Source organism: Chrysemys picta, chromosome 8 (assembly GCF_011386835.1).
Source record: "Chrysemys picta bellii isolate R12L10 chromosome 8, ASM1138683v2, whole genome shotgun sequence".
In the NCBI taxonomy this organism is placed as follows: Eukaryota; Metazoa; Chordata; order Testudines; family Emydidae; genus Chrysemys; species Chrysemys picta.
In genome coordinates, this window is record NC_088798.1 from 19,796,867 (window position 1) to 19,868,955 (window position 72,089).

General features: G+C 41.8%; 1 protein-coding gene across 2 annotated transcripts; it reads right to left on the reverse strand.

Moving 5' to 3' along the window:
* Nucleotides 1-1,695: 1,695 nt before the first annotated feature.
* SERBP1 (SERPINE1 mRNA binding protein 1) lies at nt 1,696-31,578 on the reverse strand. 2 transcript variants are annotated; one of them, XM_024103852.3, is made up of 10 exons: nt 31,056-31,578; nt 26,267-26,432; nt 25,198-25,344; nt 24,987-25,082; nt 23,700-23,774; nt 13,717-13,894; nt 9,954-10,001; nt 7,345-7,518; nt 5,913-5,951; nt 1,696-4,664 (listed from the first exon to the last, which is right to left on the reverse strand). In XM_024103852.3, exons 1-10 carry the CDS (start codon nt 31,453-31,455, stop codon nt 4,608-4,610), a joined length of 1,380 nt encoding a protein of 459 aa, XP_023959620.2. In that variant the 5' UTR covers nt 31,456-31,578; the 3' UTR covers nt 1,696-4,607. The 2 variants fall into 2 exon arrangements, with proteins under 2 accessions (XP_023959620.2, XP_008164876.2); XM_008166654.4 differs by having other exon boundaries at nt 24,987-25,058; nt 31,056-31,577.
* Between the last annotated feature and the right edge of the window lie 40,511 nt (nt 31,579-72,089).

Below are 72,089 nucleotides of genomic sequence, written 5' to 3' on the forward strand. Positions count from 1 at the left end.
CTGAATTTCCAGCCAGCAGCAAGTGGGAGTGTTGATAGAGAGCACTGACTTCTCATGTGGAAGTGTGGCCTATGAGGCTACAGCAAGTCAAAGTGCGATCGCCGCTTTTTTGTGTCTTTAGGCTAAACCAAGTAGTGCAGGTGTGTGGTATTCTGCAAGCCTCTTCTGAGGGCCAATGCATCTTACCCTGGAAGGGCTCTAATAGTCTGAGCAGATGCCCGTTGTTTATAAGAGCAGGGCGCACTGCAACTACTTCACTAGTGACAAGAACAGAAATCACTGCTCTTTTATTCTTATTCTATATAAAATGTAAACCTTGCTGAAGGCAAAATGAAAATAGCTTTAAGCCATGACAAAGATTTGTTCTGAAGGAACAGCAATCTTTACAATGGAACTGAAAGTTCACCTGTGAACAAAGTAGACTTAAATCATCATGCCATATGGGCTTCAGGCAGCCTTGCAGACAGCCAATACAACATTTGAATTTTGTCCTAGCTTTATACAGGGCCACTTTCTTATTAGTCATTCTAATGAAAGTGGTCTGCAAAACAGGAACAATATTTTTTCTCCCTAAGGAAATACTACCGGCTTTTTACCCTATCTGCTTCATTTTCAGGTCCCAGAAGCTTGTTGCTAGACAACTACTATCAGCAACACAACCTGGAGTACATGCAAAGGTCTTCAGTCCTGTGGGTCCAATGGTTTATCATTAGACTTAACAGTCAGGGAAAACAACGTATTTGGCTATGACATCCAAGAAGATCTCTCCCTTTTCAAAAGCTGCGATTTCATCTGTTAATAACTTTGGTAGAAGATTCTGGTAGGGCATGTCAGAGAAAAAGTAGTACCCACCGGTAAGTACCTTATGGCATCTTTCCACAACCAAATTAGATGCCTGTATTATAAATCATTTGAGAATGGGAGTCTAAAAACAGCTATTTTATTTGACGTTCTCCCAGCACTCATCCACATAATGCTGCACACCACTTCATGTACAGCTAGCTGATTCTAGAAGTGCAGCATCAATAACTGTAATTAAGCAGTTAATATAGTCTTTGCTATTATAGAATTTAAGCTCTATGAAGTCTGTTGACCCAGTAATCAGTTTCAATGTGAAACTTGCTTAAAAGCCTCGTTTCAAGCTTGAAAAATTGATTGGCATCAATCATAAAATCCACATTCAGACCCAGAGGTAAAGTACTTAAACTCCATAGTCTGTATAAATGCTCGTGAGAATAAAACATTTCTTTCCCCAACTTTTCTTTATTTCACTATCAAGACTGTTACTTTGCTGTTTTTATTGCAGAAGCCAACATAGCTGCCTTGGCGTACGGATCAGTGTACCAGGATCATAAGACATCAGCAGGAATCTGTGCATCCATTAGTGCTCTTGTAGAGCATTATGCAGACTACATTGTGTGTGATCACATCACACAAAAGTGATAGCTTTTAACTTTACAACTAGCCATTTTTCAAGCGTAAATAAATGTAGATGTGGGAGGGATACTGAGGCTGAAGCTATCCCTATAATCAATCATAAAATAGGTTAGAAAATGCTTGGAAGGGTCAGTCCTAAGCATATGTACTGCATTTATTAAGGGACATGGATATACAAATCAATGTCACTGGGCAAAAGGTATTGGGTCAAATGACAGTAATCTCTTCTCTTTGAAAGTAACAGGTGCAGACACCATATCCACAAAAAAAGGCTTATCATCCTTGTTTAATTTTCCTTAAAATAGTTTATGCCCTTTTCCATGAGGCCAACACTTGTATTTATCTATCAATCTTAATAGTTTCTACCAGGATCAATGGTATTCAGGTTATAAGATGAACTTTCATGCTCAATCCTTTGAATTAGTACAATCATAAGCCAATCTGTATTGTGATTCTGTCCATTTCCCTCCATAAACATTGAGTGAACTTTTCTGTTCTGACCCAGCTTTTTTAAATATGAACAAGCTCTGGTCATAGCATGGCAGCATGATGAGCAAGCAAGAGGACAAGACAAGTTACTGAAGAGAAGCTCATCAATAGCAAATATTGGAACTACTCAATGGAGGGAGACATTTACCCAAAGCGAAGTCCATTGCTGGCAACGGATATGCCAGGGCACTACCACCATAAGATTTAGAACACTTGGGACAGAAACTAGAAGAGACACCTGAACCTAAATGGATTCTTATGTCTGTTTTCAGGACATTTTTAAAAAGAGCATGAAAATAAACCTTTATGTCAGTTAACACCCACTAATATTAGAGAGAGATAACTTCACAGTTTTAGTTCTTGACATAAATGGACTAAAAGAGGCAAATTTACATCTATCAGAACAGCAGATGGACCAACTTTATGTACAGGCTGTCTTTAAAAGGTGTATTATATCTGACATGTTATTCAAGGTATTGCTCTATACTCTGATATGCAAAGAGGCAGACAACTTCTGTGACAATGTCAGGGTAGCAAGGCTCAAAATGCTTGACTGGCACAGGAGTAGTCTGGATAAAGAGTTAAGATTCATGGTGGAGAGCACAAATATATAGTTTGGGTGGAAGGGATTCTATTACAGCAAAAGCTTTTCAATTAAGGTGATTCTGGAAATCAAGCTATTTGCACAGTTGTATTATCAGTTGTATTCCTAATTGACAGATGCCATTATAACCTTCAACACATTCCATGGTGTGGAATGTGCAATTGCAAAGGGAACACAAGTAATTAATGAAGATTTACCTCTTGGTGCCAGGAACTGGAATATCCCAATGCTAAGCACCTGTGTAAAACATGTTGAGTGTCTGATCCAGGAACAAAAAATGTTACTATCCACTGTTTGGAAAAATGTACTCCTTCACAGAGCCAACTATTTTAAACTGATAAGTGAGTGCACTGCAAGAGTCTAATCCAATGGTATTAACATTTGTTTAAATCAGCACAAGTGTGTATTGGGGTTTTTTGGGTAGAAAATAGTTTAGATAAAGCAAGCCAGCTAAACAACAAAAGTTTCATATCCAAAGGTTTCCAATATTTTTTGCCTGTCCTATACAGATTTTAAAAAAATAGGGCATTACCATTTGTTTTCTATCTATCTGGTTAAGAAACTACAAATATTTTAAAGCTGCTCTAAGAATAAAACATTAAATAAAATGAGCAACCTGTTTCTAGTCTCCTAACAAATGCTGCAGACAAAAGAAAAAACCTAAGAAATCTTTTTTTATTAGTCATTCTCTCAAGTCCTTTCATATTTGGAAAGTGGTAATGTTCCTGTTCACAGGGATTAAATTAACCTAGAAGGAATTTCTACAGGGCGTAGCAGGTCTTCTTACAATCACCCTCTGAAAAACATTTATTTGTCAGCGAGTAATCAGAGACCAAAGGGTGAAGAAATGGAGCAAAACTTCAGAACAAAATTTAGAGCAAAAGGTAAGGTTTTTTTGGTTTGTATCCCATGCAGACCACAGATGTCTCCTATTTAAGGGATTTGTTCGGACTTAAATGAGTCAAATATTCTCCTCCCAGGCCTAGATGGTGTCCTTTGTTTTCCTCTTCAGAACAAGAATTGCAGCTAATGGAACAGTGTGTAAATACATCAGATGGTGATGTATTTATATAAACATACTGCACTGCCAAAATTCCATAGTCCAAATGAAATTTAAATAGACTGTATTAGAAATAGATGATGCTCCCTTTCTCACCTCCCAGTCCTGTAGAGCAGAAAGAATTAGAATTGCCCCAGTCTAGAGGATACTTTCCCAAAGAATAATATTAAGTAGGATAAACAACGTTTACCAATAAAAGTATCTAGTTTTGTTGAAAGGAGAAAGGAATAAAGGTAAAAAGGGTGAGTGAAAGGTGTAATATAATTTTAAAAAACTTTTTAGACCAATCATCTGCACATCACTGCTGGATCAATATGCAGGTACTTGACCAAAAACCAATGTGCTTTGACTATTTTTCAAGTATTTGATATCAACTTTGTATAAAGATTCTGCATACACAACAAACTACCAAAGATAGATGAAAAATGACTGTTTTTCCAAGTCTGAAATTAAGTATTAAAAACTAAATTAAAGTATTCCAGAATAGTATTCCACATGGTACTAACAATTTGCCAAATTAAATTCTATGTATCCCAACTGACCATGGGTTGATAAAAATCGGCTAAGTAGGTATTAAAGGAAACAGAAATAGTGTGCAATATTTAAAAACCAGTTTGTAGTTTGGAGAAAACGTCTAAAATCCCGAATTAAAAAACACAAATGAAGTGAAAGCTTTAACTGGTACACACTGTTCACACCTATATTTCAAGTTTGGAAACGCATATTTTCAAGCAGCAATACAAAAAAGTATCCATGAAGAATGCATAATCTCTGAAAAAATTATGAAAACATCCCTGCTACCATTACATTTCTAAATACAAAACTGACTACCATATTGTTGCTTCTGTGTAGCGAGAGAAGTTCATTTTCAAAACAGATAAAATTCAGTCTTTAGGTGTGAATGGTATGAATGACAGTCTCATTTTTTAAATTTCTTAGTTGTTTAGGATCCTTAAGCATGCAAGCCTCGTAGAGGAGGGCCCAGCGAGGGGGCAGAGGTGGCTTATGACATCCAGTTTAGGACAGAGCTGGGAAAGCCTCTGGGTCATCTACATCAGGAGCAGAAGCACTTGACTGAAAGAAAAACATATTATAGAAATTAACTGGAGAACCACAAAGTTTTTAATCTTTACACTTTTCGTCTTTTTTAATGTTATGCATAATGATACACTTGTGTCTAGCAATTTGGAAGCTTAAAGTTAAGAAAATGGCTAAAATGCCAAACAATGGGTTTTCAAAGTAGTATATAAAACAGTCAGAATAAAATTACTGAAATTTCCTATGATTTTTTCCACAATAAATCACACTGAGAATTATTCTAAGTACTGTCAGATCTCTCACACTAACATTTTACTGCTGCTACTCCACTATTCAGTTATCCATTTTGGACATCACTATAGGTATAGTACATCTCTCTTATACCTTTTGAAAAACACATGGCACTATGAAACGTGTGTGTGTGTGTTTACATATGGCTGATCCCATTCTATTAGAAGTACAGCCTTAGACATGAACGAAGTGACAACCTGTGATGTGGCCATATATTGACACAAATTCTAAGTCTTGTCATGGCATAAAGGGATGGGTCACAACAGTGTTGTTGACTGTATAGTTTTTATTCATAGATGAAAATGTAAATATTTTGTCACTTTGAAATCTGTAACTATTTATGCCAACACAGAGATATACAATAGAACTGGGGAAAAATAAGTTTCTTGGGAATTCACAGAATTTAAATAAGACTAGTTTTTCAGGAATAGAATTCTGTTAAACCCAAGTCTGAGTTCCAGTGGAAACCTGTGCTAACATATACTAGAGTTGAAATACACCAAGCAACAATTGGCAAGCTAAAGCTGAACTAAAAAGTCCCTTAAGCACATCTTCAACCATCTTTTATGAAGGTTGCTATGCTGCATCTGAATAAAGATGTAATGATTAAATTAGGAATGAAGAGGCTTCAACCTCAACCCAATGTTCCAAAAATCCAAACTGCAATTGCAAGCAAGAAGGAATTTCAAACGAACAGAAAGGGCAGAAATGCCAAAATCCAAATATAAGACTGAGGCAAGAAAGCAGTCCCCTATTTTTTTATATATATACATACACATACACACACACACACCCCTCCATCGCTGGGAGTATGGACATCAGAGGGACAAGGATCTGCTATGCCAGGTCTCTAGCCCTCCTGTTTTTCCATTCCATCAAAACTAAAAAGATAAGCCATAGAAGCCAATCCATGCAGAAACCAATTGTCTCCGCAATAGACTAGCCTAATTCAAAGGTAAAATAAACAAAACACTATCATTGTAAATCACCAACCTGATTGGGTGTGTGGATCACGTCAAACTCCTTCACCAACTGGAAGGAAACACACAAAGTCAACACAAAATAGCTGCAAGATCTGAAAGCCTTCAAGAATGCCATCACAAAAACAGTCAAAGAAATTAGATGTCATACTGGAGTACCAAGTTAGAACAAGAAATACCTGGATTTTGGGCGTGATTCTAAGGAAAGAAAACCCAATTCAACAGCATTTGTAGAAGCATTTCCCAACTACTAAATCTAAACATCCAAGATGAGCGAATGCAGAAGAGAAAAGAAAACCAGATTTCTGTGAGTGGTGCAAGTGAGCAAGGTATTTTGAATAAGGAGTGACTACAAGCTGGCCTACATTTGAAAAACTGCACCAGTGCTGCAACTAAATAAATTTAAAGGTGCAAACCTCTAGCATAGATGCACTTAAATTGGTTAAATGACCAACTAAACTTGCTCATATTGTATCTATAGCAGGGATGATTTGCTTTAGGGTTATACTGGTACAGTTCTTCTAATGCAGACAAGCCCTAGGTGCTTTCGCTTTCTAGTGAGAGAGAATTGTTGCAGAAACCAGGAAAATAGAAACTACTAAAGCAGTAATGACGGAAGTCTACCGAGGACAAGAAAAGGTAGAGGGAATTAATAAGTATTTTAAGTGAAAACATGAAGACCTGGTTTCTACAGTCTGCTAACTTTGCATACTTTTCTAGAGGAAAATTTACATCTTCTGGAATATGTCTCAGTCAATGGAAAAAATGCAACCATAAACTGTGAGTTGCGTGTCAGGGATAATATAGACAATTAGAGATGACAAAGCATTCCTAGGCACCGTGTAACCTATAATGAAACCTGAAAGAATCCCTGTAGAGAGATACTAACCTTTGAGAGTCAATTTTGCCAATAATGAAAACATTGCCAAGTTGCATCCTTAAGTTCTAGCAGAAAACTAGTTTACCTGAAACTTACAGGGATATATGCTAATTATGCAGTTTAAGTACCTCAAAAGTGCTGATTATGTGTTTCCTAGCTGTGACAGGCTCTTTCTCCACTCCAACAGGAGGAGGAAGGATTTACTACTAAAACAATGATCTCTATAAAAAGAATACACATATATCACAGATTCCTAGGCCAGAATGGACCACTGATCATCTAGTCTGGCCTCCCGTACAACACAGGCCACAGAACTTCCCAAAAATAATTCCTAGAAAATATCTTTTAGAAAAACACCCAATCTTGATTTAAAAATTGTCAGTGATGGAAAATTCACCACACCCCTTGGTAAACTGCTGCAGTGGTTAACTACTCATGTTAAAAATAATGGCTTATCTAAAAATGGCAGAGATTTCTGGAAAAGCTTTATCATCTATTAACCCAATTTGCTGGGAAAGAGACTGTTAAAAAGAAAATAATTTGTGGATCTAAGCAGATTACTTACCTTGTCAGTTCTGCTTCCACGCCCGGGCCTTCCACCACGCCCCCGGCCACCTCTACCACCTCTGCCACCACGTCCGGGGCGACCAAGGTCTCCAAAATTGATCTCCAGCTGGGACGTAATATCATTTGCTGGTTTACGGAAGTGATGATCCATTACAGAGTCTTCAGCATGAGCCTAAAATTAAAATGAAAGCATCCACCACACCACTTAAAAAACACTCCGATTTAAGGCCCTGCTCTTACAATCACTTAGCTTTAAGCAAGTACATAAGTATGCTATGTTCAGAGTCTAAGATCAAGAAACCAGCAGGTTCTTCTCCTTATGAGAAATATATCAACTTTGTTTGAATAATACAGAAATTCCACTAACATACAAGCTGGCATACAGCAAAGGAAACATTTACCAAAAGAACTTTAAATGGAACACACTGGGCTATTCCTAGATCTTTCCTGTATTCCATTAAAGGAACAAGAGCTGATTTAGCTTTTCTGAAAACAGAAAAGAAAGAATTTACTTAGCATCCATATCTTTCTCACTAAGAACAATAAAAAGGCAATACTGAATCTCATTTTCTATTGTTCTCTCCTCTTCCAGGACCCCTGCTAGTTCTATATTTCAATTGTTATTCACTGAATGTCGATAACCTTTGCATATTTAACATGACTGCTTTTTAACTTTCTCTATTTGCATATCCCTCTGTACTATCTAAAGCCAAGAAAAAAAGTTTTATAGTATTTCACCCACCATACCATTGCCCCAAATGGCCGATGGATTAGATGTACGCACGATATACTACAACCATGATGGCAGCGAACATACCATGCTTAAAAAAAGAACAAACTGGTATCATGAGCTATAGTGAAAATTACACAAGAGCCCTAACTTTGTGCCATATTAGTGCATACTTAAAAAAAAATCTTCTGGAGCTAGTTGGCCCCCAAGGTATTCAGCATTTATTGTGTTGAGGAATCCTAAGTACCAATACCAAAATGTATATTGGCAAGTCAGTAAGGCTGGGTGTGTTATTAACAAACACATACATAATACAATTAATCATTAAAAAAACAAAAAACAAAATCAGTGGGAAGTCTAGAAAACTATATCAACATTACAAAGCAATTTACATGCATCTTTTTTGAGCTGGCTTCCTGAAATGTACTTACTGAAACTGAAAACTTAATAGCCTACCAGGAGAATTAGTTTTATCAAAAGAGTTAGCTTATTCAAAAACAGATTTTATCAGAATAAAGAGCCATAAATAGCAATTGTCAGTTAACATTAAATAATTTAATTTCAAAGAGAACATAATCCCCCCTTTTTTGCTGAAGTTAAAATAAATGTTTGTTGACTTCAGACCGATTATTTTCTACTATGATTTTGGGAGGGGGGAGAGGAGGAGAAGAGAAGGAGATGATTCAACTATTGCAATAAATACACATTATGGCTTGAACAACCAGAGGCTGCATAACACATCAGAAAATGAATATTTTTAGTAAACTGGGGTAGCACATAAAAGCCCCACTGTGAGAATCATGGAAGGCTCTATACAAACATATATAAAGATACTGTCCCTGCTCAAAAGAACTTACGATCTAATTTAAGACAAACTAACAAGAGAGTAAAAAAACAGGAGGGAAATGAGGGCAATAGTAATAAGAACATATGATTACACCGGCACATTTTATGCATGGCTTGATGTTTCCACCTCATTTTGAAAGCTATTCTAAGTATGAACGAACAAACAGCAATTCTCTCTGGCACTATCTCGCCATTATCAGCTGATGATTTCCTGTAGGCATCACGGCAGAAGTGGGTCTTGAGGTGGGTTGTGAAAAATAACTTTATGGACTATCTCAGGGAGGTGGCTTCTGTGTATAAGGCGTAGTATGAAAAAAGTAAGAGGGACTTATGAAAGAAGTAGACAAGCAGACACTTAGGAAGCAAAGGGTTGTAATTTTGTGGGGAGCAAACATTCTAGTTATGAAATGGTCATACGTGATACACAGCAAGGCACCAGGCATGGACAGAAGAGTTATATATATACACACCATATATTATATGCTCTATTGTTATTAATTTCCTTGCATATAAATGTTTTCATATAATGATTAGCTGATTAAGGAGGTCACATCAAAACATACCGTATATACTTGTTCATAAGCTGAATATTTTTGGTAAAATATGATGCATCAAAGAGCGGGGATCGGCTTATAAATGGGTTGACACCAAAATTTGATTATTTTAAACTCTATGGAATCACTGAATTGAATATCTAATTTTTTTTTTTTTTTTTAACCGGAAGCGTCTGCAGGCATGGAGCCCCTCAGCTCCCATTGGCTTGGAATGGCAAACCATGGACACTGGGAGCTGAAGGGCTCCGTGCCTGTGAATGCTCCAAGTAAACAAAATGTCCAGGCCCGCTAGCGGCTTACCCTAACGGGCCAGGAGCCAAAGTTTGCCAACCCCTGAAATATAGGGTCGGCTTATGAAAGGGACATACTATTGCTATTTTTACGTAACCATCTTGGGGGGTCAGCTTATAAACGAACGGGCTAATGAATGAGCATATACGATAAATATCACTAATTACAGCTATAAAGGATTGGTACCTCATTTGACTCCAGCGGACTCCCCGGCATTTCTGTCATCCCCTTTGTCTGATGCAAGTTGTGTGTCCACACCAAAGGTATAAAAACAAAAGGAAGAAAGGAGACTCCATTACATACAGAAATACCAGGCACTAAGATTAAGTCAACCGGCTGAATACATACGCCACTGAGTACATGAAACAATAAAAGGCTACACAAGTACCCACAAAGAGAAAAAGACTGCGTACAATTGCAGATTCATGGAGTGACGTATCTTGATTCAACAGTGGTCAAATTTAAAATACCACAACTGCAAACCCAGTGAGGAAACAAAGATGCAAATTCACATCTCAGGTTCTCAGTGAGTGGTACAGTATAAGAACCTAAGATGGTCTATTAAAATATTGCTCATCCGGTAAAAAAATATCTACACATAGTTTGGATTTGTGTGTCACTGTTCCAACTGTAAGGCTGATATAAGAAATCTTGTGTTTTTCACAAAGGGTCATTTAAAAAAAAAAAAAAAAAAAAGAACCAGAAAAAGTTTACAAAGAGGACTTACAGTTTTCTGAATTTTCAAAAATCTCAGGTATTTTCCAACAAACAATTTAAAGCTTTTTCAGGTACCTCCCATCACACTCTCTCTCTATGAAAATTAGGACAGGCAAGAAAGCTTGGAAGCACAGCAAACAATCTGTACAGCAAACATGTATGATATGGACTGATTTGCCAGCAAGTCTTTCACCACTAAAATTATTTAAACCTGAAACGTTAAATCCTTTTTACAATGCCATTTACATTTTGATTTTTCAGCTATGTCAACAGAATTTGTGTATTTGACTCAGTAAAACAAATCTGAAGGGAAACATTTGAGGTTTGTTTTATGTCACACAATCCAATTTAATGTGTACGTGGAAAGGGTTTTATTGGATTTGGATCAGGATTCCCAATATTCAACAGATCTCATCTTAAATCTAACAATGAGAGACACTTTTGAGTGAATGTTACTAGACAACCACCAGTTTTTTACTGTTTCATGGAAAATCTGAAAAGGATAAAACAGCTAGATAAATGCTTGGCTGCAACTCCTTGAAACAGCAAACAAGAAAATTGAGGTTGGTATGGGGGGCAATTCTTTCATGACTTTAAGGCAGATGGCACTTAAGTCCTCTATCCTTAGAGACTCAGGGTGGCACTTGCCCACCAATTATCTCAAAATGTATTTGAAGGGTTGAAAATTGTTCCATCACCAAGCCCATTCAATGCCTGATTACTCTGTTGAGACTATCAATTGAGGCACACGGTGATCATCTGTATTGTCCACAACATCCAGAAGGACCTGGACTGAAACTTCAAACTTATATACAAGCCAAACCACTATTGCATGGCAACTTTTGATTGCTATCGATGAGAGCAAAGTTTGCACCAGTGGCCTAAATATGAATTATTCCATATCACATCATCAGATTTCATGCTTTCATGGTTGATCAGGTGGTATGAAAGAAGGAGGAATGGAAATAGCCAGAAATATCGATTTCCAGATTCTGTTTGACAACTTTTGGATTATTGTACTCCTCAATCTGTTGGGAGAGAGCTCATGCAACTGCTATTCTGGGACTTATGTTATGAAAAGCTCCCTTTCCATATTTAGCTAATAAAAACGTATCTCCTTCCTTGAATCAATGACAAATCAATACGGATGGGGAGAGGCGTTTGTTGAGCTGAAATACTGAGAGTCTTTATATAAATTTTTAAAAATTAAAAATTGCAACGCCAGAAAAAAGAGAGTTACTAATTAAGATAAAAGATATGGTATGTATATACCTTTGCATGTGCTCAACAGTATTGCCGCAGTATTTTATCCTTATTTTATTTTTAGAGGAGACAATAAAATTCAAGTCTCCTTGGCCAGATACCAAACTGATCTGGTTTAGAGAAAAAGGTTCCAGACTGTCTGCATGACTTCAAGAGCTGCTAAACTTCCAAAGCAATATTAGATTGCCTTAACACACAAACATATAGGTAAATAAAAAAATCAATTATTTAACAGCAATTAGAAAATTCTCTCTCTCTCTGAAAGAATTATATGGTCTATATACCTTGGAAGTCAGTTTTTCCTAGTATAATCTCATCATTCTCCACTTTGCCTTTCTAGCAAGAGCTGGATCTTATAGAAACAAATTAACCCAGGAAATTATTTTTTTTATTTGTGTTACTGTAGCATCTAGGAGCCCTAGTGATGGATCAGAACCTCGCTGTGCTGGGCAGTATATAAACACAGAACAAAAAGACAAACACTGCCCCAGCTTACAACTTACTTTCCCCATAAAATACGGACTCCCAATGATGTCATTCCAAAAGGCTTTTCAGAAGAGTGAATTCGTTTATTTCTATACTGCAAGGCAAAATTTAAACTAAAAAATAAAAACCTGTCTTTTCTACTGATGCCATGCACATTCAAGTGTTTTTATTGACAAATTTTAAATATTCTTTAGTTTAAGTAAAATGGCAACTACTGAGTCTGTAACAGCACACAGATCTAAGCACTTATATAGCCACAATCACAGTATTATCCAAGTACTGCCTAGTCTCAGAATGTACTCTTCAACAAGAGGCTAGTATTAGTACCCTCATTTTATAGACGACGAACTGCGGCTAGAGTGCTCATCTATCCATGCATGTAGTTTAAATTCTATGAAAAATAAATTGTGTATGTATACTTAACAAGAGTGACAGATGTAAAAAGCTGAGAGCATCAATTTATCCAATTGGAAAAACTAAGGAGAGTAATTACAATTTACTGGCTTAGTGGGAGTCAGTGCAAACTATGGAACAAAGTTCTAGATCCTTGGCTTGTCACAGACCACGTCACTCATCCTTTTTTGAAGCTAATATTTAAAACAAAGACCAACTAAAAAGCCCCTTAACGACTGTTTGCAAAGCTGTTTTAAACCACTGGCCAGCCTGCATTTGAAAACGATGCAGTTTAAGTTTCAGGAGAGGAAGCAAATTCAAAGGAATTTGCATCTGTGAAGCTTCTAACGCCAGTGTGCGAGGTCTGATAATCTGCTAGATATTGTGGGGATTGGATACTGTGATTCTTCACAAACACAGGATTGCCCTTCTTCTGGTTCATAAAACAGTTACTAGAATGAACATTACAGAAAAATAGCAAGTACTCCATGGTTTCTTTAATTTAATATTCTTTACAGGTGCTCTAGGTAGCACTGCAAAACATCAGGATACTGACATTATGAAATAAGATGTTACAGACAGGGCCTGTATGTTCAGACACATTTGTACAGGGCCTACTAGAATGAGCTCGTATCCTGACTGAGACCTTTGGGCATGACAGTAACAATAAAAAATTACTGAATGTATTATCCGATACTTGATCAAATGCCTTTCAAAGTTTAAGCTATAATTTGTTTAAATGCACTTACATGTTGATAAGGTAAGGTTTTATTTTAAATGCTCAAAAAGAACTTCCTTATGAACCTATCAAAACTGCAGTACCTCTCCAGAGTTTTACTTTTGTAGATAAAAATATAATACCCACTAAGCTAAAAAGAGACAGCCCAGTAGCCGAAACTGACTGCACTAAACAGTTTTATTTATGCTGCTTAAAAATTTTAATAGCAAAGCACCCTAATTCCTGCTTTTAAACAGCAATTTTATTGCCATAATCTTCATGTCAAGAAATAAAATCTGCAAGTCAAACAGTAAATATATTTTAACAGCATGAGATCTAGGCACTTTGGAACACCATTAAGTTTTACTTTACCTCCTCACTCTTTGACTTATGGAGAACAAATCCTTTTTTCCATTGCCCATCAGCACCCTCATTTGGTTTACGGATGTTGAATTCAACTTTTGCACGATCCTTATTCTGAATAGCTTTCCATTCATCCAGGGTCATTTCTTTTGGGCCTTCTTCCTTAACCTCTTCCACCTCATTCTCTCTGAATGAAATTCATTTTTATTATGATTACTTAATTTCTATTCATTAATATTTTAAATAACTATGCATAGCAAATCCAAAAACAGTGCATCAGTATCAGAATATAGGGGAATTCATTGTGTCAAAGATTTAGTAGTAGTTATTAGGATACAGAGTAGAAAATCTTCAGAACTCTGCCCTACAGAAAAGGTGTGTTGCTTTTCAAAAGTAAGATGGGATGTCCACCCTAACCAACCAATAAAAACTCAGCAACAGCCCCTGAACAAAATGGGAGTAGAGCACAGTAAACAGTTTCAAGTTAGTAAGGCCCAATGTATTTCTATACCCATTAATGCTATTTTTCACAGCAAATGAGATTTTTACCTTTTGCCATGGAATCAGTTTTTCAGATGTCCCTTAGCAGATGATGAAAATAAGACTGGGATGGCAAGCAAATTAAGTGAGGGACACTATCATATGCTGTTCTCAGTCTTGGCAATTTTTCAAATACGTATTTTAATAATTTTGTTTCTTCATTCAATTTCTAATCTTAAAATGCACAAAATGGTTTACACCTCCACCAGATCACAGTTATAGTCTCACCTGCCTTGAAACAATAATGGTAAACAACTTAAGATCTGATTCCTAAGTATTGCAGTTTCACCCACTAAGTGTCTCTGATCTCTGCCGAAAAACCTCCTATTTGTAACTTTTAAATACTCGGTCACTGTGTTCAGTAACAGGTTGTGCTCTAATTACTCATACTGAGACCACAATGCTGTACCTATTTCACCTAGTATGTTTATATAGGGCAAATGATTCCACTAACATTCACTATTTACATTTCATTGGACTTCTTGGGAGAACAGTGTACACAGGCATATGTAAAATACTATAAAAGCATCAACTAAATGAGAAAGTTTCTTGTTATTTAGTAACCTTAATTTTTGGTGTGATAATGGAAAGGTATTTTTTTTAATGTTAAACAAAGACTCAGACTTAAGTACTCAGCTGAAACAGTTCAGCTGTTTCAAAGAACAAGGTTATGGAAAATAAGTTTGGCCATGTTAAAAAAATTGTTTTCAGCTACTCTGCTAAGAAGCTCTACTATTCCATGCTTTGGAGGAAGGATCTGAAATTTGGCAAGGAGGATCACCCAGGTTTCAGGATGCCTTTTGCCATCTCTCAAAATTTGCACAGATGTGGAAAGATATAAGCCTCCAAAAATATCTCAGTTTGCACATGTTCAGCAAAGACAACTCCTGAGATCAGACTGCATGTGCCATCCCCAAAGAGCAACTAAGCATGCTGCCTCTAGGGGCACTGGAACTAAAAAACAGGAATGTCTGCCTTGCACCCTCAATACTACCCCCTCCTGGTGCCCACGCAGCATGGATGGAAAAGGAAGAAGCTCAAATGCAGAAGAGGATGATGAGGGAAGTGATGCTGGGCAGATAGGAAAAAAGCATAGGGAAGATGACTAGAGGCAACAAGGAGTAGCAGAGAAGGGGACAGGAGCAGAAGTGGCAGGTAGACGGGTGGGGGGTGGGGGGGGGGGAAATCAAGGGAAAAAGGGTCTGTAACCACTAAAGCACACTCTCTTAGGGCATGCTTACATCAACTTAACTATGTAAGTGTACACACCACAGTGTTCCTCCTGCCACCGTAACTTGCCTGCTACACCAACCTAGTAAATCCACCTTGACAAGAGGCGTACAGCTTAGGTTGATGTAGTTTGGGTGATGCAGCATCTGTAACTGTCTGCCACAGGGAGTGGGGAGCTGAGAGCCCTGGCAGTAGCTGACCTCCAACTGGGAGCTCCATGGGGAGTTGAGAACCTGGGTAGCAGCCACGCTTCCGGCTTGGAGCTTGGCACCGAGCTGAGAGCCCAGGCTCTCAGCCCTCCACACTGCCCCTCTTCAGTCAGTGCAAGCACTCCTAATGAGGACACACACACCACACAGAAGGACGGCAGCATGGACATGAAAAACTGCAGTAATTACTGCGGTGCTGTAAGTCGACCTAACGTAGGATTGACTTAACTTTGTAGTGTAGATGTGCCTTTAGAGAACCTAGAATTGATTTAATTATTCCTGAGTGAACTTTCTGAAACCCACTAGCAAAGTGTCTCCCCATCTCCTGCTAATGGTAGGTACACAACCTTCTTCCATTACCACAGTTACTCTATTAGCTCAAGCAGTAGAGGACTACTGTGAATTTAAAGATCCCAACCTGCTGATGACCCACGGGCAGGATCATCAATATAGTTTCACATGATTTTTTTCTTTCAAGTTTTAAACTTAAAAAAAGAAAACACTTAGGAAACTGCATCCAGAAATCATGTTAAAAGAACATTAACGTCGCAAAGTCAAGCACTCAAAAGTTAGGAAATTCCAAAATTAAGTACAGCATTAGCCCCTCTCGTGCATATGCATTATGATACGGTCTTTAATTACACTGGTCTACGATTTTTGAGAAGTCGTCTGCTTCAGAGATAAAATGTGCTATTTATTATGTATTTTGATGTGCTGAATTCAAATATGACCATTAAAACAACTGATTGGCTACTGTTTCTAAGATATTTAAGTTTTTACATTTTATGTCTATGTATATTGTGTAGATAGTAGAGTTTTAATCATAAATTGTAAACCTAGGTCTTTTCATGTGTTTATGGTTGCTTTATATGATAATATTTCACCTGTCCTGTTTATGTAACACTTTAAAAATCAGCAAAAGGGTTATATAAATAAAATTTATTATGAAACAAAAGGCAAAAAACTATTCTGTACATAGTTTAGTCCTATTCAGTGTCTACTCGGCGCTTCTTGGCTTGTCTCTTGTATTCATTAAATGGAGCATCTCTTGTCACTGTCCAGCAATAGTCTGCAAGCATTGATGGGCTCCATTTGCCCTGATAGCGTTTCTCCATTGTTGCAATGTCCTGGTGAAATTGCTCGCCATGCTCGTCGCTCACTGCTCCACAGTTCGATGGAAAGAAATCTAGAGGAGAGTGCAAAAAATGTATTTTTAGTGACATGTTGCAACCAAGGCTTTTGTATGCCTTGAGGAGGTTTTCCACCAACAACCTGTAGTTGTCTGCCTTGTTGTTTCCGAGAAAATTTATTGCCACTAACTGGAAGGCTTTCCATGCCGTCTTTTCCTTGCCACGCAGTGCATGGTCAAATGCACCATCTCGAAGAAGTTCACGAATCTGAGGACCAACAAAGACACCTTCCTTTATCTTAGCTTAACCTTGGAAATTTTCCATGGAGGTACTTGAAAGCTGCTTGTGTTTTGTCAATGGCCTTGACCAAGTCCTTCATCAGATCCAGCTTGATGTGCAAGGGTGGCAACAAAATCTTCCTTGATTCAACGAGTGGTGGATGCTGAAGACTTTTCCTCCCAGGCTCCAATGACTGTCGGAGTGGCCAATCTTTCTTGATGTAGTGGGAATCTCTTGCACGACTATCCCATTCGCAGAGAAAACAGCAGTACTTTGTGTATGCTGTCTGCAGACCAAGCAAGAGAGCAACAACCTTCAAATCGCCACAAAGCTGCCACTGATGTTGCTCAGTTTATGCACCTCAAAAGTTGTTTCATGTTGTCATAGGTTTCCTTCATATGGACCAACTGGAATTGATGGCAAAACATTGCCATTATGCAGTAAAACAGCTTTAAGACTTGTCTTCAATGAATCAATGAACAGTCTCCACTCATCTGGATCGTGAACGATGTTGAGGGCTGCCATCACACCATTGATGTTGTTGCAGGCTTCAAGATCATCTTCCATGAAGAAGAATGGGACAAGATCCTTTTGACGGTCAGGGAACATGGAAACCCTAACATCACCTGCCAGGAGATTCCACTGCTGTAGTCTGGAGCCCAACAGCTCCGCCTTACTCTTGGGTAGTTCCAAATCCCTGACAAGGTCATTCAGTTCACCTTGTGTTATGAGGTGTGGTTCAGAGGAGGAGGATGGGAGAAAATGTGGGTCCTGTGACACTGATGGTTCAGGACCAGAAGTTTCAGCCTCTTCCTCGTCTGACTCAAGTGAGAAGGATACTGGTGCATCAGGAACCGGCAGTCCTTCTCCGTGGGGTACTGGGCGTATAACTGATGGAATGTTTGGATAATGCACAGTCCACTTTTTCTTCTTTGACAAACCTTTCCCAACTGGAGGCACCAGGCAGAAGTAACAATTGCTGGTATGATCTGTTGGCTCTCTCCAAATCATTGGCACTGCAAAAGGCATAGATTTCCTTTTCCTGTTAAACCACTGGCGAAGATTTGTTGCACAAGCGTTGCAGCATATGTGTGGGGCCCACCTCTTGTCCTGATCTCCAATTTTGCAGCCAAAATAAAGGTGATAGGCTTTCTTAACCATAGTGGTTATACTGCGCTTTTGTGATGCAGAAGTCACTTCACCACAAACATAGCAGAAGTTATCTGCACTGTTCACAAAAGTACGAGGCATCTCTGCTCACTTTGGCTAAACAGAAATGTGTCCCTTTGCAAAATCAAACACTGACAAACAAGAGAGCACGACACTGTATGATTTCTAGAGCTGATATAGGGCAATTTGTTCAGCAGAGTGAGGTAAGCTTCGTTATGATTGCATCATCCATGACTTCTAGGAATAACATGATGCAATTCATATCATGTATGACGCAATACCAGCTTCAGATTGCATCATTCATTGTTTTGCCTAAAAAGCAAGTACTGTCCAAACCCAGCCATAGATTTATTCATAGATCCAGTCAAAGATGTATTTTAGTCATTTCTGGTTTAAATTGAGATCCCTTCCCTTTATAACTCACTTATCCTCCGCCATTCCCAAGTCAAGGGTCGTATATACTGACCCAATAGCATATCTTGAAAACTAGAGCCAATCAACAATTTTAAGCATCATTTTTGTTCTCAGTGACCCAGAATTAGTAAAGTTTGACTACATTTATTTCAGAAGCATTTTGGCTGTAGAGCAGTGTTACATGATCACATATTTTCCCCTATATGACACAGCCTCATTCAACACAGGACAAACAGCACTCACTGATAAGGAAGCTATTCAATATTTCTTTTTGATCTTCATCCAAACCCTGTGCTGAAAACAGTATCATTAATTTCTTCTGGGCCCTTTCTATAGTGCTTATGATAATATATTGCTTTACAAACATGAATAATTTTATCTTCACAACACTCATGTGAAGTGAGGTAGCATTATATCCATTGAGAAAGAGATTAAAGCCAACATTGTCAGAAATGTAAACTAATTTTGGGCATCACATTTTAATTTTTTATTTTAATGTATTACCTCATTTACATTTAAGGCCTGTTTTTTCATATTACTTAGTTTTTTTATAGCACTTTATACATTCAAAGGAGAGCCCCCATTTACAACAGTTGCAGTTGTGAGTGCTCACAATTGCTGCAACTCAGACCCTGGGTGTCTCATGGGGTAACCAGAAAATGAGAAACCTAGGACTGCCTATGAAAATTTTTGTTTACACGATTTACCCAGAATCATATAATTCCTCTTTGGCAGAGGCAGCGATAGAACCTATCTTTACAGGGTGGCTTTCAACTGTATTAACCACATCCTCTCTCTACCTCATTCCATGCCTCATTCACTGTACATTTTCCAACTTCCACTACAAACAAGGTAGGGGTCCTTACAGACAACTACAAACCCCTGATTCATCCCCCAGAGCACAGTCTGTCCTGTGCATGAAGCAAGGGTCGTGTGCTCTTGTAATTAAGGACTGTTTCATAATGCATACTCAACAAGAGCACCAAATTAAGGTTCCACAGGCAGCCTTAATTCTGGCATTTTCTAATTTTGAGGGCTTGATTTTGCAACCTTAATGCTCTTTTAGTGTAGGTTTTTTGGATGTAATACATACTGCCATTGAATCAGACAGCTTTGCACATCATAAATAAAATACACAACAAGAGACTAGTCTCTTCCTCCAGCACTGGAAAATTCTCTAGCAATACAAAAAGCTACAGTAAGTCACTGCACTGGCCTTTTCTAACAAATACCAGTAGGTCATGATGTGCCTACTGGTATTAAACAGGTTTAAAACAAATACAAGGAAGTTCTTCTTCACGCAGCGCACAGTCAACTTGTGGAACGCCTTACCTGAGGACATTGTGAAGGCTAGGACTATAACAGCGTTTAAAAGAGAACTGGATAAATTCATGGTGGTTAAGTCTTTAATGGCTATTAGCCAGGATGGGTAAGGAATGGTGTCCCTAGCCTCTGTTCGTCAGAGGATGGAAATGGATGGCAGGAGAGAGATCACCTGATCATTGCCTGTTAGGTTCACTCCCTCTGGGGCACCTGGCATTGGCCACTGTCGGTAGACAATAAACTGGGCTACATGGACCTTTGGTCTGACCCGGTACGGTCGTTCTTATGCCTAAAGAGGGACTTTAGAAGTTATTAGCGCTCAAGCCAGAACTTTCTCAATTCAATTATATTCCTCTCCCGTTAGTTCATGCTACACTGAAGTAATCAGTTGTGGCAATCAATTCCTTAATATCACACAGCCATAGTGGCTTCAATATGAGATCAATCAGAAGGAGAAAATTGAATTCAAAGGTCTTTACTTACAACCAAAGGAATAAACAAAATAATAAATTAGCGGCAAAGTAGTTTGGATTTGTTTAGTTTTGCCTCCCTGGTCTCCATTTCCAACAAAAAGTTTACCAAATACCTCATTCTAAAGTTTTAAAAACCTCAGAGAGCTTTCTATAAACCTATTTCATTAACAATGGGGTAAATAATTTTAATTTGATAGTTTAAAGAACATTAAGGAAAATAACGGTGAAGTGTATGATCATGCTTCCAGAGTGCTGAACAAACATTTAAAATAAATCGAACGTAAATAAATGAGTTCAGTGTAAACTCCAAGATATATATAGCTCTGTACAAACAGAAGCCCTATTTACATGAGAACACAACATCAGTCCCCACTTACCCACATCATATCCATTTTCATCCAGTTATCTTATGCTCCCACTCAAGCCTGTTTGACCAACCACCTCTTATCTTCTTTGCATAATTCCCAGTTTCCATGCTACTTTCTATGCTGTCTCAGGTGGTGGGGGCAGCCTCCCAATGGATAATTTCCCTTCCAATCTCTTCCATGAAGCTTATGTAAACTAACATCCACAGTTAACTCAGGCATTGGACAGTAAAGTTACCTTCTACTTATTTGTCCCCATTTGGCTAAGGACGTCCCTTCTGTTGGCATTCTGCATATTTTACTAATGGAAAGTGTCTACATGCTATTTAAACAGATTACAAATTGCTATTCCAAATTTAGGGTGAAATTCTATGTAAACCACCCCATGGTTCAATAGGAACACTAATAAATGTGTGTACTGCTCTTTGAAGATGTATAGCAGTGTGTGAGCTTGCAAACTTACTTTATTTTCTATCCCACCCATCTTTTACCTAAACTTGACCAAATTAAAATTACTAGACTTCTTTCTCCTACTTTAGCATTCTATACTCCAGATCTGCTTCAAAGGTACCTAAGCTACTCCATGCTGCAGGGGAAACCTGATTTCCATTAAATGCAGCTCACCTGAGATTCTCACTAGTATGCTACTCAGATGCATGCTAGAATAGGATATTACTCCAGTAACTTCCAGGAGAAGCAAAAATTGTTTGATCGACTGTTAAGCATATTTAATATTAGTAATATTAGTCTGTTTTGGTTTGAAACACTTCATTTTTAACACAAGCTTTAATAACGACAAACTAAACTTCTAACACGTCCAGCAAAATATGCTTAGCATTACAGCTATTGAAATTAGTGGTTTTAGTTTAACATAATTGTTTTCCTATAAAGTATATATTGAATGCAATTCTGGGAGGCAAATGCAAGACTTCCATGTGATACACACTGTAAAAATGATTTTCAACATGAACCAGACACAAACTGTTTAAACAGCTGTAACAAGTAGTAATGGACTCAGTACCAAAACGCCAATTACGTCAATGTAATTATTTTAAATAAATAATCTATCAATAATATGTTTATCATACTATTGCTCTCAACGCTGATTTTTCCAAAACTGTGTTCTGACTTACTAGTTGAGCATTTTGGGTGATGTCAAGAGCTACTTTTGGGTAAAGAACAAAATGTTAACATTTAAAAGGTATTACTATTAAAGCCACAAACAGAAGCATGCAGTTTCATTCATCCACCCAAACTTCACATCAAGTGTTTCAGAGATAATCTGTTTTAAAGAACATTTTTATATTAACAACTGATTTATCATTTTGGGTAGTGGGAATCTAGTGCATCATATACTCAATTCTGCAGCACTGTGGAAAATGTAGTTATCTATAAACCCTCCCTGTTGGATGGATCCCTACTCTAATCTTGAATAAGTCTCCCTTCCACAGCAGATTTTTGTGTTACTGTTTTGTTGTTTTAGGGGCCAAATTTCAAAACACCAGCATGCAGCAAGTGGTTAGACTGAACCAGAAATCCCTGGAAATGCATCACATACACTCGCCTCAGGCTCTGGAGGACCAATCAAGATGTTCAAAATCCTGAGCACTTCCCTGCCATCCCTAGTGCATGGGAAATCTGCTGGTGGATCCACTGACCCCACTTCTGCTCACCTACATACTAGAAGGTGGGGATCTTCACCACAACAGAGATGCATGGGACATGGGGCAAACTGCACTTCTGCTGTATCAGAGTCTTCCCCAGCCTTACAGGGGCAAAATTTGGCCTTTAATACTCAATCTAGGAACGGACAAGGACACTTGATGATTTCCTGTTCTGTTCATTACCTCTGGGGCACCTGGCATTGACCACTATTGGAAGACAGGATACTGGGCTAGATGGACCTTTGGTCTGACTGTTCTTATCTAGATTTCCCTCACTGAATAATAAAACTTTGCCCTCCTCTTAATGACTATCCCCAAAGTCATTAATGAGAAAACTGACTGGTACTACATCCCTTATTAGAATTTTCTTAGACAAATGTATACTCCGAGTTACCCTCTAATCCAGTTGTCATTTCTTAAGAGATTGTCACATGGAACCGTATCACATGCCATACCAAAATTGACAAACTACATTTCATTCATCTACTACATTTATTATCTTATCAAAGTTTCACATTAGGTTTTCATGAACCCCATGTCCCACTACTGATTATCTTGTTTCCTATATAGCCACTTGCTTTTGTTCAACCAATCCAACGGGTGTTAAAAATCACTGATTTCCAATTCTCTGGTTCCCTCTTTCTTTGAGGGTTAAGTTGAGTTAAATTAAAAGTAGTCAAGTTATCTGCAAATCACACATACACACAGCAACAGAACTGGGGAGACATGGAATATTTTCATAAGTTTGGCCATCAGCAATACAACTATTTTGGAAACCCAAAAGTAAAAAGAAGTGCTGCCTACCAATCTCCTCCTGCGTAGTTACTCTGCTCAGATGTGACTGGGTAGCTTTCAAGTTTTTTTGTTTTGATTTGAAGATCTTATTTTGGAAGCATATTAAAACTATAATTTAACAGATTACTAGCAAAATAAATCTGAAGGCGGCCTAGTAGTTGACAAACCATTAACATGTAAACATCTAGAAATAAAGGTAGTTTAGAACATGCTCCTCTTCTCCCCAGTCTTTCAACAGTACTGTGACCATTTACGTATCTGTGGAAGAAATACCAATTGTCCCATGGGTAACAGCTCATGCCAATGGCACCATGGCCAAAGAACCCAAGAAACTAAAAAGTAAAATAGTTAAATGATACGTGAAGCAATTGAAGAAAGTTGTAAAAAGGATAGTACTCACTTATTCTCAGAATCAGCAGGTGGGTGTTCCTCTCCTTCTGGTGTTTCCTCGGTCACGTTTGACTGATCCAAATCACTGCAATTAAGAGATTTTTCTTCAAACCACCATCTAACTGTTTAAAACTACTAAGATGTTACCAAATCTCTAACGCAGACTCACTTAATAGTCATGAGTAAGGCTACGTTTTAGTCATGGGTATTTTTAGTAAGGCATGGACAGGTCACGGGCAGTAAACAAATTCACGGCCTGTGACCTGTCCATGACTTTTACTATATACCCCTGACTAAAACTTGGGGAGAGGTGGGAAGGTGCAATTTGGGAGGGCGGCCCTGGGGAGCTGGTTCCCCTACCCTGCTCCTGGGAAGCAGGGACCCCAGCTTCTAGCTCCACCTGCTGCCTTCACTCCACCTCAAGCCTTGATTCTGCAGCTCCCAGTGGCTGGGAACTGTGGCCAAAGGAAGCTGCAAGGGCTGAGGGAAAGGAGTTGCTGTCGCCCTTCCGGGGAGCGCCCCCTCACCCCCCAAAGGCAAGCAACCCCCAACCTCTATCCCCAGCCCTGGAACCCCCACACACCCAAACTCCTGCTGCTGGGGAACGGGGGGGCCCCCCCAAGACTGCCCCAGCAGCAGCTGGCGCGCCTGGCCCAGGGGCTGCCCAAGCTGCCCTGGGGCAAGACACACCAGCCGCTGCAGAAGTCACGGAGGTCATGGAATCCATGTCAAACACAGAGCCTTAGTCATGAAGTTGAGCTTTTCTCACTATTTCATGAAAAACGTTAGTCTCTTTATAGATTTAAGAAGGCCAATTGCTGCAATTTTCTGGGCAGTTTTCCCAAGACTTGTATTGCTCTTAGTATCAATCCCCAATACTTCAAGTGCCCTGCCTCTTCCTCAAATGTAAAACTGACCAAGGCATTAAAGTGAGGACTAGAAAGACAATGAAGCCCTTGAAAAAGTGTAGATGTAAAATGATACAAAGTGACAATCACTGCTTTTCAAAAAGTGAAAAAGAAAAACATCTTAGAGTCAAAAGTCCAAGTAACCTCAAATGTTACTAGCAAGTTATTAGGTAACCTTTTGCTTGTCAAGTGTTAATAAGGTTTCAAAACCGATTTTAAGAAAACGAAGTAATGCTGTTTCCACTAACACTGGAGACTTAAAAACTCCCACCAAAAAATACAAATTCCAGAGAGGCAAATACTTTTTTTATATTTTATAAATAGTGGAAACTGGGGGACCTGTTTACATTTTTCTAATTTAAAATTTCAAGAAATTACAGATTACTAACGTTAGCTCATCTTTGACGGTTCCCCAGTTGTGTGATCCGCTGCCACCACGTTTATCCTCATGCTTTAGGCCACTGAAATGGGAATGTGAGAGAGAACTAACAAAACTGAGTTAACATAATAGTGTCTGGATACAGAAATTCAAAGGCAAATGAAGATTTGTATTCTATTAAAGGCTAACGAAAAACACAATAGGAAGAGTTTAAGACTTACGATCTATCACTTCCACTATGTCTGTCAAATTCACGTTTGCCACGGGAGTCAAAGCCATCTCCTCTGCCCATTCCACGTCCACGACCACCACGTCCACCTCTTCCGCCTGGACCACCACGACCACGCACAAGTCGGTCAATAACGGGTCTATCATAGAACAGAGGCCATTAAATATTACATTTCCAAAATGTAAAGCACAGCTCACAGAGCCTTTCAATATATTTGTTTTTAAACTCTATGCTGTATATCGTTAGTAGAACATCCATTTAGGCATACTACGATCTAATTACTATATGAAAAAATAGCACTTTAAATGCAGCCTGAGTTCTAAAATCTTGAAACAATGCTTTAGAAGTCAACTGCATACCTTATTTCATCTAGTAATCAACCATATTTTTGCAAGCAATACAACAAATATCACAAGAACCACATATTCTCTTTAATAATGGCCATTCTCCCCCAGCTTATTTCTTTAAAAAGTAATGATGTTTTCATTATGGTACAATTGCTTAAAAATTATAATACCTGGTGGAACTGCATTTAAAACACACAATGCTGGAATTCACATGACGTAGGCCTTGTCTACACAGAAGTTGCATTGGTCTAACTAAAATCAGTTTGAAAACCTCTAATTAAACTGACAGAATCCCCTGTATGGCTTAAAACTTGATCTATAGGTTTAGCTTTTGACTGTAAATTGAATAACTGTAATCGACATAAACTAAACTGATTTAGACCTATAACAGAGTCAGGACAGAGTTCTGCACAAGTTCAAAAAAAAACAAAACACACCTTTAGTTAAAATCAGTTCAACTGTGTCTTTAGACTAGACCTTGGGTCCACCGTAATCTGGATCAAGTATATAAACAAAGTCATGCAATAACGATAAAGATCGTTATTCTACTTTGCACGATCACAAATCTTTTCTGATGAAGTTAACAAAATTAAGATACCAATATTCTGATCCAACCAGCTCAAAGATTTTATTAATTTTGTACACCAGTAGAGGGAAATAAGAGTACTGACCCAAATCATCACAAAGATTGTTTGCAAGATGAAAATGTCTTACTTATCCACAGAAAATTCCCCTCCTTCACCCTTCTCTTCAGCGGGTTTATCGAATCGGCGTTCACGAGGCGGTCGTCTCTCCTGTCTCCTCTCAATAGGCTTGCCTTCACCCTGAGGCGGCTGCTGCTGCTGCTGCTGATCAGGCCGTCTGCCAATTCGTCTTATACCTAAAATAAGAGACAATCTGCATCAGCAAATTATTGAGCAACCAAGAAATTGTGACTCTACCAGCACAAAAGCAACACACAATACAGTGTTGACATTTAGGTTTTACTTCCAATCTCCTGATGGCTAGGGGTTTGGGAGGATTTCCTTTTACAAGTAATGTTTTGTCCTTTTACTACCACAATGTAGCAGCTTGTGGCTTTTTTTTTTATTGGCTCCTGGCAAGCAGGGGTAAGGGGGGCGGGGGGGTGTCAAGAGAGTCAGGGGTGCACAGCAGGCCCACCACAGTCCCAGACTGCACGCCGCCGGGGAGATCTAGTCACATAGAGTGTTGGGGTTCTTAGGGATTGGCTCGTTTTGGCCTCGTTTTGAAATGGGATTAGCTTGATTTTTGGCTTATTGTGAAAGTCAGAGTGCTTATTTACCACATGAAAGTTGGCAACTGTGCTTCAGATGTGTCACATTAAAGAAAGTTAGCATCTGCATCAGACGCACTAGAGCTCTGCTCTGATGTGTGGATGGATGAAAGTGCCTTTACATCACCTTTCTGCTCCATCCTCACTCATCCTAGGACTGGTAAAGTGGCTGGGGATTGCCAGGGCCCACTGTGCTCTAACCAAGCATCCTCCTACCCCAGATATTGTTTGTTATTTATATTACTGTGCTGCCTAGGCGCCCTACTCATAGAGACCCCACTGTGATATACAATGGATAAACTTTTCCCTCTGCCTACCAAATGGTGTAGAACCAGCTATTCTGGCTCTGTGACAGCGAAGGATTCACCCAAACCATTATAAACTTTAGGAACACTTTGTGCCACCAGCATAAGTTATTTTCTCCCTGCAAGAGCTCACTTTCCCCACTCCCATTTGCAGGTCACTTTTAAAGGGACATTACACCAGTTTTTCACTGTGGGATGTCTGGAGGACTCTAAATGGACAATTGTATGGTATTGTTCTTTTAGAAAAAGTTAACTTACTGCTCTTTAGAATGAAAACAGTCAGTTCACCAGAACAAATTTGTTATAAGCTCGTTTCCCACTCTGCCATTATCTTCCATAACAAGCCACATCATTTCAAAGCAACAGAAACAGCTTGATTTCTATGTTTCTCTCCTGAACACATTCTAGTTAGAGAATTTTAGATATTTAGTTTCCCCATTTTACGCTACTACGGTTATTTTCATGAAAAAGGAACCTTTGTTTATTGGTATTAATATCCTCCTGTTCACTCCTTATGTGGAACTAAGTTAATTGATATAATCAAAACTATATTATGTCAAAGACCATTATGACTTCATAAGTTATGATCAGAAGGGACAAAAGAACTCAAAGAAAAAGCGACCCTGCTTTTATGCAAATCTCTTTTGTATTGCAAAGTTCAGAATGCTAAAAATATACAAAAGCTGGTTAAAAAAAAACAAAAAAAAACATTTCCATGAAACATCAGCTGCTTTAACATAAAATCAAAACAAGCAGGAAAATAATGTATATCAACATTAGAAAAAAGCAACACAACCACTGAAACTGTAAAAAAAAAAAAGTTTATTAAAAAATTATGATTCAGCTATGAAAACAATAGCCATATTCCCCATGAACCTACTGTTTTGTAGGCTCTTATTCAGAAGAGTCAAGCCATGTTGTCTTTGATCCCAAATTTAAAACTGCCAAATTTCAATCTCTATAATAAGCCAACCGCCTGAAGAAAAAGCAATGCTATATTTGGGTGGAGCTATAAGAACTAGCACATTTGTAATGATATCCAAGCCAAACACACACAAATGAACAATAACTTCCTTACCCTACAAACATGTTTTCAAGACCCAAAACTCTTGCTAAATAATCCTTTTTCCATGTGAAAAGATGGAAGTTAAACTTACTGAGATTTACTTTAATAGAACTCTTTGGAGGAAAGGAAGTATTATCCCAATTTTACAGATGCACAGGTGAGGCAAAGAGAAATTAAGTGACTGGTCTCAGGCCGTACAGGACATATGTTGCAGAACCTGGAATTGAACTTAGATCTCAAAAGTCCAAGTCAAGTGCTTTCAGCACAAAAATCCGCATTTCTAGCAGCCTTTTCTATGAGTTTCTGAAGGTGCAGTTCTTCAGCTCTTATATTTTAAGACTAATATATTGGAGAGGCAGTTTAGACAATGTTATGCCTATTTATGACTGGCATTTGTATTTACACATGTACCAATACACAAATTTATCCTAGCACATAAAATTAAGAATACCATTAAAAGTGAAATAAAACATTTGTGTTCTATAGAAAATCAGGCATGCTTACAATCATGAGTGAATTTTTCCTTAATACAACATGCCAAGTTTAAAACTCCCTCTACCTTTATTATTCCAGTGAATGGGACTTGCCCCTGTTGGTCAGGAAGAAACAAAAGTAAGTCAGGCCCTTTTAATATGATAGTTGTCTTATGGGTCAAAATCTTACTGTTCTGTAGCTTTAATCAGGAGTATTACCCACATTTAAAAATCTATTTCATGAGGGAAGACAGAGCAAATTTATGATAGCTGGTCTTTCAAAAAAAGCTACCAGGTTAGTAACTGTCAGTTGGTATTTTCTGAACCTGTTATTCCACTGCTCAGAATTACTTAGTATTTCCTTGGTTAAAGTGACATATTTTGGTAAAGTTATTCTCGCACTTACCAAAAGTTCAAAAAAAGCACCCGGAGACAATATTGCAATATACTTTTTCTTAAAAAGAAATGCAATGTGTTAATCTTTAGTACTGTAATTATTTCTACTCTTCTGTAGGTAGAATTATTTCTACTTTTCTGAGTAAGATTTTTAAGAGCTCATTTAGTTTTGGTTAAGTCGTAATTATCTTATTAGTTTGCCAAATAGTTCTTTATCCAAATATTACCCAAGCACTTTCAATGCACTCAAAAATTATATGATGAGCATTACAAATTTAGGCCACAATCTTTCAATCATGCATGTGCTGAAGTTTATGTACATAATAGCCCTCAATCACTGTCCTGCTAGGGTACCTTTGGCAAGTATCTTCCCTCCCTATGCCTCAGTTTTGACATCTGTAAAACGGGGATAATGATACTGATTTCCTTCCTAAAGTGCTTTGAGATCTAATGATGAAATGTACCATATTATCTGCCAATGAACTATACACATGCTTAAAATTAAGCATTTATTTGCAGGATCAACCCATAAAAAAGTAAATCAAAGACATTAATTTTATTGTCACTATATTTTCGTATTCCTTCACTTGTTCATAAGAAAAATTAAACTTTATTACAGTCCATAAAAAAGTTTACCATACATTTATTTACGAGTGTAACTTCAATAGTAACGCATCTGAAAGACAATGTACTTTTATTACTAATCTCAATCCAAATTATTCTTAAAAAAAACAAAACAGTATTTCAGAATGAATCTGAAAGGCTATGAACTAAAACTGAAAAGAACCCAGAAGAAGAGTGTTAAATGTACTATTAAATGGGACATATCCTTAGAGATGCAATTTAGGCTTAATAGACGATTATTAATCAGTCTCTAATTCATATTCCCAAATGTTTCCTTACTCATGCCTTTCTTGCCAGTTCGGTGAGTACCCCACTTCAACAATGAAAATTTTACCACAACTGTGTCCAAACATACAAAAATAAAGACATCAGCTGCACCACAAATTAAACGGCTCCATTTTGAGCTTCCCAGCCAGTGGAAGGCGGCGGCAGATAGCTTCGGCTACTGCGTTATGGGAAGGGGATCGACAACATACTGCAAACGCACGTGGCTCAGGTATAATTAGCTCAGCTTCACTAACACTAACACGCGGCTCCCGTGCTTTGAAAAGTGATGCAACTCCCCTTGGAAAAACAGACTCGGCTGATAATTTTCCGTCCCAACACTTTAAGCGTGCCGGGCCTCCCCGACACGCGGCTGCCATCCCACCCAGACCCGTATCGCCAACAGGGTCATCCAGCCTCCAAACGTCTGTCGGTGCAATGCTCCGGGGCCACAAGTACTGGGTAACATACAAGCACCAGCAGGTCTTACTCAATCCTCTTTCCTAACCCTGCATAGTTGGGTCACCCCAAGCCTCCTCCAGCCATCCCCAGCAACTAACATGGTTAGATCGCCTTCGGTCCAGCTCCTCACCCCCACTTAGATGCAGCCCCCTCCTTCCCAACAAGCATGTGCGACAGGCCTCACTTCCCCCCACGTGGGTAGAGAAGCAGCGGCCACGGCCTGCAACTACCCCACCCCGCCACCCCCAGGAGCAGGTGGTGTCTCTGTGGGGATCGAGCAGGGGCTGGCCCACCTGGGGCTTTAGAGACTCCCATGTTCAGCCTGTGCTGCCAGGCCGCCGGCCGCGTGTGGGGGTGACGGGCTGTCACCCTGGGGCGGCAGCTCTCCCTCACTAGGCCAGGAGGGGGATGCGCCGCTTCTAGCGGCACATCTGCAGGCCCAAGGGGGCTTAAAGACTCTGAACCCTGCATCGGGGGGTACAGCCTCCCTCCCCACACCAGGGCAAGGGGAGCTGCCACACGTCTCGCGTCTGAAACTCCCCCCGCTCCGGTCCCGCCGCCCTGGCGGATTTGGGCGCGGGCCGCATGGGCCGCCTCCCCGCCCGTCGTCCCCGCTCACCTTCCTTCCTAAGCGGCGCGGCGGGCTGCCCGCTGCCCTCCTCCCTGCGGTCGCCGGCGCCCCCGGGCGAGGCAGCGAAGGGGGGCAGCGGGTTCTTGCGCTCTTTCTGTGACTCCCTGCGCAGCTGCTTGGCCGCGCTGCTGCTGCCGCCGCCGCCTCCCCCGGCCTGGCCCGAGCCCCCGCTGCCGACCCCGCCAGAGGAGTTGGCCTGGGCCGCCTGCCCGCTGCGGGCCCCGCCGCCGCCGCCGCCCCCTTGGCTCCCGCCGCCGCCGCCGCCGCTCTCCTTCCTCCGGCTCTCGGCCGCCCGCAGCACCTCGAAGGGGTCCGACTCGTCGTCAAAGAGCTGGTCAAAGCGGTTGGTGACGACGCAGCCGAACCCTTCTTGCAGGTGTCCGGGCATGATGGGCCCCTCTCGGCGGGATCCTCCTCCGATGCTGCCCAGGCCCCAGCCCCCTGCTCGCGATACCACACAAGATGGCCGGCCCCAAAGAGACCCGCTTCTCTTCCGGCGCCAGGAACAGCCGGGCTTTGCCGCGCGCAAAGCATCGCGGGAGCTGGAGGCGGCCGACCGCGACGGCAGCTCGCGCGCTTGGAAGGGCGGGACTACAATTCCCAGGATGCAGCGCAGGACCCGCGTGCGTTGGGGGCGGGGGGTGAACGCGCGCTGGTGTGTGGCGAAAGGAGACCAACGCAGAGCTGGAGCGCAGGCCCAGCCCCGCGCGGCTGCAATGGCTCCGCAACAGGGCCACCCACGTGGGCAAGGCTAGCAACCACCGTGGGCCAGGCCTCCCCTTCCCCCAGCGCCTAGCACTGTGCTTCTCCTGGCGGGGCGGCAAGGTGCTGCTGCGAGGGAAACAAGGCCCCGCACAAGCCCAGCCTCCCTGCTGCTGCAGCCAGCACCGTTATTCCTAGTTGGCTCCCCATCACTTTTAAAGGGTGTTCACAGCCTGTGCAGGAAAGAGCCACGGAGCAGCCCCCCCCAGCGCCCCACTACCATAAATAGGGTTGAACACTGGTATGTTTCATCACACAGATCTTGGTTGCAGCCAACTCATGTCCACACTGGAGTGGAAACTGCCCTAGCCCCTGTTGTGTTTGAACACAGATGGGTCCTGCTACAGGGACACCTACAGCTATTTTTTTTTTTTTTTTTAAAGAGAGGCAAAAGTGATGTTTGGTTTCTAAATGTACTGTGTTTTACAATGTGCACGTGAGGGCACCTTGGGGTCAGTTTCACCGTGCACTTGTTTCTCTCTCAACTGTGGTGAAAGACTTTTTAAAACAGGAAAATCTGATTGTAAACCCATACAAGTTAAGGGGCAACTCAGATTTGGCCTTGGTAAAATCATGCTTTTAGAAAAGGTAGAAGTTTTTTATAGGTTTGTTTTAATACCAGTATAAACAGTTACTTTAAAACAAAACTTTGGCTGCAGTATTACCTCACCCATCTTGTCTATTTGTAACCCAGACATTTAATGGTTTACAATAGTAGAAATAAATTGGCTATGAACCTAAGTGAAACTATGCTGTTCAGATTTTTCTACTCAAGCCTGAGAAGATTTTTTAATTTTTTTTTAAAAATTGACAATTTTTAAGTCTCCATTTTACTTTGTACCATATTTATGCTTTAAAAAAAAAAAACTTGTCAGCCATCTCAGCATGGACAATGAAAGTCAATTTTAATATTTTTTAGGTGTTAATAACTAAGGCTCCACTTAGACAATGAACTCATCACCATACTGTCCCCTACTGAAACTCTGTGCAAACAGAGGTTTGCTCATATGGTTCTCTCTAAGCCTGAAATGGGCTCCACAGCCGATATACATGTAACACATCCATTAACAATATGATCTGAGCTATGTCATTAACTCTACCCACCATATTGCTTGTGTGATGGCTGCCATCTTCACCAACCTAGAGATTGGTCCAGGGATCTCCAGAGCTGAAAGCAGGAGTCTTGGCAACTTGAGCTAGGTGCTGTAGATGAGGGCTGTAACATATTTTCTGTTACACACACGCACAGATGGCATCTCATAACACACACTGACCAGTGCCAGCAATGCCCCTCTGCCATGTACATTGGCCAAACCGGGCAGTCTCTACGCGAAAGAATAAATGGACACAAATCAGACGTCAAGAATTATAATATTCAAAAACCAGTCAGAGAACACTTCAACCTCCCTGGTCACTCAATTACACACCTAAAAGTTGCAATTCTTCAACAACAAAAATCTTCAAAAACAGACTCCAACGAGAAACTGCAGAACTGGAATTAATTTGCAAACTGGACACCATTAAATTAGGCTTGAATAAAGACTGGGAGTGGATGGGTTATTACACAAAGTAAAAACTATTTCCCCATGCTATTTTTTCCCCTACTGTTACTCACACCTTCTTGTCAACTGTTTGAAATGGGCCATCCTAATTATCACTACAAAAGATTTTTCTCCTGCTGATAATATCCCACCTTAATTTATTAGTCTTGTTAGAGTTGGTATGGCAACACTCATTTTTTCATGTGTGTGTGTGTGTGTGTGTGTATACTGTATTTTCCACTGCATGCATCTGATGAAGTGGGCTTTAGCACACGAAAGCTTATGCCCAAATAAATTGGTTAGTCTCTAAGGTGCCACAAATACTCCTCGTTCTTTTTACTGACCAGTGGCTTACACTAGCAATAATCAGAAATGTATCAAATTTAACTGTTGAAATGGAAAAACTTCATGAATACAGGAATTACCTTAAAGAGATATTGCCAAGGTTAGTAAATCTACAGTTAAACCTATTTTTTAAAACATCTTTGCAAGTTACACCACATTTTAATGTATAAAAGTACGCACGCCTGAAAGCTATTGAGCATCTTAAATACTTTAAACCAAAGAAAAAATGACTTAGTATTAACATGGCTCAGCAATCGCAGGGGCTACAGGAATATAAATATCAAGCAATAAGCAAAATCCAAGTAGTTGTCGCACTCTCAACTCATATCTAAATGTGATATTTAAAAAAAAAAAAAAATACATGTCAGCTACCTACTCAAAACACCTCATTACAGGCCCAGTACATACCCACAGATAAGGAGTCAGTAGAGAAACATTGCATTTCAGGATTCCACTGTGAGTGTGGAACCATTTATAAAATATTCTTCAGGTATCCTTCCAAGGACATTTAATCCTACTTTTAAAATGAGACTGAAGCCATTTATAGGGATTGTTTAAGGGATTACTCAATTTGGCCACTGTATATTTACAATTTTCAGGTACTTTTATATAATTATTTGTGTACAAAAACATTTTAAGAGTATGTTCATAATCCAGAGTGAAGGCAAGAATCACAGAACTGTGACTGACCATATTTTTTACATGTTCAGATAATTTTACATGATATTTTAAAATCTAAAATAGAGGTGTCAATCCATCTATGAAATTGGAGATAACTTAATTTACTTTTATTTTTATTGCCCTATTGACCAGTGGGAAACATTGTTTAGATTCCCCCCACTTCCAGTTTTAATATTGAAATTACTGTACTCAGTAATTGGTGTTTTGTTGCAATTAAAAGTTCCTAGCACAAACCCTTTGAAACATAGGACCCCTTCTGGCTGCATACTATGTGGCAAAATGTCATTGTTCCTCCCATAGCCTCTACTGTTGTATTATTTCTGAGTTCAGATACATCTAATAGCCACTTTCAGGACTTTCACATATTAAGCAGGAGGAAACAATGTTAGTGTGCTATGCACTGAACGGCAGAAAGATGTCAATTACTGCTATCTACTATTTGATTTGGAGATTAACAGGATTCTTACATGCGGATTATGAATACTGTTAAATCACGGTCCTCAGAGTAATGCAGATAAGGCATGAAGATCACCTACATGTTAAATGCTGGGTGAACATTTGAAACCCCACCCTCTCCACCCCCCACATAATTAAAGGGTAAACATGTTCCAGCAAAGTCACTAAAGAAATATGTACCCAGGATGTGCAAGATGCATTAACATTGGAATTACCAGACTGGATCAGATCCAAAGTCCATCTAGTCCACTATCCTGTCTCTGATAGCAGCCAACACCAGATGCTTCAGAGGAAAGTGTAAGAACCTTGCAGTAGGAAGATGTGGGATGATCTGCCCCTAACACAGGTCTCATTCGGGTCTCCAATAGAGACTGGTTTAAACCCTGAAGCATGAGGTTTAATATCCCTTCCAATTTTTTCACAGTGATTTATATGGCTATTAAAAATACCCAGAGTTACTATAAATAATGTACAATCCCTTTTTGAATCTGGTTAAATTTGTGGTCTCAGTGACTTCCTAACGCAATAAGTTTCACACTTAAACCACAGCTGTGAAAAAAGTCCCTTTATTAGTTTTGAATTTACCACCTTTTCATATAATTAAATGTCCTTCTACTCTTGTATTATGAGCCAGGGAGAATACCTTAGTACTTGAGATGTACAATCCTACTCCTTCAGAGAATCAGAAATTTGAGATGAAAATGGTGCTACTACCTAGTCCATCATATTTCACAGCTATTACTCACCTCTAGGTCACCAAGTCAAATCCAGCTTTGATTTAATGATCAACATTAGTTATCGCCTGCTTGGGTCCTCTATAAAATGATCTCATTCTAGGTCCTGGTGGATGAATAGTCACATCATCAGACAAAAGCACCTATTACAACTGGTACCCTAATTTACAAACTTGGCAGAAGTTCCTAGGATTAATAGCCATAGAGGCTGAATTACTTGGAGTCCCTAAAGGGTCTGATTTTGGCCCTGGCATATACAATTTTAATATCCCTATTTTGGCACCAGACCACCTTGCCACAGAAAGGTCTACTTTTCTATACCCCCTCCCCTCATTCAGGCATTGCTTAGCTGAGTTGTTCTGGAATCAGCACACACACCAGGAGGAGTCCCACAGCTGGGCCAGCCAGTGAGAGGCTCTACGTGCTGATGCTGGACCAACTCAGCTAAGGGGCATCTGAACAGGGAGGCCATGGCCCCATCACTTATAGAAGTGGGAGGGCATTTTTTTCCTGCCTTATGGGCAAGCAGTGTGAGAAGAGGGCAGAGAGGAGTAAGTGGGGGATGGGACACAGTTCTGGTGCCGATAGCCCCCCCATTTCTAGGGAGCTTCTGGCACTCCTGTATGGAGGGTGGAACCCCCCAAGGCTGCAACAGTAGCAGCGTCAAATAAAAACACACAGATATACTATCATCAGTATAGTCACAATGGAAAGTGAAACTTAAGATTCTGGACTCCCCCTTCCCTTGCTCCCTTTAAAGTTTTAACCAAGACATGCTTATTGACACATCTGCATCAGAGTGCTTGTGTATAGCACCACTCACAGTATCAGCCATGGTGGGTATGGCCCGCCAGGCGTGTTGGAAATGAGAAGGGAATTGCTTGGTTATATGAAACTATGAGTATAAGACAATGGCACTGAATATTGGCACCATTTTCCACAGGTAGTGGTGATTTTAGTTGAGGGTAACTAAGACACAGAGAGCACAGCTGCTGTGGGCTTCTTGGAGCCCGTATTCTGCTAGTCTGCTGTGTGCTGCAATGGTGCCTGCTGAAGTGATTGCTGACTGGTGTTGGGAAGCATCCTACCACAGAGGAAGAAATAAGGCTGCCATCCCTAGAAACCGTTGGGAGAGGACTGCAGAGTACCTCCACATAAATTTCATTGAGATCTCTCAGGAGGATTCAAGGGACATCCCCATGTACATAACCAAACAAACTGAATGACCCCTCTTGCCCAACTCTACGGGGGAATGAAAAGGAGAACTCTTCCTCTCTTTGTTGTACTGCTACCTGTTCTAGTATGAATAAGTTAATGAAAAGTCGATAGCTGAATCCTGTTAAGTTGGGGGCACCATCAGTACGTCATTGCAATGGGAAACACAATTACACACTTACCTGAGCTTCCTTGGGCTAACCATGCTTTGCTGCTTGGATTGACTGGACTGTGGTAGAGTCTCAAACAGGTTCTGGCTAATGGCATGGCTGGACCCCTTGGTTGCATGTCACACATCCTCTTCCTCCATTTTCTCATGGTTCATACCAGGAGGCTGTGGTATTCATTGTGGTCTGCAGGGTGGAGGTGGGGTCTCCACCAAACATGGCATGCAGCCTTTTGTAAAAGCTTCAGGTCTGTGGCTCGGCACTGAATCGACTGCAGTGTTGGCCTCTCTGGCCTTCTGATATGCCTGACGCAATTCCTTCAACGCACGCGTCACTTCTGCTGGTCCCTGTCATACCCCTTCTGCATCCCCCATGCAATCTGCTGGTAGATGTCCACAATTCTATGGCTGGTCTGTAGCTGTGCTTGCTCAGCCTCTTCTGCCCATAGGCTGCAGAGATCCAATATCTCTCGTCTACTCCAAGCCAGAGCGTGTCGCCGGCAGGGTCAGATCCTCACAACAACAGAGAGCTGCAAAGTGTGCTCACCAAGCTGGACAATCAGGAAAAGACATTTCAAAAATTCAAAGGGCTTTAAAAGGGATGGGAGGCCGTCTGGTGTCTGTGACCCCTGAGCAGTGGAGTTCACAATTGTGACTAGAGTGATCAGTGTTGGGAATTCTCGGACAGCTGCTAGAGGACTCTTAGGATTGACATAAGTACCGCAGAGTCTACACTCATGCGGTGTTGACCTCAGTACATTGACCATGGCTCACCGCTGCTCAGGGAGGTGGTTTTACTGCCTCACTGTAATTGCGCACTTACATGGTGGGACACATGAATGGCAGGTATAATAGGCATGGGAGACTCTGACTCCCTCAGCGCTGCCACGGCCACCGGACCTGCTGCGGCCGCTGGACCCCCAGTTGCGGGGTTTGGCAGCGAAGTTTTTGTTTTATTATGTCCCATGTAGGTTCCAGGGTGGCTGAGGAGGCACATATGCCTCCTCAGCTGCCCCAGAATCTGCATGGGGCATATCAAAAGCGTCTTCTAACAGACACTTTTCCCCTGGGCAGGCTGGGTCCGAGGAGGGGAGGTGCAGCACGGCTTCGGCCAGCCCGGGGCTCCTGCAGCCGGAGGGGTGGGGGGATTTCCAGGCTGCGGCTGGTCCATTGCTCCTGCAGTCAGGGGTGAGGGGGTGGGTTCTGGGCGGAGGGGTCTTGTGATTCCGGCCGCAGGTGGGGCAGGGGGTTTCGGGCCTCCTGCCGTAGGAAGAAGGGGCAAAGCTGAGGGCTAACCTCCCCAAAGGGGGGGCTCCACCCACCACCCATGGTGGGACACAAATTTAAGCATATACACATGCACAACTAGACCACCACCAAGTCACCTTATGTTGACCTTACTTCATAGTGGAGACCAGGCCTTCATATCTCCACACATTCAAGATCCTTAAAGAGTGACCTGTCCTTCCCCGCTTTCATCTAGATTTCTATTAACATCTTGAATAAGTCTGTATTAAACTAAGTCACAAACAAAGTCTGAAATAAAAGGTAACATGCCAAAGAGTTCTCAAAATATACTTAGTATCATGTTTCAATTCATCTCCTCATAAGTGACACAGAAACCTACACACAAAGGATGCTACAGTCTGTTTTCTCTGTTCCCATTCCGGCAATATCTCCTTGTTAACGAGTCACAGTCCCAGCAAAGTGGGACTATAAACTTAAGTGTTTCTAACATCAACATCTCCAGAATTGTTTTGGAAATGCTTATTTCTTCACTTGGAGCAAACTAAATGGTTCCATCACAACCATTAATGCACCACTTAGCAACGTGCAAATAAATAAATTAACTTAATAAGTAATCTCACAACATTCCCCAGTTCATAAGGTGAACAAAAGTAAACAACTGTTTTAGCCATCTAGAGAGCCATAAAACTCTAAGACCAACTCACATAATGACTTTTTGGTTAAGCCTTAAAACAGGGGTCAGCAACCTTAGGCACGCAGCCCATCAGGGTAATCCGCTGGTGGGCTGCCAGACATTTTGTTTACCATGGCTTTCCACAGACACAGCCCCCCGTAGCTCCCAGTGGCCGTGGTTCACCGTTCCCAGCCAACGGGAGCTGCAGGCCGCAGGGACGTGCTGGCCACCGCTTCCCACAGCTCCCATTGGCCAGGAACAGCAAACTGCGGCCACTGGGAGCTGCAGGGGGCCATGCCTGTGGACGGTCAATGTAAACAAAATGTCTTGCAGCCCGCCAGCAGATTACCCTGATGGGCCGTGTACTGAAGGTTGCCGACCCCTGGTTTAAAGTGATCAAACAAAGGTTTTTCTAATAAAGTAGGTTTTTGTATCACTGAATAATTTCACATATATATGGAAAAGTGAGTGAGGTAATATCTTTTAGGGGACCGACTTCGGTTGGTGAGAGAGATGAGCTTTCACAGAGAAGCTCATTTCTCCTTAGCAACAGCTTCTCTGTGAAAACTCGCAGTGGTGTTGGAACAATTTTTATAGTGGGGGTGCTGAAAGCCACTGAACAAAACTGTAAACCCTGTACATGATGGAAACCACTTCAAGCTAGGCGGTGTGGGTGCACCCCCATCTCAGCCCTAGTTTCAGCACCCCTGAAAGCTCATCTCTCTCATCAATAGAAGTTGGTCCAATAAAAGATATTATCTCACCAACCTTGTCTCTCTAATATCCTGGGACCAACACAGCTACAACACTACCACAAACATATATATGAAAATATCTTTTTACTAACAAAAAGAAGATTTTGGTATATAGAACTGTAGTGTATGCTCACATATTAACAAATCCAGAAACATGGTATAAAAAAGATTAAGTGGAGCAACTGTGAAGCCATTTTTAGTAAGAAGGAGCACTCTTGTTGTGTTGCTAGTGTTTTGAAGTATCGGGGTAATGCTTAAAACCAGCTAATCTATTCTAAAATTCTGATTTTATAATGAACCTGGAAGTTGTTGTAAATTAGAATCAAATGGGGGATAATTTCTTTCCACATTTATAAGTGGGCTGGAACAAAACTTTACTCAAATTAAAGTTAAGAGTATGAAGAATACAACTTCTGGAAGATAATTACCTTGTTACAATATGAGAAAGCTTTATTCTGTTGTTAAATGGTGGTTCGAGAACTAGAAACAGAAAGCGAGCCAAAAGACTCTTTGAACAATTCTGTTAGTGTATATTTTAATTAACTATGCTAAAGAAGACATTAAGGATTCCAAGGAAAGGCTGGAAACCCTTGGAAAGGAACTTTGTGTGAGGTTTGAATGCCATCTATTGGATGGGCAGGAAACTTGCCATGACACTTTGACCTGTCCAGTTAATCAATGACCACCTCCCCAAAAGAAAACGGGCCAATGGAAAATTGCCAAATATGTGCTTTTGGGGGTAGACCAAGCTCCCGAGTGCAATCAAAGGGGAGATTATACATAGAAAGGATTGTTAAGTTCAAAATCTTTGTTCAGCAAAACCTACCTTCAACAGATCAATGACCTGGTCCATTCCACGTAGTAAGTGTTTGTTTAACTCTAAGAGAGATTTTTTTTTTTTTTTTTTGGATTAAGAGTCCTTCACTAAGAACAATCTTAGATCCTGGGACACTAACATCCAGAATCATAATTATTAGCATCTTGGGGAAAGAGAGATTTCCCTGAAGACAGAATCCTAAGTCCCACCACGAAAAAAAGACTGCACAGAGAACAACAGAAGGAAGAGTGAGAAATTCCACTGGCTTAAATGTGCAGAAAGATTTAGGAAGTCAATGCTTATTGCTAAAATTCCATGGGGCATTTCTGTGCTTCAAAGAAAGCCAGAATTTGGCCTCAAAGAGCATGATTATTGTTTTCCTAGAATACTGAACCTATTAGATTTTAGCCCTATTCCATAAAACAAGCCTCTTGGGGTGGTAGAAACTCTTCATTGGAAAATACCAAAGTCATAAGCATATCAGTTTCCATAGATACTATAAGATAACCTGATTCCAAATAAGCCAATAGAATTACAGTAGACAGAGGAAAATGAAACAGAGCCTTAAAGTAGCTTAAAATTAGGAAAATTCTCCTACAAACATAACTGGATTAAGTTATAGGATTTAAATCAAACACCATTGTACTTAAAACTGATTTGGTGCCGATGCTTTCACCTGTAACTGCCAGAATTATTGTTCACACCTGGTGTGTAGTGCTTAGCTCATTTCATTTGGCTTACAAAATTATCTGGCTTACTGCTTAAGAGAGCTAACCTTTGGTTTGATAAGTACATAACATATGTACAGTTAAGAGAGTTATATCTTTGTAGAAATTCATTGTTTAATGGTTAATTTTGCTTTGTTGTCTTGCTTCAAACTTAATTCCTAACTTTAAGTGCCATTAAGAAATACTGTAGCATCTTTGTGAAATCACTGTTCTGCTTTGCCCTGTATTATATACACTCAAGCATCTGAAGCTTTGCTGCCTTGCATGTGTGAGTGAAAATTACCTGAGACAAGTTAGCTGAGGTTCTATCTTTTATTGGACCAACTTCTGTTGGTTAGAGAGACAAGCTTTTGAGCTTACACAGAGCTCTTCTTCGGGTCTGAGAAATGTTTGGTGTCACAACTAAATACAAGGTGTAAGAGATCATTTAGCATAAGTATCAGAGGGGTAGCCGTGTTAGTCTGAATATGTAAAAAGCAACAGAGGGTCCTGTGGCACCTTTGAGACTAACAGAAGTATTGGGAGCATAAGCTTTCGTGGGTAAGAACCTCACTTCTTCAGATGCAAGACATCTTGCATCTGAAGAAGTGAGGTTCTTACCCACGAAAGCTTATGCTCCCAATACTTCTGTTAGTCTCAAAGGTGCCACAGGACCCTCTGCTGCTTTTAGCATAAGTAGTTAGCATACTACTAACCATACTACAACAAGGGACCATTGAAGGGGGAGGAGAGAGGAAAGGGGGGAAAAAATCTGGGAGTGGGGAGGTTTAAGTGGGCTGTAGATTATTGCAATAAGCTGTAAATCGAGTATCTCTATTCAGTCCATGATTTTTAGTATCTAGCAAAGTCAACTTAAAGAAGAATTTCTTGACAAATCACCATGAAACCAATGATATACTTGAGATACATCAATGAGATTTTCATCGTCTGGACAGATGACCTAAATTGCCTCAAATTTCCACCAGAACTTCAACCACCACCAGTAAAGTCCCTTTAGAACACTCCCACGCTAGTATAAACTTCCTGGACACCACAATCAGCTTCAGCAATAGAACCCTACAGACAACAATATACAAGAAACCTATGTATCACCACACCTACCTTCACAGGTCCAGTAGCCACACCAAATACACCAAGAAGTCGTTATCTACAGCCGGGTACTCAGATATCACAGAATATGCTCGGAGGAGAAAGTCCAGAATATACACCTTAACACACTTAAAACTGCCTTCACCAAACAAGGGCACCCCACCAGATAAGTAGATTGTATCATGAAATGGGCCACCAAAATACCCCAAGAAAACCTGCTACAATACGGAAATAAAACCCCCTCTGACCGCACACTTCCAGTTGTCATGTACCTCCCCACACTGAAACTCATACTGAGTATAATCAAACAATTACAGCCCATACTCGATGGGGATCACATCCTGAAAGAAATGTTTCCTGAACCCTAACTTCTGGCCATCAAACAACCTCCAAGCTCACCATCAGAAGCAAGCTCCCCAAAGACCAGGACACACTAACTCAAAGCAGCAACAGACCCTGCCACAACAACAGATGCAAAACCTGTAGACATATCTGCACAGCTACAATGATCAACACTGCCCACAACACATCTCATCCAGAGGGTACCTCATCCAGGGTACTAAATGCCTCCAAAACAACTATGTGGGTGAAATCAGACAATAACTATGCTCTCAAATGAACTCACACAGTAATATGATAAAAGACAAAAACACCCTATCATCTGTGAGTGAATATTTTGCACAGAGCGATCACTCTATATCTGACCGATCAGTCCTTATCCTCAAAGGAACCTGTACAACACCTTCAAAAGACAATACTAAAAATTCTGGACTGAATAGAGACACTGAATTTATGGCTTATTACAACAAGCTATAACCCATATAGCCTTCCCCCTATTTCTTCCCTATAACTGTTAACTACTTATGCTAAACAGTCTGTTCCACCTTGTATTTAGCTGTGACACACTGAGTATATTTCCCTGGACCTAAGAAGAGCTCTGTGTAAGCTCAAAGTTTCTCTCTCTCACCAACAGAAGTTGGTCCAATAAAAGATATTACCTCACCCACCTCTCTTTCTAATATCCTGAGACCAACATGGCTACAATAACATGAGTTACCTATCAATGAGAGAAGCATCCTTGGATCTCTCTCCCATAGAATAGTACAGAGTGTGGGTGTGAGAGAGAGAAGCTAACTTCAAAATATTACTTCATCTTTATTTGTGTTATAAACTTCAGAATATTTTCCCACTAACTTTAATTGTGTTGTGTGTTTTGAACTACAAAAAGTTATCTAATATATTTTATACCTTATATTCCACACTAGCCTCTTTCCAATCTTGATGAGGCAACTTAACTAGTGACTATTTTACCTTTGTCTATTTTAAATACCAAAAGCAAGGTACTTTGTAACATTTAAATACAGAAAAGTATTGCAGTGTTTAAACACTAGTGCATAGTATTACCTTTAATAATTTCTTCTGCCAATTAACTCAGACACCAGGATCTCCCTTCAGTACTTATCAGCTCTCTACGAACACTCCCTCAACCTGTTTGATTAAGCAAGATATTAAAATTAAAGTTAATTAAACTGCTTTCTAAGCATTTACAGTTGTAAATTGACTATTGACTCCACTATATCAGAGCTTATCCTATCTGCTCTGGGCTGCTGTATCTATGGGCATGTCTACACATACAGCACTGCAGCAGCGCAGCTGCATTGATGCAGCACGTCTGATGAAGATGATCTAGGCCAATGGGAGAGAGTTCTCCCGCCGGCATAACAAAACTAGCTTCTGCCACTTGCAGAGGTGTATCTGTGCTGTCCACACCAGCACTTATGTCAGGGTAACTTATGTCACTCAGGAGGCAAGGTGCTTATTCACACCCCAAGTGACATAAGTTCTGCCAACATCAGCTGTAGTGTAGACATAACCGATCTCTCACTGGGTGATTCTGGTACTTCAGCTTTGTATGTGTCATTGTAACATTTCCAGCTAGGTACATGTTTCTAAACACAGCTTAATTTTGAGCCGTAATGGTCATATGACTGTGAACTTGCTTTAAGAATCATGGTTAAACTCAGAGTATGTCTACACATAAACCGCTATCATGGCACAGCTGCACCACTGCAGCAGGTCAGTGAAGACACTACCTACACCAATGGGACGGGTTCTCCTGTCAGCATAAGTACTCCACCCTCACATAGTTATACCAAACTAATTTCCTAGTATAGACCAGGCCTCAGAATACTATTTTCTTAAAATAGAAGTAATAGGAGTAGTAATGGTTTTACTAGCTTTTGTTTAAGTTAAGACTACTTGCAATTAAATTGTCCTATTCAACCTATCTAGTGTCATCCTAATTCATTCGTTAGTTTAAGAGTTTTGCTGTAAAGTTGAATTATAATTTCCGTAATCTAGTGATTTTATTAAATCAAAGGAATAGTATATAACAAAGTATTAAGCTTAGCTGTGAAATGATGATAATAATGTTTGCTGCTAGTTAGTCTTAATTACAATAAACAATCTGTTGATGCTGTTAGTATCCTAAGTGAATACCACTGTGGTTGATGCTCATAGGTTTTGAATTTTATACTCAGTTGTATACTACTAGTCCATTCAATAGTTAGCCAACTTTGTTTTATTGTACTTTATATTTTAGAATTTTGTGTTGTTTTAAATATTGCTACCTTGTATCACTCGTTTTATTTACCTTTTTATCTGGTGTATCTCATTTGCATAATCCTCGTTGATTTAATTGTTTGGTTTCTTTTATCATTTTGATTTCAAAGTCAAGTTAATTGTTTATTTTGGGGCATCCCTTAGTGTATAGGAGAAAAAATTTCACCAAGGATTCTATGTGGCTACTCCTTGAATGCAATCTCAATAACAATAATCAATAATTCCATCTTTTGAGTTGGTTTTCCTGAACTAGTCATAGGAGAGTCAATTAATAATGTCATCTAATTAATTGTTTTTTCCTTATTAATTTTGATAATTGTTTTCTTTTGGTAATTTTACTTTGAAAATTACTTGGCATCCAACCCCTTTCTACCACACATACTCAATTATATAAATGACACCTCTGTCAGGAGAGAGACGCATTGGTGGTACAGCTTACTTTATTGCTGCCCAGGTTGCACTTTTTGTGGATATGCAGAATATCTTACACTATCAATGTGGCATTTTTCATTAGCATTAAAATTCACATTTAAAAGAAAATACTAGTTGATCTTTATGACCTAAGTGTTGCTTTTTCAAGTGTTTTGCCACTAAAGGCATCTTCAGTGTATCCTACTCAAAGAAACCAGATCAGAGAGTCATTGTTACAGTTATCAATAAAACCTGTTGATTGTTTTAAAGAGAGAAAATCTTAGAAGTGGGTAACAGCCACAATGAAAATGCTCTCGATGTATTAGTAAGTAAATGAATTTTAAGATAACTAATTGTTTTATCTAATCAGGAAATAATCAATTAGAATGAAACAGCATCAAGTGAAGAGTCTGAAACAAGAACAATTAGTATTGCAAATATGTGCAACAACTCAATGAAAGTATAGGCTATAGCATATTTAAAGATCAGAATGTATTTCATAGACCCACACTTAAATAGATACCCTTCTAACTATAATTACCTTAGGCTATGCATTATGCTATGCCTTTCAAATCAGTTGCAGCATTTTTGTTACAATAGATTTTAAAACCCATCAAGTGACAATTTCATATTAACCTTTTTTCTTGTCTACTCTCAAAAGTTGCATCAATTTCAGGTAGTTGCCTTAGAAACTGATTTCATTAAATCAGTTTAAGAGTGTATACATTAAATTGGTGCAACCCCATGTGTAATCGGGTTTTTTTTTTCTTTAAGTCAATTTTTGCAGGAAAACAAGGCTGAAATCATTGTATTTTCAGCTCGTCATAGCAGCCCAAGTTTCAATGTATTTGCTGAACAATCTTTCCTACAATGGGGGCTCTCAGGAGTCCCTTATTAAAATGTTGCTACCAAACTGAAAGGAAATTTGGGATGATTGTCCTTTGTAAGGAAGCTCACCCCATTCTCAGTGTGCTAACTCATTGTTACCACAAAGATATCCCTAGTCCTCAAAAAATATTTTGCTAGAGCAAGTATTTTGCTATTGGAATGGATCAGATTTCACCAAATAGCAGGTAAATAAAAAAAATAAAGGGAAAATACTCCTGGATAAGTGTTCTGCCTGTCCCATCCTCCCTTCAAATTACACAAGTTGAACACTGTGCTAAAATATCAAAAACACAACATATTTTTCCAGGAACAAAGTATAAACATTTCCCACATTAGATGCTTAATGTACTTGTTTGCTGAGTGGTATTGATAGTTTTTTATTGGTTTGTTATGATAAGGCATATGTTTATACAAAGAGATTCCACAGTCAAGTACCCATAGTACATGGGGTTTTTTATAGGCTAAGGGGAAGTTTGTGGGCATTCCTTGTTAAAATATTTTGTTTTATTTATTAATGGAGATATCCCATCTCCTAGAACTGGAAGGGACCTTGAAAGGTCATTGAGTCCAGCCCCCTGCCTTCACTAGCAGGACCAAGTACTAGATTTTTGCCCCAGATCCCTAAGTGGCCCCCTCAAGGATTGAACCCTGAGTTGAGCAGGCCAATGCTCAAACCACTGAGCTATCCCCTCCCCCATAACACATAGGTATAAAATCCTGTTGCTTTGGTTTGTAAGAGTTTTCTGATTCTTTTCAACCTCATTTTGCTTGAGCTCCACACTAAGGTTTCCTTCAATCAATGAACAAGTTAAAACGATAAACTCCTAGGGTGAACAAAGAAATTAACATGTTTTAACCAACGTGTTCAAACTACACCTTCTCCTAGTGTAAATATGTCCTAAATCTGTTTTAAGGCACACATTTGGTTAAACCCGTGCAATGTGTGTAGCACAGGCCTTAGACTAGACTTGTTATATTAGAACATCAGCTTAAAAGTAACCCAGAGAATACCATTTTTATGTGATCACTGATTAATAAATTGCTATTCCGTTGTATAAAAGCAACAAAATATTATGGAGATACATGATTCATTCTTTAACTTTTCACTGGACTACATACCTACTTTAGTTGCACACCAGCATGTCTATGTACTTGGTATTGACTCTAAACACGTATTCCATTCAGCCATGTAAGTCAAACTCCAATATTTAAATCAAATTCTACAGAAGACCAAAAACATTAATTCATAAATTGCAGAATTCAGTTTTCAGGCATCTGCAATTTTCTACTAGGGCTAGCCATAAAAACAATATCCATTTCTAACATTCTGAAATAGTGTGTTTAGAGTCTACATCTAATTTTAGATACCTCCTATGAAAGCATAGGAAGAAACCTTGACTCATATAGAGAATGGACAGTCATCTTACCTTTCAACGATGAAACAGAACAATTTTGCTAAAATGGAAGGGTTAATTGGCTTTAAGTTAAACTTGAAACCCGACTCACCAAGTGACATGTTTAACCTGATAAACTTCTGCCTACTTTTAGACCATGTCAAATACAGTGTAGCAGAAATCATGACTAGAATATCTCTCCCCCTTCCAATTCAGTATTGTAACTTACTGTTATAGAACATCTCTCTGGAGCAAAGTACAGCTGGAAGGTCCTCAAAAGTCTTCATCCTTACCCTATCCATGTCTTGCTGCTCCCTGTGCTAAGCCGGAATACATACTGGTTAAAGAGCTTTGGCTGTTTGCCAAACAGACAGATCATTGGAAAAACAGGCAGAAGACAAGATTATGATTGGAAGAGCCATCATAAAAGTTGATAGTCTTTTAATGGCAGTGAGGGGGAACATTCAACCAAAAGTCATCACCTAGAAGAATACACTTGTACATGGGCGAGGGGGAAACCATTCAAGAAAGGTGACATTTTAATGTATTTGATTTGAACTGAAACATAGCACAGCAGGTTTCAGTCAGATAAGCCAAAGAAGTTGATTTTTCTACAAAATGTTGTTGTAAATGATTGAATGGGGGGTCCCCTACAGCCAGCTGTTTCTGGCTCCCAGCCTCGTGCTTGGTCCACCAGGCTACACTGCCTTTTCATCTCAGGGTTTGTGCACAGCAGAGTTTTTTAAATTGAACTAACGCTGATTGCCAATTAGCCTGAATTAGCCAACATGTTTGTACATGACTGCTTTGTTTTCAACCAAGGTTACTCTAGTAGGGCCTAAGGGTCAAACGAGCATGGGGCCCGTTGCGCTAGGCACTTTACAGACTTGTGTGTCCTGGAAAGATCAGTTTGTGGAGTGTCCAGATGAGCATGTACACGTGTGTTAGCCAACCTCAGTTAAACTCTATTGAAACAAACCCAGCTACTTTTTACACTAAGTAAGGACAGAATTCGTGCTAGAGACAGAAAAGAGACACACAAGTGATGGGGTTTTAGGCTTCTTTACTTTCTAACTGCCAGACACATAGCAAAATAAGCAGCTAGGTCAGGGAAATAACACTGATTTTCTACTGGAAACATGTTTTCATGCACATTCCATGATATAGAATTGTAGTTAATCCTAAAAGTCTGATCTGTGACTAGTCCTTGCTTGAGAGTTAAATAGCATTTGGCAAGCATTTTTAACCTACACTTTTGCTTGTAATCAAGTCTATGTATTGTATTAATATTTGCAAAGCACTGAACTAACACACATTGCCCTCAGGTTAGTCACCTTATTAGTATTGTGTACTGATAGGAACCTAATATACTATTAGACAACAAGTGAAAAATAATTTGAGTTGAAAATTCTTAAATACTGAATAGATTAATGCAGCTTTGGGCTTTGTATAAGACAGGTTCATTTGATCAGTTATCATTTAGCATTGCATCAAAGCCAACACTTTCACCACCCACAGAAACAGATCACTGGTGCTATTTATAGCTGCAACATGCAACACTGTTACATGGCTGCAACTGACCTATAGATAACCTACCAAAGGAACTACTGCTGCACTCCTTACCAAAAGAGGAGCTGAGAGCTTTATGACATGCTACACTGTTGTCAAGCTTGGCTAACAGCTGTTGGCTGGCAGCTTATTAAGCACTGTTAGTGGTTAATAAGAAATGCAACAAGTTTAAGGGGGAGAAAAGGCACCTGTCTGCAGTCTGGCTCCATTAACAGTATTTCTGATGTTTCCACATCAAGCTGAAGGTTTTTAAATCTTGAAGATAGTTGTCAGATGTATGTTTTACAGAATATTTCACTGTCAAAGTGTATGGTATTGTGAAGATAAAGACAATTTTAAGAGCTTTCTTTTGGGACAGATCTTTTCCCACTCTTTGTGGAATACTGTGAGGTTTTGGATAGAAAATATTTGTCTGCTTAAGAACAAGGAGAAACCTGATCCTACATACCAAATCTCAATAAGTATTCAATATACTACTTTATTGTATTAAACAATTAACTAATTGACTGAATTGATTTTGTTTATTTAGCTCAATTTGTTGTTCTGGTGAGCATTTTCAGAGCACTTGGAATTTGCTTCATGAAAACAACAAGCATTCAAAAATTGCTGTTCCATAGCTGTAGCCTCTATACAGCTTGAATGAAGACTGTGACAGAGTAAAATGTGATACTATGACCTATTCCTTGCACCTTATTCTTTCTCAATACAGAACACCGATTAGCTTTCAGTGCTGGTCGATTCTGAAATAAGACAATTATTGCAAGAAGAAGAACAGACATTAAATTCAAAGTTATGGCTGTTGAAGTTTACATAAATACCACATGCATAAGAAGGGCCAAAGAGATGCTTAATGTTTGTTTTGTTCTAGACTATTAGATATTGCTCAGGTGATGAATTAAATGGGTTCTAAGAACCTAAGGAAACTTGCTGTTGATTTGTCTGCTTGCTTTTTTCCAGTGTGCAAGGCTGAGTTTGTAGCACACATGACAGGAAGAGGGTGAACACTAGTTAGAACTATACAGCACTTACATCTATCATCATAGTCTAACAAAGAAACCCAAAGCGGCAGGCAAAGCACAGGCAGGAGTCACACACATTTCCCCACGCAGCTTTGACATCACAGCTATCCTGCAGTAACTTGTCCATTTCAGCATAGCACTAGACTTTTCCCAAGCAGAGAAAATGGTGAATTTCTTATGGCAAGGGTTAAATATTTGAATTACTACAATATATCTGTATTAAGCAGACACATAACATATAACATAACGAAGACAGACTTAGTGGTAGGGCTTTCAACATTATGACACATTTCAATTTTGCTGTGCATGTTAATTACAAAGCAGCAAACACATTTGATTGGAAATTAAGACTAATGTATTCCTTTCTAACCTTTCTTTCTCTTGAATGCTCAGTAATCTGCAAATCAAACTTCCAACTCCTTTCATAGAGAGGAAAACAAAATGATTGACACAGGTGACAGATATTCAATATGTAAACGCACACATTGTATTTTAAAAATTGAGGTAAACACATAAAAATCCTTTTATAATCACTTTTGTTTGACCCCTCTAAACCTCTCTCTTTCATGGGGCCCTCTGTAGAAGCTTCCTAAAGGCAAGCTAGCGTCCCACTGAGGATTTTTAAAGGGGCTCAAAGTCTGCTCAGTTAAACATGCAGCATCCCCAAAGCAGGAAATCCAAATGAAAATCATTCCAAATGAATTTTTATTTACTGTCACTAGCACTCCAGTTTGCTTGTGTTCAGAAGCTGACTATAGGAGAGGTGAAGAAAAGTATTTCCCCTCCCAAGAAAGGTTTTTAGGGCCCAGACTGAAGTCCATGTCTGGATTTTGAAGCCTAAGTAACATCACTCAATCCAGTATACCATCATCCTTCATTCATAAGAAGAGAAATTAATTAAAGATTAAGGCCCTGATTTTACAAGCAAATACATATATATTTAATTTTATGTGAATAAGTTATTTCAGTGGGGTTTTGAACAGGTGCCTGTGTGGAACAACATGCAGGATCAGAGACATGGATGGCAGCACACCAAGCACAAATTTAGTCATACCAAAATAACAGATTTAAAATTCATTTATTGATGACTTTATAAAATGTGCCTATCCAAAGCTCTGGGTGTACTTACAAAGATTAACAATGTACAAGATTAACAAATTTCAACTAAAACGTTCATACTGTAATATCTGAACAGTAGTGGTAGTTCTAATTATATCCCCCTTAGTGTTAGAAGGAATTTATGGGACTACATGACCCAGATTCCTCAACAGGAGCTGGGTTCGTCTGTGTTTGGAGAGTGAAAAATAAAACAAGATGAATTGTTAGCAGAGGACCTCAAAGTCTGATCTTCCCCACAAGCACCTTTTACTCCTCTCCCTCCACCCCAAAAACAAACAAAAACAAACAAAAGCGGAAGCCTGAGTAAACAGAAGAGTCTTGCCCTAGGTCAACAAATTTAGGCTCTGATGACCTAAAGAGAGAGTGAATTTCAAGGCTAAGGGCCTTCCAATGAGGCCAAAAGTGTTATTTATCTGTACAGGCCACCAGCAAGAGCCATAGACCTCAACTCTTGAGATGGCACATGACAGAGCAGTCTCTCTCAGAGCCAGGCCTCATTCTAGAGGGCTTACCATCCTAGGTTGCATCTGGAAGTGCTTCGGAAGCCAGTACCGCTGGCTGGTATAATGTTTCCTGCAGTCAGTGCTGCCAAGCCAACCAGAGACTGGTGCTGGAACATTTTTAGTAGTGGGGGTGCTAACAGCCAGCCTCCTTACTCCTGTCTGCCCCCCCTCGCCTCCGAGCTGAGGCTGTGTCTCCAGGATGGGGGGACCTGGACAGGGATAAGGGGGCCGAGGCTGTGGTCACAGCTGGGGGCGGGCATGGGGCCAGGAGCAGAGCCCCGGGCAGGGGCTGGCAGCCAGGATCCCATGTGCGGGGCCAGAAGCAGAGACCCATCTATGGGGATGGGAGTGGAGCCCTGGGAGTGGAGCCCTGGGAGTGGGTGGCTGGGCACGGGGCCCCAGGAGCGGAGCCCTGGGAGTAGGGGGCCAGGCATAGGTCCTTGGCAGTGAAGGCCTGGGAGCGGGGGGGTGCCCGGGCACAGAGCCCCGGGCAGGTGGCCAGGGAGCAGGGCCGGTGGCCAGGGCCCCAAGAGCAGAACCCTGGGTGCAGAGCCAGGAGTGGGGCCCTGGACGTGGGCCTCGGGCACAGGGCCAGCAGCCAGGGAGTGTGGCTGGCAGCCAGGTGCAGGGTTGGGGAGTAGAGTGAGGGGTGTGGGGCCAGCGGCCGGGGAGCGGGGCCAGCGGGTAGGACCCAAGCCCTGGACCGGGGAGCAGAGTCCCAGGCGGAAGGCCAGGAGCAGGGCCCCGGTGTGGAGCCAGCGGCAGGGGAGCTGGTCCCCAGGACCCGAGCTGGGGAGTGGAGCCCCAGGCGTGGGGCCAGCAGCCTCGCATAAATTCTGGGAGTGCTGCAGCACCCCCCGCATCCCTACTTCCCACACCTATGACCAGAGAGAACAAATAGCCTTGTGGTCAAGGCATTGGTGTGGGATTCAGAAGATCCAGATTCAATTTTTGGTTCTACAAGATTTCCTGTGGAATGTGAATAATAATTGCCTATCCTATGAAGATGTTAGGGGGATAAATTCATTAATGTATGTGAGGTATCTTGAGAAACAAAGCAGACTAAAGAATGCAGATACATGCTTTAGGGCAGGTCTACACTTAAAACGCTACATTGGTGCAGCTGCACTGATGCAGCCGCGCCGCTATAGCACTTAAGAGAAGACACTCCTACGCTGCTGGGAGAGTGTCTCCTGTTGGCATAGTTAATCCACCTCCCCAAGCAGTGATAGCGCTGTCTACATGGGAGGTAAGGTTGGTATAACTACGTTGCTCAGGGGGGTGGATTTTTCACACCCATGTGCAACGTAGTTATACTGGTATAGGTCTGTAGGGTAGACCTGGCCTTACTCAACCATCTCAAACCGAGCAGGAATAAACCTTACATCAGGGATGAGCAACTGGCAGCACAGTGCTCCATCTAGCCCACCAGATCATTTTATTTGGCCTGCCATAGCCCAGCTTGAGACAGGCAATCTGGTGGCATCAGGACTAGGAAGGGGGCAGGGCATTGCAGGGGGATGGGAGGGGAGAGGGCTGTCTGCATACAGATGCACTCGTCACATGATGCTGTGGTGAAAGCCAAAGGGCTAGAGTGTGGAGCCCAGCCCAACCCCCTGGGACAGGAGCTGCTGCTGTGGGGTTGGGCAGGGGGGCCCTTAAGCTCCAACAACCTACCCCCCTTCCAGGGGAAGGACCCAAACCCCTCCTCTCCCAGTCACAGCCCCCAGGTCAGGACCTGCCATACACCACTCCCTATGTCAAACCTCTTAGCCTGCCAAAGGGTTTTAAGTTGCCCTCTACTATCTTAAATTTGCCTATCCATGCCTTAAATGGTGATTCCCTGTAGCTCGGTGCAAACAGCTTAGTATTACACTTTTCCTGCCTACGTTCCTCCCTCTTTTAAAAAACAGTGAAAGAGTTAACTTTGTTTTAGACAAAAGCCACTGGTGCCACTTCCTGTGACAGTGAACAGAACCGCAGCTGCCACTACTAGTCCCAACCTCAATCCATGCAACTGCTCAGTCTTCAAATTTGTACCAATGGTTCAGATGTGTTAAATAATATACAAATATGAATCTCAGCATGGTGAAGTCTTCCAAGTATAAGGAATAAAAAAAATCCCTCAATTGTTACTTTCCTTGTAAAAATAACTAGACCTGGGCCCAAATCAAAACCTCTCCCTCCTAACACACTGAGCACTGGGTTTATTAAAAATCATTGCCCAGCTCTACATTTTGCAAGTGTCCCATATCTTTACAACGGGCTGATCCAAAACCCCAGTCAAACACACGCGTGAACTTCCTGTGCAAAATCAATTTGTGGCTTAATCTCTGAAAATAACCCTTAAAAATGCTGGATCTTACACTGCTATTACTTCTAGAGTTCAAAGCTATTGTTTGTAGTATTGTTCATACAAGGGAAGGTTGCTTCATAGTACTCTCTTATTCAATTAAGAGACATGTAGAAATTTGTTTTCCCTTCTTCTGCTGTACTCAGAAGCAATGCCAAGCCCATCTCTGCAGTGAAAACCAGCCCTTCCTGTTTGTACACACAGAGCAAACTTGGAGAGCTTGATGTTTCAGGGTGTGGAAGAGGGTTGAGAGAAAGCAGAGTGAGACCTCAGGGAAGGCTTCTGAGCATGCTGCTTTGTTAAGCTCCAAGAAGGTGAACTAAGGAAAGAGCAGGCAGTGCAGGTTGAGGGGTTTGCAAGAACGCTTTGGCTCGCATGTGTCATGAGACTTTGAGCCACTGGCTGTGGAATCGATGGTTTTATTAAAATCCTTGGACATATTTGTGTCAGTCACTGGCCTTCATGGCTTCCCCTGTTCCCAGTTTCTTCTAAGGTCAGCTCTTAAACACACTCAGGTAGCCACTGCTTCTTATGGGCAGTAGGAATAACAGAAAATCCTTAAAATATCTGAGATTCACATCATTTGTATTCTTTGGATTGCGTATAAGCACCTATGCCAGACACTTCGGCCCACTCCACCTGTTCCAGCTCCTCCCATTCGCTCCCCTACTTATCCATGCTCAGTTCAGTGCAGGTGTCGAGGTTTTTTCAGTTTGCTGAGTACGGTGCATGTTTCTCCACCCTATAGCAGGAGTGCTGAGCAAGCGCTTTCTCGGCCCAGAGCCCTGCATAGTTAGCCACGTTTCCTTTCTTCTTCGTGTGCATCTGTAACACTCATAGTGGCTTTGGCATCACTTTCTAAGTGTCCCCATTGTACTAAGGCTGAGTTAATCTGCTGTATCTCCTTGTTAAGAAAAGTATTGTGCATTTATCGGAGATGGGAGAATGCCTACAGTGCAGAATGCAATCATTGGAGGCAGTGGTTGGAATATGATGGGACTGGATGGCTCAGGGGAGTGGCAATGGATACACAGCTCTTCCTTTCTAATTCAGCAGCCCAAATCTACCACAAATTACCACCATCTGATAGCTGCTTAGCGAGTTGTGGGAATAATGAGTTTGCGATCTCAGTCCAGTTCCTAATTTTCAGATGCCTCCAGGAACGAAGCACCACCACAATTTGTACCTTTGGTGGCAGCCTCAGCAGAGAGACCAAGAAATGAGCAAGCACGGAGACTCCCCTCTCACTCCCAGAGTGGTTCTCTCCAGAACCGCATCAAGGCACATTGTCATGACAGCATGGGGAAGCATGCGCTGCAGCTGCTGGTACTGCCCCATCACAGGTACTGTACCACGTTCAGACCAGATGCCCAATGTAATCATAATAATTTTAAAAAATCTTTCTGGCTGCATGCACTGATCTCCTGCGAAGCGTGGGTTACAGAAACACAGCTTCATATAAAACAGGGTACGAGTCCACATCCTAAACGTGGATGGCTTTATTTGTAGTTGGACACAGATTGATCTTGCCATTTGCCTCTTTCTACATGTGGCTGAGCGCTGAGATGCCTCTTCAGTGGCATATTTTCATTTCAGATTAAAACACTTAGATCAACAAACCATCCTCTCATGGAGAAAACAAAGACGTAGCTACAGGAGGTCCCACTCCAGATTGGGCTTGGGGCACGTAGGTAGGGCAGCATGGGAGAAGCTTGTGCTGCATTTACCAGGGCTCTATCTGTTGTGTAGCTAAATAAAAGACCTCGTTTTCCAGGCAAACCAGCACCTTTCATAAACCAATTCATTCCTACCTCACCCCCCATGTAACAAGAATAGATGCTGTATATGGGACTTTGGTTATTGGATTTTACATTTTGGGGTTTGATGGTGCAAAATTACATTCAAGAGACCAAGCAAAGCCCTAGGAGGATGGTCACTCTACAGGGCCATCTACTGACCTAAAAGCAGTAGCTAGCATTAAGTGGGCTCCCACTGGAGTTCATGCAGCCTCATAAGAATGAGAAGGGTATGTTCACAGAGGAGAGGTTACATCACATGAGGGCTTGGCTACACTTGCAAGTTACAGCGCAATAAAGGAGCCCCGGGCGCACTAGCTCACAACCCGTCCACACTGGCAAGGCACGTAGAGCGCTCTGACTCCGCGGCTACAGTGTTGCTGGTACTCAGGGCCGATGCAACCACTAGGCGAACTAGGCGGCCACCTAGGGTGCCTAGTGGTTGAGGGCGTCTAAAAGCCCACTCAGGCGAGGAGGTGGAGTGGAGGTGAGCTGGGGCGCGGGGAGGGCCATCCGCAGTAATACGGGGGGCGCACAGGGGAACTGCTCCCCACGCCAGATCACCTCCACTCTGCCTCCTCCGCTGAGCACATAGCCCCCGCTCTAATTCTCCTCCAATCGGCGCCGCAAGCCTGGGAGGGGAGGAGAATTAGAGCGGCGCCAGCGTGCTCAGCGGAGGAGGCAGAGCGGAGGTGAGCTGGGGCGGGCTCCCCAGGTGGGGTTAGCTTCCGCGGGGGGGGCCTCCCTGGGCGGGGTTAGCTGCCGTGGAAGGGGGCTCCCCGGGTGGTTTCGCTGCAGAGGGGGGGTAGCTGCTGCAGGGGGGGGCTCCCCGGGCACGGGGGGCAGCGGACTCCCCGGGTGGGGGGGGGTGGCGGCGGCGGCGGTGGCGGCGGCGGCGGCGGCGGGCTGGGTTAGCTGCTGCGGTGGGCGGGGTTAAGTGCCGTGGGGGGGGGCTCCTCTGGTAGGGTGGACGGGGGGGCGTGGTTAGCTTCCATGGGGGGGCAGGGTTAGCTGGGTAGGGGGATGGCACAAGGTGGAAGTTTCGCCTAGGGCGTGAAACTTCCTTGCACTGGCCCTGCTGGTACTCCACCTCGGCGAGTGGAATAATGTTTGCTGCGCCCCTGCTGGAGCACCGCAGCGCCAGTGTGAACGGGCTGTTGCATTACTGCGCTCTGATCGGCCTCTGGAAATGTCCCATAATCCCCTTATGTCAAGTGGCCACTCTTGTCTTTGTTTTGAATCACAGCAGGAATGCGGATATGCCCTTTGAAAGCTCCGTTTCTGACAGCAGGCTGCTTATCTGCCCTGAGACAAAGCAACCATTAGTATAGAATGCTGTGAGTGAGAGAGAGAAGCAGGGGGTAGTGGGGGTCTGCTGCTGTCTGAACTTACAAGACAGCATGCTGACATGCTCTCAGCCCCCTAAAAACCCACTCTCTCTCCCCCCACATACACACAACACACTCCCTGTCACACACCACACCGTCCCCCCCATTTGAAAAGCACGTTGCAGTCACTTGCATGCTGGGATAGGTGCCCATAATGCACCGCTTCCAATGCCACTGCAAGTGCCGCAAATGAGGCCATGCCAGTGCGCTTGAAGCTGTCAGTGTGGACAGACTGCAGCGCTTTCCCTACTGCGCTCTACGAAGGCGGGTTTAACTCACAGCACTCTACATCTGCAAGTGTAGCCATGCCCTAAGAAGTTGGGGAAGGGGTTGAAAACATGGACACTGTGAAGGTGCAGGCTCAAATACACACTAGGGAGCTCAGTGAGGAGCAAGGTTATGTCCCAAAATTCACCATCCAAGTCAGTCAGATTGCCAGCTTTTCACTGAGAGAGGGGGCTTGTGTCATAGGGTGTGGGGTAACTACAAGCAATTAAAAAAATGTTCCAGAGCACACGTTTTCAATTTTCAGCCCCCACTTCCCAATGGCTGTGGCACTGCTCTGTCACTCTGCACAGACACGCCCTGCTCTTTGAAGCCTACTCCAGGACTTTATCTAGTGCTTCCAGAGGCTTTTCTAACCAATAAACTAAATGCCAACATGCAGGAGGAGGCCAGCACCAGACAGCAGAGTGACCTGGGGAAATCAGAGAAGTGGGAGCTGCAGGCAACAAGGTCCTAATCAATGTCAAGTTCCACACCCAGGGTGAGGAAACCCAGACAAGTCGTAAGGGGAGAGAAGCATAAGCAAGAAGCAGCCACGCCTAGTGCATTAAAGCACTTTCATTTTCATCCTGCGTCTTTCACTCTGTCCTAATTAGGTGAGGGCCCAGCAAGCTTTGGCTTTTTCCAAAGTTCAAGAGTGGCTGGATGCAGGGTTTTAGCAGAGGCCTCTCCACTCTTCATTATTCTCCCAGTCAACCACACACCTCATTTGGAACCAGAAGTACATAATCAGGCAGCAGCAAAGACAAAAAATAAAGGCAAATACACCCCCTAACTGAAATAGGTATGATGGCAAAACTTAAATGCTGATCAGACCTAAAGCCAGTTAATTAGTAGACATCAGTACTGTAGCTCTTTGTATCACTCTCAGTAGTTTGTAATAAAAATAGTCCTAATCCAAAACCTAAAGAACTTTGCAACTGAAACCGATTGCTACGTACAGCTTTTTGTTATGTGCACCAGGGAACTGACAGAGAAATAAAGAATGTTCTGTTTTTCCGAACCCTCTCCTGAGAAGATAGCTAAGTAGTACATGTTCTGACACATACCTACAGTAGCACCTCTGCTGAGTCACATAGTTCTCACAGCAGGATGTCACTCTTTCTGCCAAGGAGTTATTGGTTGCTACTAAAGAAATTATTGAGAAATAGATGGTTAAATGATTTAGTGAAAAACAGATTGAAGACAGGATTAGAATTGGGGATCAGAAAGTGTTCTAAGGACATCACAGCTGGGACATGGGCAGTCTGACTTAGTGGTCAGAGCAGGAGTCAGACTAGGTCTAATACCAGGAGGTCAGCGTCCGAGACAGGCCAAAGGGCAAACTGAGGTCAGGAGGCAGGCAGGGTCAGGTTACCAGGCAACCAGCAGTAGATGCAAGTATCTCAGGTGAATTCCACACATCTCTGTGGTGTACGTGATGGGTCTGAAATGCAAAATATTAGCCATTCTAGCCATAATGTGGGTAAGGAAATACAGTACTGGAAAACCAAGACTGATTCGAACATATCAAAGGGAGATTATAATTGCATCTGCTGGACATATACAATTATTCATTAAATATTATTACTGTAAGGATAATTAAATTAATTCTTCCCTGAATTCTTCCCAACCTAAATGATTCTTCAAAGTCCACAGCTATCAAACAAAATATAATGACGTGGGGCAATGGATGACACAGGGGACTGAATGTGGGATGCAAAGCATTTTGCTTTATGTGGGTTGTTCATTCACTGTTATGTGGATCTGATTTAAGGGAGTATATTGAGGAATAAAATTTAGGATAAAAATGAGCACAGGATGCAAGAATTACTACAGTAACTTTCAGTATCTAATATAATAATATTAAAAAAAAGCATGCATTATAAAGCACCTTTTGTCTCAAAAAATCCCAGAACACTTTACAAACATACATATAGGAGTCACTTCACACACACACCCACACGCATTCACTAAAATGCAGCCACTTCCTGGGTGGAACACAGTTGACAAATAACAATATACAGCAACACTGTACCACAGTCTGGAACAGGAAGTGTAGAATACAATTTTCAGTTGAAACTGCAGGGGAATTTAAAGAGGGAGAAATTAATTACTCAGCTGGGAGTTTGGCCAGCACTTCTGGAGTACTTCTCTCTTATGAATACAGCACGGTGATATTTTTAATGCCTGCGGTGGTCAACCTTTTACTTTCTAAAGTCTCATCTCAAAAGGGCACTTCTAACAGCAGAGTGCCCACAACACCCTCATGGGGCATTAGTTCAGCACTGAAGAATGGCACTTCAATCATCAGCAATGTACTGATTTACCACAAATGTGCCTTACTCTCAAAACAACTAAACAAAGCCAACTTCTTACTGATTTTCTAAGTATTTTTCTGATCAATGAGCAGCTTGTAAAGATATTGGCCAACACTGTCGAAGGAGGCAATGATTTTGGGTTCCTAGCTTCAGCCACTCAGAACCTGCTTTTCAGAGATGCTGAGCACCAACAATTCCACCGGAAGTCAATGGAACACAGAGGTGCTGAGCACCGTGAAAAATCAAGCACAAGATGGTTCAGGTTGAGAATCCCATTCACTCAGTCATGATGGGTTCTTCAGTACGGTAGGAGGCAGAGTCAGAACTTTTTGATTGGCTGAACTGACTTTCCAGATGACTCCTCCCCCTGAAGAGTTCCTCCAGAGCATCATTTCCAAAGCAGATAACTGTTGCATCTGAATAAAACACTCTTTCCAAACACATTCACAATAGCAGATACATCTGCCCAACAATAAATAGCACCATCCAACCTGGCAAAGATAAACTGGGATAATCCCAACTCAATGTAAAAACCACGTTTTCCCCCAGCGCTCCCTAAAACAAGAAAAACAGGGCAGCACTGTTGAAAGTTTACCTCCCGATAGAAGAAGATGAAGTGTATAGGGTGGATGAATTTATGGACCCAACCCTCTGCTCAGAACGAAAATTTCCTAGTGAGACAAATTCTTATTCTCATTGCTGGGGATGGGTCCATACATTCAGTTGAGAGGGGATTTTTTGTATCCCCTCTCAGTTCCCCCCCGTCATTGTCAATTGTTGGATGGGCTAAGAGTGAATAGCAGATCTGGTGTGGATCATAGTGGTGGTGGAGGGGCTACAAATATCTCCACAAGGTCTGAAAACCAGGGATGTCTGGGCCAGCACAGTGGAATCAGTATAACTGTCACCTGTTGTCTGAATAGCTGTTGGATGATGCGCATTATCAAGAAAAAAGGAGGGACTGCATATAGCAGAGTCCTTGGCCACACTTGGTAGAAGGTGTCAGTTCCCCAGGCCCCACGATTTCTCCTCCTGGCATAGAAGTTTCATCTCAGCATTGGAGCTGGATGCAAAGAGATCCCACATTGGTTTCCCAAAGGTCTGGGCTATGCGATCAAAATCCCTCTGGTAGAGACACCACAACTCTTGGACCATTCTTCTGCGGCTGAGCCAATCCACTGTGGCATTCAGTTTCCCTTTGGACTGACAGAACGTTTCTCTCGGTCCACCTGAAGACGGTTCCGCTTGTAATGAGCTCATGCTCTCTGTCTGTTTATGTATGCCATGACACTGGCTTTGTCAGCATCTGGAATCTAAGGTAGGAAGGAATGCCTGAAGGTGGGCAAATTGCTCGCAGTCCCAAATGGCTTTTGGTGTAATGAGATTCTGTCCACGACCACTGACCTTGTACCACATGCATGAGTTCCCATTCCTCCAAACTGGCATCCATCATTGTGGTGTCCTTCTTCAGATGTAATCAGCATCCAAGGGCCCTTTTTTCACTGTGGAGGGAAGTCTTACACTTGAGAGCAAATGTGAGCAGGGAAGTTCAGCAGGTAGTTCTGAAATACCTGAGATGAAATTTTGCCCAGGGGAGCAGGTAGATACATGAAAACAAACATGCCTCGTAGACGTAGTGAGCCCTTCATGTGGGAGTGTGGACTGTGAAGAATCTTGTAAATTTACTCCAGAATCTGTGCCTGACTGTGTCCACCAAGGAAGGCCTTGTGGAGCTTCGTGTTCGGCAAATGCCCCCCACTCCCCTTGCACCTTGTTCTATTGTCTGTGTAGGGATGGGCTGGCTTTTCTCCAGATTGACAAAATGGGCTTATACTCAAAGGATGCATACTGTCAGTTGTGTGTTCCTGACTGAATTCTGTAGGAAGGGGGCTCTTATCAGTATGTCGCTGAGAGGAAAAGGTACAGGATTACCCTTTTTTGATGTAGGGATGCCACCATTACTCCCAGAACCTTTGTGAATACCCTGGGGACAGCAACAATGTCAAAAAAGGGCACTGCACGTGATGAATGCCACTTGCAAACCTGGGACACCATCTGTGTGGTGGGAGGATGGGGATGGGGAGCTATGTCTCCTTTAGGTCCACCTAGGTTAGGAAATCCCCCTGGGTGATAGCTGCCTTGGTGGACTGAGTGGTTTCCATTTTGAATTTGTGGGTATGGATCAACTCATTGAGATTCTTGAAATCTAGGACAGTCCTAGAGCTTTGTCTTTCTGGAACCCTTGTTTCTCCATAGCCATTACCGTGCTGCCCCATTGGGATGGGTCAGGGGCCTGCTTTTTCACCGCAGTGGCACCAAGGTTGGGGAACAAAAGGAATACTTTTCCCCTTTAGTACACTTGGCCCAGCATACAGGCCTTGCCCTTCCCCTTTTTTGCTTTTTCAGCCATTACCAGTGACTAATGTGAAGAGAGAACTTGGTGAAGTCCCTGCAAGTGCCCAGAGTTCAGCAAAGCAAGTGTAAATATAAATGTAACAAATAGGATGGACCCTCATGAATTCCCAGAATACTGGACATTCCAGTACTTCCAGGAATGGGGTGGGCTGCCCCACCAGCATGACCCCACCATCACCGGCATAACCTCATATGGATGGTGCATACAAGGTCACGCTTCACTGAGCAGCCATTTTGCAGACTGTGCCACTCCACCCCTGCCAGCATAACTTCAAACGCACTGCGTTTGCAAGGTCATGCCAGTGGGATGGAGCAGCGAGCTCTTCAGAATGGCATCCCCCATCTTCAGAATGGCATCCCCCATACCAGATGGGAGACAAACCACCCAAAAAAAAAAAAAAAAAGAGGACTGTCCTGTTTAAAACCAGACAAATGGCCAGCCTATTAAAAATGTCAGTAGTCCTGAACTGAAAGAATGGTGAACTGAGGGAACAGGTCATGTAGGGGGGAGGAGGGAAAAAGAAGAAAAAATCATTTGGTTATGGACAGTCTACGGAGGACCTGACTCTTAGTCTGCTTCACTTTGGAGGCAGAGAAAATTCTGGAGAGGCCTTTCAGTGGGAGGAGTTATCCAAAAGATCAAACTGTCTCCCACAGCATGGGAGACTGAAGAACCCCACACTACTGAGTGTATGGACTTATCCCCAAAGTGAGACCAAGGAGTTTTTCACCCTTTCCTGAAGGTTTTACCATGGAAGAACAATCTGGCCCACTTTACAATCTGCATAGGCACCCCATTTGCTGTGCAAGTTTATCCCAAATCTGGCCTGAGTTAGGTTTAAAAAGTGTTGACCAAATAAAACAAATAACAGAAAGTTCTAGCCTACATTAGGAAATTAGGCCTAAATTTCCATCCCTGCCCTGCTGTACATAAATACCAGGGAGACATCCAATACATTTTGCACTTAGCTATGAATTTTTAGCTTTGCAAACAAACTCTCTTTTATTTTCCATCATAACCTTAATATTACTGTAATACAGCAGTTTGTGTGTGTTTTAAGGTCATGGTTGCTGTTAGTTTAGATAAAGAGACAAATAAGTGGAAAATTGCAGAGGCTGCTGGCTTAGATAAGACGATACAAGAAATATTAGTGCAGCAGATCCCTAAAGCGTCTTATTTATGATGAGAACAAATAATAAGGTAAGGCGTCCATACTTGCTTGCTTTGATAAGGGGACAAATGTAACAGTGGGATTGTCCATTGCTTCACATAGGGTAGTATAGTTTTAAACAAATCAGATGAGACATGTCCCAATTAACCATGTTAGTACACGGAGTCATTAAACAAGAGACTTCTGAGGACTGTGGGAAGAATCAGGCTTAGACCCTTTTTTTCTGGTTGAAATTCCATAAAGAAAATGGGTGAAATCCTGGCCCCATTTAAATCAATGGAAGCTTTGCCATTGACTTCAACTGAGCCAGGATTCCAGTGCATATTACAGTACCAGAAATATATGAGAAATAGGCAGAGATCCAACAAATCTCATTTAAAAATAATTCTCAAAACCCTAAGCACCCTCCTGCTGCCACTTGGGTTGGGAGGTACCAGCTAAAACACCTCCTTGTCAGACCTATGATCCACAGCTAAGACCACAATAGGAGCTAGGAGTTCTGGGTTTTATGCCTAGTTCTGCTTCTAACCTGCAGAGTGGACTTGGCAAATCACAACTTCACCCTGCCTGAGTTTACATATCTGTAAATTAGGAAGAATAATACTTGCATTCATCAGAGAAGTGTTGTAAGAACTAATTACTGCTTGTAAATGCTTTGAGTTCCACAGATGAAAGGAACTAAGTATTATTACTGTTATATTATTATCCTTAAATCAAACTACTAAATGATGAGAAGTGACATTTCTGTACAAGGGCTGACATAAAGGAGGCAAAAAATACTGGAAGGAAATCTCTGGTGATGGGTTTTGGTGTAGATACATAGGTGCCTAATATCTTTAAATATCCGGCTCATATTAACTGCATAGTGGTAGGAAAAGATATTAGAATCATTGTTCTAGGTTCTAGGTTATCACTCAAACTTTTTATTTCTTGAGTTTAGAAAGGAATCTGCGGCTGCCGATAAAGCCCTCAGCCTGTGGCTTCAAGCAGTTGTTCTCATTATCCGCTATTTTTTCACCCTCAGGGCAATAATTTCTGTTGTAGACCCTGATTCATCAAAACACTTAGTCCCATTGAAGTCAGTTAGCCCTTATACATTTATTTAAAGTTAAGTATATGCTTAAGTCTTGTGCTGAATTGGGGTCATAGTTTCTAACCTTCAACCTTCTTTCCTCTGTCAATTTTGTGTGTGTGTGTGTGTGTGCAGACACATGTGTGTAATTACTGTACTAAGATGAGCTGGGCCAATAATGAAAAAATGTTATTTGAATATTTGCTTAAGTTTTTAAACAACATATGCTGCAACTGTATTTGCCCCATTTTAAGTTTGCTTTCAGCATGTATTCTAGCAAACACGTTTAGTGGCAAGAATGACTGTGAAAAAAAACGAGTTTTTTAATATTGGAGAACATTTGCAGGCAGAGAATGCTGAATTTGCAAATGCTAGTATTTTTGATCTGGAAACCTGATTGTAAGAGTTGTGTTCATCCAGTCAGGTAAGAGAAACATTCCTTGTGACCTATGTGTCCATTCAAAAGAGTTTGAATATCAGACAGACAAACACTCACAACTAAATGCTCATGAACAAGTTACAGACCAAAAATTAGTGACTGAAACTATATATTTGTAGAATGTCGAGCACAATGTGTCCAGATGGAGCCTCTGCCTGCTATTGACATGCAAACAAACTATATCGTTTTTTTCTGATTAATTGGAACTTACTCTCATAATATTGATAATTGTTACAGGAGTAATTTAAAATAAAAAAGGACAAAACTGCAACCTGCTGGCAGACAGCTCATGAACAGAAGAGGTGAACTTCGAATTAATTAGCTGTTATAAATTGCTGGCAACTCTGGTTTTAAGTGAAAATAAAACTAGCATGTACCCCTGCTACTCCATTAGTCTCTCACCTTTAAAAGCACTATATTTTTCTTAATGAGGGAAAAACAGGTTTGGTCTGAAAGGGATGTGATCATGGTTACAGCAGAAAGAGAGGCATATTTCTATATTGTTAGATCAGGTATATTTTCATAGAATCATAGGACTGGGAGGGACCTTGAGAGGTCATCTGTTCCAATCCCCTGCAAAGTATTATCTAGACCATCCCTGCGAGGTGTTTGTCTATCCCGGGGTCAGCAACCTCTGGCACGCGGCTTGCCAGGGTAAGCACACTGGCGGGCCAGGCCAGTTTGTTTACCTGCCACCTCTGCAGGTTCAGCTGATCGCAGCTCCCACTGGCCACGCTTCACCGCTCCAGGCCAATGGGGGCGGCGGGAAGCCGCGGCCAGCACATCCCTCAGCCCGTGCCGCTTCCCGCCGCCCCCATTGGCCCGCAGCAGCGAACTGCAGCCAATGGGAGCCGCGATTGGCCGAACCTGCGGAAGGGGGCAGGTAAACAAACTGGTCCAACCCGCCAGGGTGCTTACCCTGCTGAGCCACGTGCCAGAGCTTGCCGACCCCTGGTCTATCCTGTTCTTAAAAAATCTCCAATGGGCACAACCTCCCTGAGCAATTTATTCCAGTGCTTCACCACCCTGACAGTTAGGAAGCTTTTCCTGATGTCCAACCCCTTGCTGCAATTTAAGCCCGTTGCTTCTTGTCCTATTCTCAGAGGCTAAGAAGAACCATTTTTCTCCCTCCTCCTTGTAACATCCTTTTATGTACTTGAAAACTGTTAAAAGCAACAGAGGGTCCTGTGGCACCTTTGAGACTAACAGAAGTACTGGGAGCATAAGCTTTCGTGGGTAAGAACCTCACGTCTTGCATCTGAAGAAGTGAGGTTCTTACCCACGAAAGCTTATGCTCCCAGTACTTCTGTTAGTCTCAAAGGTGCCACAGGACCCTCTGTTGCTTTTTACAGATTCAGACTAACACGGCTACCCCTCTGATACTTGAAAACTGTTATGTCCCCTCTGTGTCTTCTTTTCTCCAGACTAAACAAACCCAGTTTTTTCAATCTCTCCTCATAGGTCATGTTTTCTAGACCTTTAATCATTTTTGTTACTCTTCTCTGGACTTTCTCCAATTTGTCCACACCTGTCCTGAAATGAGGCGCCCAGAACTGGACACAATACTCCAGTTGAGGCCTAATCAGAGCAGAGTAGAGTGGAAGAATGACTTCCTGTGTCTTGCTTACAATACTCCTGCAACTACATCCCAGAGTGATGTTTGCTTTTTTTGCAACAGTGTTACACTATAGACTCATATTTAGTTTGTGATCCACTATAACCTCCAGATCCCTTTCTGCAGAAATCCTTCTAGGCCGTCATTTCCCATTTTGTAGGTGTGCAACTGATTGTTCCTTCCTAAGTGGAGTACTTTGCATTTGCCCTTATTGATTTTCATCCTATTTTCTTCAGACCATTTCTCCAGATTATTTTGAATTTTAATCCTATCCTCCACAGCACTTGCAACCCCTCCCAGCTTGGTATTGTCTGCAAACTTTATAAATGCACTTTCTACCATTATCAAAACCATTTATGAAGATACTGAATAGAACCAAAACCAGAACTGATCCCTGCGGTACCACACTCAATATGCCCTTCCATCTTGACTGTGAACCACTGATAACAACTATGATTACTCTCTGGGAACGGTTTTCCAACCAGTTATGCACCTACCTTATAGTAGTTCCATATAGGCTGTAGTTCTCTAGTTTGTTTAGGAGAAGAACATGCGAGACAGTCTTACTAAAGTCAAGATATATCACATTTTTTGCTTCCCCCCTACCCATAAGATTTGTTATCTTGTCAAAGAACGTTAGATTGGTTTGTTCTTGACAAATCCATGCTCTTACTTATCACCTTATTATATTCTAAGTGTTTGCAAATTGATTGTTTATTAGCTATTTCATCTGTGTCAGAAAATATACTCATAGAAAAGTCTTATATAGAATTTAATTAAAAAAAAACATGTTCTATTTTCTAACTATTCTATAAAACTTAATAGAAAATTATATCTCTGCTATACATTTCCATTGAATGGTTTAAAAAATGTAAGCTAATGGTCTGAATGATCTCTCTCCTGCCATCTATTGATAAACTGTGGGAGAAGACCTCAAAAGAAGCAGATAGTATTTGGATAGACATACCTACTTCACTTAGATCAGGGGTCTCAAACTCAATTTACCTTAGGGCCAGTGCCAGTCCTCAAATCCTCCCAGCAGGCCAATGTCACTCATGCCTCCCAGAACCCACCCCCCAAAACTCCACCCCCCACCTGCGTAAGGCTCTGGGAGGGAGTTTGGGTGGGGGAGGAGGTCTGGGGTAAGGGATTGGGGTGCAGGCTCTGGGAGGGAGTTTGGGTGCAGAAGGGGTGAGAGGTTGGGCTCTGGGAAGGAGTTTCGGGGCTGGGGTGTGTGGGAAAGGGGAGGAGTGCAAGCTCTGGGAGGGGGTCGGGGTTGCAGCGCTTACCTCGGGCCCCAAGGTGGGGTGGGACCAGGGGCCTCCATGTGCTGCTGCCCCCAGGCACTGTCCCCACAGCATCCCATTGGCCGCAGGGGCACTCGGGGCAGGGGCAGCGTGCGGAGGCACAGCCCAGCCCCGGGTCGCAGGGAGGGGCCGGCAGCCATTAGACCAAGCAGGCAGAAGTGCTGCCGGGTCTGCTGGCGGGGTGGGGACTGTGCCTGTGAGCGGCAGGTGGGGCCAAGGGAGAGACCCAGCCCCAAAACTGCTGGAGCCCCACGGGCCATATTGGGGAGACCTGTGGCCCGTGGGCCCTAAGTTTCAGACCCCTGAATTAGATGACCAGCAGACAGACCTGCTTTGCCAAAGTGCTCACTTTTGGCTGTTGTGGTTTAAAATTATCTTAAGTCTTGGATGCAGGCGTAATGAAATGTTGTTATCTTAATTGTATGACTAAAGGGCAGCAGAACTGTGCTTAACATGCCCTGATGAGGGGTTCACCCTAACTGTGCTCCCAGTCACTAAGCATGGGGTAGTATGCCAACACCGGCTGAAAGACAGAGGTGAGGGGAGGTGAAGGGAGGCAGAGTGGTGGGGACAGATGTTCCAATCTGGTGGTGTAGACTCTAATACAGGATCCTAGATGACACTTGATCCTTCCTCTTCAGTGTTTAAAGACAGAGCTGATCAGACTCAATTGAGAGTCTTTGTTTCTTCTCTGTGATCACTAGAGCTGAAATCACTGACAGGCAGGTATAGGGTGCTGAGCATTTGACCTGGTGTGAGGACAAATGTGGCGGTGAAAGACAAGGCAAAGGAAGCAGCAGCAGTAGTGAGGTTCCCCATGACCCAGTGAAATCACTAAGAGTGGGGTTAGGTGCCGGAACCTCAAAACACAGCAAAGGCAGAGTGGAGAGCACACTCAGCAGTGCTGGTGAGCAGAGGCAGAGATGGAAGCATAATGTGATCAGCACCACTCCTCAGCCACCTATATCCCAGACTTTCTAGAGCCCTCCAAAACGTGGCCACTCTAGGCCTTTGTTCATGGTGCAAGGTGGGAAAACTTGAATATCTGACAAACTTAACTGTCCAGAGGACAAAGAAAGTTGGCCCATGGGATACTTTTGGCAGACTCACAGAGCATGAGGCCAGTGGAGCTGTGTCTACACTACAAAGCAACAGGGCTAGAACCCTGGGGTCTCAGCTTGACTCTGGTTAGGCCCTTCACCTCCATGTGGTTCTGGGACTCTGGGTCTGAGCCATGGGTTAGTGTGATTTGTGTGTAGACAGAAGGGAGGTTAGGGTTGAGCCTGAGTTCAAACCCTGGGATAACATTGCAGTATAGACATATCCTAAAACCAGATTCTGAATCAGGTTTGAGCCCAAGCCACCTTTTCGTTCATCCACAAATGAGTCTGATTTGAGTCAGCAAACAGTCAGGACCACTTTGCCTAGATCTCCCCACTAAATGGAAGGAAAGGCTGATGGATTTGTGGCCATTCATGGAGATTTCTCAAGTTACAAACAACAGTTTTCACTTCCTGGGCCATATATTGCCTCAGAAACATCCATGGAACCCCATTGTTATTGAGGCAGAATTTGGTGCAATGTGTTTACATATTTCACATTTTTTTTAAATATCATACTGTGATAGGGACTTAAGGCCATGTAAGAGCAGGATGCGTGCAAGGTCTGAGATGGCCCTACTATTTAGCCTGTGGGAGCTGACAGGATCACAACGCAAGGTGGCATGACATGGCTGCATACCGTTCCAGCAACAGTTAATAGCTGAACACACAAACCAACACACCCTAGTGGCCACCTGCTGGCCAAAACAGCATATTAACATGAGAAGATTAAACAAGCTTTAAATAAAGAATGCTCCCACTTAAAAGAAGATGAAGGCAACTGAGTAGGCCATACAGTACAGAATTTCAAGCATTACTTCTAACAACAGCAATACAATAAAGATCTATATACTGCCCTGGCATATCATCAGCCTATTATAGGATGTCTCTATCTTTTGAACTGTTGGGGCTGGTCTACACTGGGGGGGGGGAGAGATCGATCTAAGATACTCAACTTCAGCTACGCAAATAGCGTAGCTGAAGTCGAAGTATCTAAGATCGAATTACCTGGGGTTCACACGGCAGGGGATCGACGGCTGCGGCTCCCCCGTAGACTGCGCTACTGCCGCTCACTCTGGTGGAGTTCCGGAGTCGAGGGTGAGCGCGTTCGGGGATCGATATATCACGTCTTAACGAGACGCGATATATCGATCCCGGATAAATCGATTGCTACCCGCTGATACGGCGGGTAGTGAAGATGTACCCTTGAATTGCATTGTAGGACTGCAAAGCTGAACCATATACATACTACAAAGAAGGCACCAGTAAAGCCATTTTCAATGTTGCCAACTATTAGGATTTGATTACGAGTTTTGTGATATTTTGTGTTTGTCTTAAAGTCCCAGCTCCTGGACTTAAGTGATTATGTGAGAATCTCAGCTGTACATTTCTAATCCTCATTATTGTGAAAAGAAACATGAAAATGTGAACTCTATGGGCTCAACCACCAGAAGGCAGATAAAAGATCCTTAACATGTTTTTTTTTTAAAAACTTTTGATTTTTATGAAACAAACAACAACAAAACAAAGATTTTTGGAGCCTTCACTCGTGATTTTTGAACACTTGGGGCTGGCAACAAAACTTTTCTCACCATCTTAGCTGCTAAATGTGAATCGTCCGCTAGTAGAATCTAACAAACTTTGCCCGGGTGATACAAAGGGTGATAATTTCAGAGGCCAGCCTCTGACTTTGCATTTGCACTTCACAGATGCCAACACCTGTGCACTCACTTTCAATAAACTAACCCCTCTGTGTTTTAAAATGTTGCACCTATGCAATCTACTGCCACTAATGGATTCTGCAAGTGCAAATTCTAACACACCTGTGCAGCTGCTAGACTATTTAAAGTATGTTGGAGGTACAAATCCCTGCATAGTTTGGGCACGAATATGTGCAGAGACAATTTTGCAGGTGCACAAGTATACGCTTGGATGTCTGGTAAGAAGCCCTTAGAAAACTTGCCTCCAGTGTCTTCTAGCCGATTTTTTCATGTGAGCTTTGTCAAAGCATCACACTCTGTTTTGCCCCTTCCAAAACTCTACGTATACTCAGTAAGGTAAGACTCCTATCAGTCTTTCAAGCCAATATCTGAGAGATAAGGTGGGTGAGGTAATATCTTGTATTGGACAAAGAAAGCCAATATTTGTATAATAGTCAATGCAAAAGATATTTTCCTTCTCTTGCCTTCCCTGTTTTCTCCTGGATGTAGGGATTGATCAGTGCTACTGCTCCGTAGGTGCAGGGAAGGGTCTGGAGAAGCAGGGCCATCATGGGCCTGTCACCTTCCACACTGGCCATCAATGCTGACCGGCTACAGGGGAAGGAGAAAGGGCTGATGTAGCAAGCATGCTACCTCTATACGCCACTTTAGGAAGGCACTACAGTGCCTGGAACTTCCCCTGGGGCAGTGCTGCTCTTGTGGCTTAGTGGCACAGTCTGGTCTTACTATTATGCGCTGGAAATGCTGACACAGACGTAAGGACTGCTAGGATAATTACCACCTGTAATAAAGAGATCACTGTTGAAACAGAATGTTCGTCCTGGTATATATGTTGGTAAAACAAAATGGTCTTCAATTACACAGTAAAATACGACAAGACACGAGCCATGCTGTAACAGTTCACATGTGGGGACATCAACCTCTTAGGGTATCTCCATGGCTCGGTGTGAAATTTTACCCCTTAATTTAAGCACTGGAGTGTTTTATAGCATTTGGGAAAATGTTTGCTTAATCTTTGGACACATGCCAAAAGCTCAACAAAAAGTGAATGGAACATCTGACAAGATGGCCTCAAATGCTGGGGTGTGTATGACGGAGGGGAGATGGTGCGATAGAACCTAACAGGGACCTGCAAGGGAAGATATTTGTAACTGGCCTAGTTGTGTGTGTGTTTGCGCATGTACACACACACACACTCGTTGTGGGCCTGATTTTGCTCTCTCTTAGATTGGTGAAAATCAGGAATAACTTCACTGAAGTCAGTAAAGTTACAGAAGTGTGAAATCAGAATCAGGCCCTAAATAAATCTATGGGCCAGATTCTG

Coding starts and splice junctions, on each gene's coding strand:
- SERBP1 (XM_024103852.3), bottom strand. CDS start 31,455: ATGCCCGGACACCTGCAAGAAGGGTTCGGCTGCGTCGTCACCAACCGC. Junction 26,433..31,055: donor CGCGCCGCTTAGGAAGGAAG/GTGAGCGGGGAC, acceptor CTCTTATTTTAG/GTATAAGACGAATTGGCAGA. Junction 4,665..5,912: donor TGATCCACACACCCAATCAG/GTTGGTGATTTA, acceptor TTTTTCTTTCAG/TCAAGTGCTTCTGCTCCTGA.